Source organism: Spermophilus citellus (assembly GCF_964194105.1).
Source record: "Spermophilus citellus genome assembly, chromosome: 1".
Lineage (NCBI taxonomy): Eukaryota > Metazoa > Chordata > Mammalia > Rodentia > Sciuridae > Spermophilus > Spermophilus citellus.
The window spans coordinates 119,347,115-119,419,203 of NC_138182.1; the positions used below are offsets into that span (position 1 = coordinate 119,347,115).

Sequence of the window (72,089 nt, forward strand, 5' to 3'; positions counted from 1 at the left end):
TCTAAACCACATTGCTTGCCTCAGGATACATTGGCAGGCCACAGTTTGTGAGCTCACATTAGAGTTCTTTGTAGTAAACCATGCCAAACTGAATGAAATTCTTGCTGAATCTTGGTTTGGATTTCATTGAGATTTGGGACATTTAGAAAATGTCTATCACTCTTTGGCTTTAGATCCTGCCAGAGGTTCTGAGTCACAAGAACAGCTCCCCTAGGTGCTATGGACTTCATGATACTGGTATTCTTGAGACAGGGTCTTGCTAAGTTGCTCAGGTCCACGCTTAGTTGCTCAGATTTGCCATGAACTTGTGATCCTCCTGCCTCATCTTCACACTGAAATTACAGGCACGTGCCAACCTGCCTAGCCTTCCCCCAATGTTTAAGTGGAACACCAGGGCAGGAACTCAGCTTGTGGAATTCACAAGTTAGCTTGTAGGACTGGAAAAATTGAACGTCAGCATCTTTCTCATTTAACACTGGTCAAAAAAAGCAACCATGGAGACACAGAAAGAAAATTTTGAAAATATTATAAATGTTTATTATTCTAACATTGAATACAACAAAAATAGAAATAAAATTACAGAAATGCAAAATTACAGAGATGCAAATTTCCTCAATAAAATACTGACAAACCAAACTCAAGAACACATTTAAAATATTGTACACTATGATCAAATGGAATTCGTCACAGGGAATATCATTTACTACTGTGTTCAGCACATCTACACATTTACACAATGAATGTGATATGTCACATTAAAAGAAAAGATTAAAGTTATATAATTATTCAACAGCATATAAAATTACTTGACAAACTCAACATCTGTTCATGATAAAAATAAAACTCACAAATTAAGGGTAGAGAGTATGTATTTCAACACAATAATGGTCATATGTGACAAACCTTCAACTAACATCATACTGAATGGGGAAATCTGAAAGCTTTACTCTAAGACATAGAAGAAGACCAGGATGACCACTCTCATGAATTTTCTTTAGTACACTACTTTAAGATCTATCCAGAGAATTAGATATTAGAAAGAAATAAGAAGCATGCAAACTGAGGAGAAGAAGATCAGTTATTATCATATGATAATGATGATATCATTTTATAGAGAAAAAGATCTAAAAACTCCACCAAAAACTGATGGAAATAATAAACAAATTCAAGAAGTAATAGGATACAAAATAAATACACAAAACAAGTATCATCTCTACAGAGTAATAGCAAAATTTCTACAAAACAAAGAAGTCAATATATTTTAATGGCTTCAAAACATATCTAGAAATAAACTTAATCAGGAGGTTAAAAAATCTAGATTGAAAAGTATAAAATATTCATAAAGAAATCACAAAAATAAATGAAAGTTATACTACATTCATGAATTGGAATAATGAATATTGTTAAAATATTCTTACTACTCACTGCAAACCCCATCAAAACTCAAGATCTTATTCATAAATGGAAAAAAATTCTAAAACTAGAATGAAATCACAGAATATCCTCAATACCGAACCTAATCCTGAGAAAAGGGAGCAAAATTAGAGATATTCATTCTGTCTGACTTTCAAATATACCACAAATCCATAGAAATAAATCCATGAAATTACAACTAAATTATTTTTAACAATGTTGCCAATAACACACATTGGGCAAAGGACCAAAATTAATTTTTTAATATTTATTTCTTACTTCTCGGCAGACACAACATCTTTGAAAGGTAGCAGAATACAACAGTCATTAATATGCTATTATGTAAAAATGTGGATGTGTAACCGATGTGATTCTGCAACTTGTATTTGGGGTAAAAAAGGGGAGTTCATAACCCACTTGAATCAAATGTATGGAACATGATATGTCATGAGCTTTGTAATGTTTTGAACAATCAATAAAAAAGGACCAAAATTAGAAATTCACATTTACAAAAGAATTAAACCAGGCCTCTGTCTTTCATGTTACTCAAAAATCAACTCTAAATGATTTAAGATATAAATGTGAGAACATGGTCTGCACAATACACAGCACCTTCTTTAAGCAGTTGCTTGAGCTTCATAGGAAGAATCTGGTGAATGTTTAACATGGAGAATTGTTATTAGTGCTGATAGAGAAACACACAGCCACTTTATTTGCCAGCAGCACCCAGGAATTGCTGAGCATGCTCTGCCTTCCCCAGAGCCTCTGAGGTCCTACTCTTCTTATTTCCTCCTAGTACAGACTGACAATCCAGGGCCTCAGAATCTCTTCCTAACATCACACAAGTGACTCAAGAGAGGGCCATGTCCCCCCAGGGTGCAGCAGAGCACCTCAGTGCTCTTGGAACACAGTGTCCTCCCTCTGCCATGGACAGCTCAAATCTGGTCCACCCACTTTTTGTGTCATCAGGGAAACATGAACATGATCAGGAGACTTGCTTCCAGCATTGCTGTGACCCCATAATTGACCCCCATGTGAAGCAAGGACAGTCCTCCTTCCTCTGCAACGTTGCAGACTTGGAACATCTAATGCAGCTTCCTACCACCATCTGAAGCATAAGAAGGAATACATACTCCTATGTCCATGAATAATCTGAAATAAAAACACATTACTTAAGATGTTGCAATAAATAAGTGCTATATGCATGTTTTTAAATGAAAACACATTTCTTCTCTCCAGGAAAACAAATGATAGAGAAACACGGAGAAATGTCATTAGACCTAACAGAACACCTCAACAGCAGGTCAGCAAGCCCTGCACAGCCCACACGACAAGGGAGGGGGACCCAAGATGGCGAGTTAGAGGGAGGCTGCAGTCTGTGTTGCTCTGTGACCTGCAATTCTAGTAGTGGTATACAGTTGCTCTGCTAGTTATTAGAGGACCTCCAAAAGCTGCTTGTGCAGCAATTCTGGCCACTGTGCCCGCGCAGGTCTCCAGGCCTCAGTTCAGTGCAGGACTCCCAGCTGCTCGCCCACATAGGACCTCCAGCTGCTGTGCAGTGGTGGGACCACTGGCATCAGCACCCACACAGGATCCCTGGCTGCCTACTCACACAGGATACCCAGCCACTGCCCACACATAGGGCCTCCAGAGGCACTCCTATGTGGACCCCCATCTACCAATATGGGGCTCCCCTGGTAGTCTCCATCTTGGGACACTGCAACCACTGCCATAGTCCCCTTCATGTAGTAGCCTGCACCTGGGGGTAAAGGACGAAGCCTGGAGACACAGGACGAGTTCTGGGGATAGCCATCAGCAACAACACTGCAGGCCATAGAGCTGCGTCTCTGAAAATGCCACGCAACTCCACCACTCAACCCAAGCCAACCCAACACCCCGTCTGTGACAGCAGCTGCCTCCATCATGGGACACCTTTGTCACCATATTAACTTGGGGGAAATCCCAGCTTGGGACATGGGCTGAGGACTAGAAGCAAGATCAAGGTACCTATAGTCCCCAACTACTCCTCTTCCCCTGCCACCACTAACCTGGCATAGGGCTTGAGGCTACACGGCTGGTCCATATCCCTCAAAGCCTGGTCCTGCTCTGCCAGCTACAAAACACCTCTCCGTAACAGGTTTACGTCCCCCAGAGTGCTTCCCACATACCTCCAGAGAGAGGTTCCTGATTGGAAAGTAGAAAGGGAGGAAATGAGGAAGATCCAGTTTAGAGACTTAGAGACCAGAAACTGTGAGGGGTACATGTGATACAAGGAGATAAGACCAAGTGCCCACATCGCAGGAGCAGGCTCCAAAGGAGATCCTTGAGGTGCAGTCTCCACTGGGGACCAGCAGATACTATAGCCCAACTTGAGGATCTCTGCCTCCAAGATCAACCCACCCACTCTAAAAACCTTCACTGTCCTGAGAGTGGAGACACCAGGAAACAACAGACAAGCCCACCTATCAGATGAGAAGGGAAGCAGGAAAGATCCTGACCTCCAACAAAAACAATCCTTCTATTTTCCTTCGAGATTTTTTTCTTCTTTTCTCTCTTTCTCTCATCTCTCAACCTCACATCCCCAACATTGGTGGAACCAAGTACTTTTCGTGTATTATGCTACTGAGGTCTGGGATGTCTGAATAGTATATTACAGTTGTGTTGCATATTCTTTTATTGCCTATTTTTACATTTAAAAAATTATGTTTGTTTTTTTGTACTCTGTATTGTCTTTCCAGTTGCTTGTCTCCCCCAAATAACTTTCTCTCTTTTCTACTCCTACAATCCAACTTTAGATTCCTTTTCCACTCTTCCTAAGAGCCAAAAACTCTGTATCCTCACCTCCTACCTCCTTAACTCTTTATCTTACACCTCACCTCTGGCTTTCTCATTGTCCACCAGAAATTATAGACCCTTTGGCAAACCTCCTGATTGTGTTGAAGATGAGAATTGAACTCACCATTTCTGTATATCATGACAAAACCATAAACATCTTAATATCAACTATTTGGTTTAAGGCTGAATGTTGTTTGTATTGCAATGTGTTAATATTGTTCTCCCCACTAAAGGAGAGGTATTGAAATCCTGCAGGGACACCATAAGCCTACAGGGTAAAAACTGTAATACCTCGGATCCACAGTGATAGAAGGGAAGACACCCAAACACCAAGAACAAACAAGGGAAGAAAATGCTCTAAACAAACCAAGATAATAAATTATTAGAATCCATGACCAGCACAGCAGAAAAAATGACAGAGACAAAGTTCAGGATATACATAATTAAATGTTTTGTGCATTAAAGGATGATATAGGAGAGCAAAAGTGGCCATCTGCCAGCCCCTCCAGTACCCCCTCATCATGAACCTCAGTTTTGTGTCTGCATGATGCTAGCTTCCCTGCTCAGTGGTCTGCTGTATGCAGGTGTGCACACTGGGAACACATTCCAGCTGTCCTTCTGACAGTCAAACATGGTCCATCAGTTCTTTTGTGATGTCCCCTCTCTGCTGAGGCTCTCCTGCTCAGACACCATCAGCAACATGGTCCTTTTTCTTGTCTCTATTATAATCATTGGTGGTGGCTACTTTGAAATAAAAATCATGTCATACATTTGCATATTTTCTGCTGTGGTGAAATTTCCCACCAGAGCCCCAGGGAAGGCCTTCTCCACCTGCACCCCTCACATCCTCATGGTGTCTGTCTTCCTCAATTCCGTCACAGGTATGTACCTGAGGCTTTCAGCAACCTCTGACACCCTCCAGAACATGGTTATCTCTGCCTTTTACACCATGGTTCCTCCCTTCCTGAATCCTCTCATCTACAGTCTCAGGAACAAGCAGGTAAAGGAAGCTGTGGGGACAGTAATGCAAAGACAGTTGTTCTCAGGGAGACGATAAAGATGCATTTCAGCATTAGCCTAATTTTACTGTTAAGATTTATAATTAGATGAAGGTCTTCAAATCTGGCCTTTACAGGTTACACTGCCTACCCTGTTATCACTTAATTAAGACCCATGAATGTTTTAATATAATAATTTTGTGATCTACACTATTATTTATATTCATCCTTCATAAAATGACATTAGGTTGAACTATAGAAAAAGAGAAAGCAGTAACATATTTAAGAATTACTACATATATGAGACTACCTTCTGAGCTATGAAAACAACATCCACATTTTTGCAATAATACATTTTATCCCAGGCAAAAATATAAATAATAAATACATTTGTATAAATTCAAATAGAGACTCTTGGGAGAGCAGACAGGAGGTCTCTTTAGGACTCAGAAACTTGACACACAAACCATTGACCATGCCTGCAGGGCATGGTAGACATGACTCTGAGCATGCTCAGGGAGGTGCATGGAGCAGACAGGCTGCCATTGGCTACCAGGATCAGTATTGCTCCAGCCTCTTCTGCAGAAAACCCTGTTTTCACACTGTGCTTGCTGTAGATTAGAGACTCAATGCATCCCTCTAAGGAAACAGCCCACAGGACAACTGGATTTGCTTCAGCCCTAAGCACAGGCCTCCCACCTCCACAGAGGCCATTGTGCCTAGGAGGGGCAGGCCCCCACCTCACTTGCCCCACCCTGGAGAGTGCTTGATGAATGTTGTGTTCAGGAGGAGTCTGCATCTGCCTCTGCCCTGAACAATGCTGCTGGCCTCTCCGAGGTCCTGAGGGACGGGAGGAAAGACAATTCCAATAGTCCAGGGACAGTCCAAGGCCAAGATGGACAGGATTCCATGGCAGGTGATAGTGCTCCTCTCCCTCCATGGCCTGCAGGGAGGTCAGCACTGTGACCTCTGGACCCCTCTGGGGCTCCAAGAAGCCTTTTCTTCTTCTTCATTATTCTTAACTTTCTTTCCTGATTTCTTGATCATTCCTTCTTATAAATATAAAAACAGAGGAGTCCTTTTTATCTTGGATCCCTCACCTGTGGAACACTGCTGATGGATTGAAGAGGTGTCCATCCACATCATTCTTTCTCCATTAAACTTCTTTCTAGGCATCTGACTTGGTATTCTTTAATAGTGATTTTTATATTCTGTACTTTCTTCCTAGACATAGGGAAGGTTATACTAGAAATGATAGTTAACTTGTGAAAACTACACCAATCACCAGTACACCTGAGATTGGTCTTATTTTAGAAGCTACATTGTTCTGATGACCAATACCAGGTCCTGCTCAATAGTCTCAGGTAAAATGTCCATAAAGGAGTGGAGGCTGCTGGCCTTGGCCCAGGGTCTGCTGAAGATCATGAGTGAGACAAGGGGATGATGCTCATGGGTCACTCTGAGACCGTCCTTCATTAGGCTTCCCTCTGTGGCTCATCATTATCAGTGTTCCTTCCCTGTGCTGGGCTCTGGGCCTTAGTTTGGTCTGTACCAATATGAGTACAGAAGGTTAAAGATTCCTTTGTAACTTTTGAATTTTCAGGAATGTAGGATCACCCTCGAGCTGTACAATGGTGACCAAGTCAAATACTGAATCCTGTTCTTGGACATTTTCCTTCGTTTCATTGTCCATGAGACTCAAAGTCAAATAAGGTGCATAGATGTAATAAATAATGTTGTCTCTACTGCAGATGAAGCCACTTACATTGTACTCTTTTCCTAGCCTTGGAGCCCCCTAGGACCATACAGTGACATCCCTCCTCATTGGGTCTTTCAATCTCACAGACCTAGTGGCCTAAAGACCAAGGTGGCCATCATTCCTAATGCCTGTAGATACAGGGTCTTTGTTTTTTCTCTCTTTTTCTAGATCAATACAGATTTATTTTCTTCCTTATTTTTCCTTTAGGACAGGCACAAGGTGGGGGATGAGTAGCTAAAGACAATATGGAAAAGGCCATATTGAAATGAAGATCAGAAGATAATAGCTCTGATCAGAACATAGGCCAACATTCCCTACAAAACCTAGCAAAGCAAATCCAGCAGCATATCAGATGGATTATAGAACACATTCATGTGGAATCTCTCCCAGGATACAAAGAAGCCCCTATAGAAGATTACCAACAAATCTCACCTCATGTTACCACAGTGAAGAGCAAAACATCCATCAGTGGATGCATGGATTTTTAAAGTGCTGGTGTATACATATAATGGACTGTTATTCATCCCTTAAAAATGAAATAGTGATAAATGCTACAATGTAAAATAATTTTGAAAACATCAGGCTGAATCCACATCATAAAAACAGCACATATTGAATGATTCTAGTCTAACAAAATGTCTGGGACATATAAATTTTAAAAAATGGAGATTATACACAGTGGTTTCCAGTGACTCTAATTAATGATAAGCAGAGATATTGTGTGTAATGGATTAGATGGTTCATTTGAAGAAATACAAATATTCTGTAACAAGATGTAGTTGGATATTGTGCAATTTTTAAATATAGTATATAACACTGAATTGATAACCATGAACTCTTTTTTTTAATTTTTTTATTGGTTGTTCACAACATTACAAAGCTCTTGACATATCATATTTCATACATTAGATTGAAGTGGGTTATGAACCCCCAATTTTACCCCAAATGCAGATTGCAGAATCACGTCGGTTACACATCCACAATTTTACATAATGCCCTATTAGTAATTGTTGTATTCTGCTACCTTTCCTATCCCCTGATAATCATGAACTCTTGCCAAAGTTATCTTTAAATCATTTGCATTTTATCTCAAGGATAAGAAATGTTGCTGCTGAAATGCAGACACTGTTAGAGGTTTCCCACTTACAGGTTGATGAGTGAGAGTTGCCCACCACCCTTAATGTTAACTGATCCCTGTAAACACTCCTCCTTCACATTGAGGAGGGCAGAGATTAAAACACACAGTGAACACCATCAGTATCTCCTCAGTGTTATTCAATTTTCAATATTGACTTAGGGTGATGCTCAGCAGAGGAGTTCCACTGTGTCATCCACTGTCCACCTTGGCACATGGCCAGGTCCTCTATCCTGGGCTCTGGAGGTACTGTTGCCTGGTGGTGTGCTCAGGCCTCCTGCTGTCTCTGCAGGCTGAGCTCTAGGCTCCCAGGGGCCCTGCTACCACTGGCCAGGCACCAAGTTCACATAAAGCAGAGATGACTGAGATTCCCACATCCCACATTGTACAGAGCTGGCTGGACTGGTCCATCTGGCTGCAGACACAGTGGATGGGAGTTGCCAAGGAGAGACAGGGTTCTGCTCCCAGGTGGAGAACGGGTGACACTCAAGAGTGAGTACTTGGAAGTTAGAGTCCAAGCTCATCTGAGCCTAATTTTGATTCTGCTCAGCAAATTGCAATCTCATGCATATTTTGAGGTATCTCAATAAATGCTTGGTTAATTGTGCAAGAATAACAGGCACAGAGAAGTCTTGTAAACACTGCAGTAATTGCTGTGTACATATTAGTGTAACTGGAGTGCTGTGGACTTATGAATGCTGTTTGCAAGTATATAATGTGATCACTCTTCATACTGCCTCTTGTTGGTTTAAAGTATACTTTTCAAATTATTTTACTGACCACACACTTAGAAAATGCACAAAATTATCTGCATAGATAAGAGAGGTGACCAGGAAAACATTTGTATCATGACAAGAAAGAAAATTGCCAAATAGTTGAGTTCATTTAGCAAATGATATTCTTATTTTTCAGTAGCATTGAAAATAAAACTTCTAATATACTATAAAATTGTCATTGAAGCATTTTGAATTCACCAACTTCACCTTTCTGTCATGATGACAATTATGATCTCCTTTTCAATAATTTTTCACATTTCATACTAAAGTTATATCAGGTGTGATGAGGATTGTGTGTCCAGTGTAAATAATATAAAAATACAGTGGTGCAGCCTTTGGAAGCTCATTATCAAGCTCAGCATATGATAAGTGCCTCTCAGCATTCCCCAATGGCTGATCAATAGCATTAATCCATAACTCCTAATACAGAAAAATATAATTTAGAAAATGATTAATTCCTGTCTCTTACAACCCAAGAAATAAATGGATTATGCACAGAAAAGTGAAAGAAGGGGATGCAACGTGGGGATCAGAAGGATGGAGGAATGAGACAGACATTATTACCCACTATACATGTATGATTACACTACTAGTATGACTCTGCACCATGTTCAGCCAGAGGAAGGAGAAGTTGTGCTCAATTTGTGTACAATGTGCCAAAATGCATTCTGCTGCCATGTATAACTAATTAGAACAAACTAAAAAATTAAAAAAAAAACATTATGAGCCAAAAAATAAAAGAAATGCTTTGCATTTTTACTTGCGATCCATACACTTCTTCATTTTAAGCACTATCAAGAGAAGTAACAAAAGGAAAAAAGAATGTCAGCTGTCCCCAGTTACAGAGGGAAGCACTTGGAGCAGTCTCTCTACATACTTATGGCATTAAACATATGCTGATATTTCATTGTACTTATTTTTTGTACCCTCAAGATATCTAATCTTGTTTTTCTTTATGCCCCACATTTTGGATTTTTTAAGGGAATATTCAATAAGCAATTTTCACCCATTAAAGAAGAATGTAGTTCTGAACACTCTAAAATTATGGAGGTCAAACTGCAAAAATTAAAGCCAATTTCTTATTTCACAAAATCTGGATTCATAAAGTATTCATATTTTTAAGATCTGCAGGAATACTCTGAGGACCTATGAGAGTTAGGTGATGATTCATGTATTTACTGTATCACATCCATAGTCTGAAGTTTTCTAGGAGATTCATCCATGAGAAAATTAAGATAAATGTAGAGAAGTTTTCAAGTTGTAGTTAAATCACATAAGCAAAAAAAGGACATCAATTAAGTAGAAGTAATTCAAAGTACTTACTAGAGAAATTACTAAATTCTGTTGCAAAAACAAAGACAGTAAATGGTTTAGTATAAAAAAAAGTGAAACAAAGAAAATGTCTCAAGTGGTTCTACTCCAGCTTCCAAATCCTAACAGATAGTTGATTTTCCAACTAATATTTTACACAAATGCCTGGGGTTGGTCAGCAATCACCCATGAAGGGTCCAGAAGTCAGTACAGAAGGAGAAAAAGCTGCTAGGTTTTTAATATGGAATTATCTCATCACCCATCACATTCTCAATTTGTCATATGTATTTACACCTTATATATTGTGTTATTATATTTGTCCTCTAATGGTAATGAATTTATTTTAAAATACCAATATTTTTCATCTTTTCAAATCCTCAAGGTCTGAAATACCTGTCACCATATTTATGTCCTTAGTAATATTTGTTGGGCGAGTACTGCTTTAAAGACATCTAGATTTGTAAGTGAACTTGACCTCACACTACCCTGCACTGTGTGTGCCACAGCAGTGCAGAAGGGGAAGAGCCTGCTTGGGAGCTTTTCATCTGTAAATCAGTGGCATAAAAAAAACCAGTCTAAGTGGATGGTCTGAACTATGCCAGCAGGTGCTAGGTTATTAACCACTGCGCAGGAAGTCATGCACTGCTACTGAAACGTAAAATGATGAATAATATAAGGTCCCAAATCAAGGAATTTGCACCAGAGACTTGAGGTGATGAATGTATATTGATTAGCTGAAAGGTTGTATACCATGTTGATTTCTAACACTCAACAAAATTGGAAGAAAAATTAGAGATTATGAAAAAGGTTTCAGAGGAAAGATTCCAGTAGAGTCTCCTTTAAAGCCCAATACCTACTAAGGGGAAAAAAGAAATTAATACATCACAGTAAAAAAAGTCAGCACTGAACAAGAGAGTCCCTCAGGCTGAATGTCATGTGTGTCAGGAGGAACAGATTGCAGGTAGACTGACCCCTTGAACTTCACAATCACCACCAAATTAACAGCAACCTACGTGAGTCTGACCACCCACCTATTGCCCTGGGATACACACAGATTTCCAGAGGAGCCCAGGCAGGATGAGACGAAAGGCCTTTTTTCTAAGAGCCTGTGTTGTTAACCTGGCAATGTGCTGAGGAGGACCCCAGTTTACAGAGGGCTGAGGAGATGAAGATGCAGGTGACTCAGGAGTGAACTGGACTGAACTGCTACAGAAGTGTTGAAAGTATGAGCAAAACCTTCCTTTTAGGGTTTACAGCCAGTTTCAGTTTGTGAGATTGTGACATTGATAAGAAAGCAATAGAAGGTGTTACCAAGACAAGAAAGCAATATAATAGAAGGTGTTACCAAGACTACGGCAAATTATGTTTTGGACAAAAGATGCTTCAACTTCATGGTGCTGAACATGAAAACAGAACAAGGTAAAGGTAGAAGTTTAGGTCAATGTCAGCTGGGCTGGGACCTAGAGGTTGAAAAGAACATATGCTGCTCAGTTGGAGAGGAAAGAGCCTCAGGGAGGCTGGGACTGGTCTGGTTGAGGTCATTTGGCCATAAAACAGCACCATGCATGTACTGGGGGAACAGCAGGGAGAGTGGAGGCCTGCAGGCAAGTCCAAGTGCAGTCAGGTCACCTCAGTTTTCACAACACTGGACCTGTGAGCCTGGGTGAGAAAGTAAATTCTTGAGATGTTTTCCAAATGAGCCAAATTTATTCGTGTTCATGAAGATATATTCTACACCATTATGAATAATTTCCTATATATTAAAAAAGTAGAAAGTAATTATTATTTGCATTATTAAGTGTGAATACAATGGCAAAATAATGTGGAAATTATATTCATGAACTAAATTGAAGGTAAATAAATTGGAGAATATTAAAGAATGCACTATCAGACAGGTGGCCATGCAGGAGAAGAGGGAAATGTCGGGCTTTTTAGCCCCCCATTCCCTCCTGACCTGTGGGAGAGATGGGGGAGCACACCCCACTAGGACAGGCCAAGAAAGGTAAAGGTCGACTGGCCACCCACACCCAGCCCTCCCTCTCAGGAGGACAATCAGACACGCCAGGGGGAACTGTCAAAGCAGGATCTCCTTTAATGTGAAAACATACACAGCTAATATAATGTACAGGAACCAATCAGGATAAAGGTCAACAGGGTGGGGAGAATTTACATCTACACCCATCCTACAGGCAGTAATATCCATGAAGGCAGAGGGGTTCTGAGCCTATCCCAGAGGTGGTTCCATTCTTCATCCCAACCCAGGGCAATGCCTTCTGGCTAATTGCTAGGTGCTCTCTTAGCCACATGTGGTCCCAGGACAGGGAAGCGAGTGAAGCCAGCAAGTTAATTTTCCTCTTTTCTGATGCAACATGCCCCACATTACATTATGCCCTACAGGGAAAACCCCTAGAAATGCTTCACACAGGAGTCTCAGAAGGTCAGTGGAGGCCTGATGGGGAGCTGTGGACAAGCCCTGCAGTTCAGGTCCAGACCCTGGGCTGCAGACCTCCATACCTGCACCTGGAGATGCACTCCGCTCAAAATGAGTAAACATATCAGAAAACCAAGAGTGATCTTCCTCTACAGGGAAAGCAATTGCCAAATACATGAAAAATACTACAAAAAGGATATACAAAGTAATTGCATTTTTTTCAAATGATCAATGGAGGTTTCTTAACACATGCTAGACAGGTACTCTATGACTGAACAACAATACCAGCCCCAAGTAATTGTATTCATCATGTTCTCTTTTTCCTTCCTCTCTCTTATCTCTTTATCTTCTCAGACAACCAGAATTTCCAGCAAATGGCCAATGCCACCATGGTAACTGAATTTCTCCTCCTGGGCTCTCCTGAGGGCTGGAATCTGAGTTTCCTCTATTTCACAGTATTCCCAATGACCTACCTGGGTACCTTGTTAGGGAACCTTCTCATTGTCACTGTCACCACTGTTGACCAAAACCTGCACACACCCATGTACTTCTTCCTCAGGAACCTGTCCATCTTGGACATGGGCTTCATTTCCATCACTGTCCCCAATGCCTGTGTCAACTCTCTCACTGGCAACAGGGCCATTTCAGTGCCTGGCTGTGCAACACAGATTTTCCTGGTCATTTTTTGTGCATATGTGGAGATGCTATTTCTCACCATCATGGCCTGGGACCGCTATGTGGCCATCTGCCAGCCCCTCCAGTACCCACTCATCATGAACCCAAAGTTTTGTGTCTGCATGATCCTGGCTTCCCTGCTCAGTGGTCTGCTGTATGCAGGTGTGCACACTGGGAACACATTCCGGCTGTCCTTCTGCCATCAAATGTGGTCCATCAGTTCTTCTGTGATGTCCCCTCTCTGCTGAGGCTCTCCTGCTCAGACACCACCAGTAACCTGGTCCTCCTTCTTGTCTCTGCTGTGCTGATTTGTGGTGGTTGCTTTACATTTATTGCCATGTCATATATTCGCATATTTTCTACTGTGCTGAAATTTCGCACTGGGAAGTCAGCGAAGGCCTTCTCCACCTGCACTCCTCACATCCTCGTGTTTTCTGTGTTCCTCAGTTCTGGCACAGCTGTGTACCTGAGGTCCTCAGCAACCTCTGACACCCTCCAGGACATGGTTCTCTCTGCTTTTTACACCATGGTTCCTCCCTTCCTGAATCCTCTCATCTACAGTCTCAGGAACAAGCAGGTAAAAGAAGCTGTGGGGAGAGTAATGCAAAGACAGTTGTTCTCAGGGAAATGATAAAGATGCATTTCAGCATCATCCTAATTTGTCTGAGTGAAGTTCAAGATTAGGGAAAATGCTCTTCATATCTGGGTGATACAAGTTAAATTGCCTATTTTAATGTCACTTTGTGTGAATATGGATCCTTTATAAAATGTGTAATTTAATCAATGTGTCTTTTAATGAGTTAATATAATTTAATATATTTGTTGAAATCATTTGTGGAGGCATACATTAAAGATTCATCAAATATGTTGCAGTGCCTGTATCAAGTATTGTCACAGAGGAAAACTTTACCAATCAAATCTGAAGAAAACTTACACTCACATAATATGCTATTATTCAGAAAAGTGTCAAGCAAAATTCTAAGCACTGTGGTACCTAACTGTATCAATTTAACTACTTTGAATATATGCAATAATTAAATACTGAAGGAGTTATAACCAATCTATTTGGAACATGAGAAGAGTAATTCCTTGTCCATGAATAAACAGAGAGCCCTGTTTACCACACCCTGTGTTCCAACAGTCAAATCCATCCACTAGAAAGAGCACCTGGTGCTTCCCTGGCAGTGGCAGCTGCCAGTCTTTTATTATGTCCATGAGTGACTCAGTGTGGGGGACAAAGCATGGAGCATGAGTTGCAGGTCAGCTCTATGGTTTTCCTCCCACACATCTTACTTATGTGACATCTATGCTAATGTGCCATGCCTCAAAAGTATGACATGGTGGACCATTATTTCTTGGCCTAAATTTCTGATTGGGTCAACTATAAAATTCCCCCCAGTTTACTATACTTGATTCTTAAAGTGCATCTGTCTGTACTTGTTCCCTGAAAACTTATGGAAGTATATGTGCTATTATTATTATTATTATTATTATTATTATTATTATTCTTTTATTTAAACCAAAGATTGCACTTAAGGTCTCATACCCAGTCCTTTTTTGGGGTTACTTACAATGGGGTCTTGCTAAGTGGTTTCAGGTCTTGCTCCCTTGCTAATGCTGTCTTGGAACCTCTGATCCTCCTGCCTTAGCCTCCTGAGGCACTATGATTGCAGGCTTGCACGACCCCACCTGTCTTGTGGCAGTCTTTCATCACCTCCCACAAGTTATTTCTCCCCAAGTATTCTAGTGCCCTCATTGGCATATACTTTGAAATTATCAATAATAAATGACATATGCTGAAGGACAATTTTATTTAGGTTTACTTATATAACACAGTGAGAAAAAAAAAATATTTATATAATATCACATTCAAGATTTTAAATTACAAATTCTGAAAAACAATTTGTTCAACATTACACTAATATGAAAATATGGAGAAATACATAAATGTACTTATTACCTAAGAAAATACAAAATAATAAACATATATGATTAATTGATGAATAGACTTATTAAAGTTTTTAGGCAAGGGAATTCTTGTGGTAGGAGCAGATGAGCACCCCAGCACTGACTGCTGCAGGAAGGCTTGAATTGCTTAACAGGATCCAACCATCCCTACACTGTGTCCCATGGCATTTGGTTCTCACTGCCCCAATGTTCCCTGCTAGAACAGAAAGACCTTCAAAGAACCCCAGATAAATTCTGTACACTCCACCTTTACATGCATTTCCTCTACAACTATAGCTTACTGAATCCTAGTGAGTGGTACTGGACATTTTACATGGATGAGAAGGCTACTTAAATTAATTTTAAATTTAATGTAAAAAGTTGGAAAAAAATTAAATTATAAACACCAGTTCTTTTTTGTACAGATGGTATTTTTTATTTGTCCTAATTAATCAGTTTCACATGGCAGCAGAAGGCGTTTTGAAACATTGAACATAAATGGAGCACAACTTCTCATCGTCTGGCTGTACATGAGGCAGAGTCATGTGTGGTGCAATCACACATGTATATAGAATAAAAATGTCCTCATTCCACTGTCTTCCCAGCCCACACTTCCCTACCCTCACTCCCCTCTGTCCAATTTAAAGTTTCTGAATTCTTCTCTAGCCCATCCACCATTACAGATCAGCATCTGTGTATCAGAGAAAACATTGGGCTTTTGGTTTTTAGGAATTGGTGTATTTCCATCAGCATGATATTCTGCAGCTTCGTCCATTTACCTGCAAATGTCATAATTTCATTCTTCTTTAATGATGAGTAATATTCCCTTTATATATACCATATTTCTTTTATCCATTCATCTGTTGAAGGACAGTTAGGTTGGTTCCATAGTTTAGCTATTGTGAATTGAGCTGCCAAAAATATTGATGTGGTTGTGTCACAAAGTTTGCTGGCATTGTCCTTTGAATATAAACCAAAGAGTGGGATAGCTAGGTCAAGTGGTGGTTTGTAGGAGATTTATATTTGAGATTGGGTCTCTGATATACTTCATGACTGTGGCACATTTGGTGGTTAGGAAGTTTCTGTGAAAAGGTGCAGAATGCCTGGCTCTTGGAAAACTTCCATGTTATAGTCATGGGAATGCCTGACCACTATAGCAATGCTCTTCCCTGAGGGTTTCCGTCTTGATCTTAGGCACATAGCTCCTGGGAATAGAAGAATTTGTTGGCTAGATAACTACAATTTTTCATCAAGCATTCTTTTGGAACTGTCCACCTAACAGTAACTTCAGAAAACGGACTTTCTGGAGAGCTGTACAAAGTTCCTGACATCGCATATTGTAACTATGAAATGTAACTGCAGAATAAGCAATCTTACTGATACTCCAAACAATAATGTGGTTGTGGTACTAACGACCTAATGTAACCTATTGATATAGATAAATGTGGCCACTTGGACAAAGAGTAACTCTTCCACCTTGTTTCTATGTCTCTTTTGAGATTCTTTTCAGTGGTTCCATTCTAAATTTTCTGTGGAATCTCCATACTGTTTTCCAGAGGGTTTGCACCAATTTTCATTCCCACCTGCAATATATAAGTGCACCTTTTTACCCATCTCCTTGCCAATGCTTATTTGTATTCTTGATAATTTCCATTCTGATTGGAATAACATAAAATCTTAGAGTAGTTTTAATTTATTTCTCTAATTTCTACAGATGTTGAACATTTTTCATATATTTGTTTATCAATTGTATTTCTTCTTCTTGTACAGTGTATGTTCAGTTATTCAGCCCATTGATTAAATGGATTATTTGTGGGTTTCTTCTCTCATTTTTTGAGTTAAGTTTTTTGAGTTTTTTATATATCCTGAAGATTAGCAGTCTACCTGAGTTGAATGTGGTAAAGATTTTCTCTCATTTATAGGATGTCTTTTCATGTTATTGTTTATTTCTTTTCTGAGAAAAAGCTTTTTAGTTTGACTCCATTCTAAAAGTCAGCCCAAATTTTTATCATGTCAGCTTAGCACTGGACTTACTTAACAAGACTCAAAAAGCTCAAGAAGGAAAATTAAGAATCAACAAGTGGCATGGATTCAAACTAAGAAGCAAACACCTGTTCTATTGAAAGGTATACCTCTTAATGAAAGATATTGAATATTTAACACCTGTTTTAAGATGTTTTGTATCACAAGATCTGGTAGCAATAGATACGAAAAAAGGAAACATTGGTATAAGGACTTTGTGATATCTCAAATCTTGTGTCAAATAACACAAAACCCTGCAGGTGCATGAGAATGGTATAAAATTTCTGCAGAATTGAGCAAAAATATTTTCTTTGTGTACTAGTCATCTACAAAGAAATAGATTTTTATAGTAATACAAATTATGTGAGATATCTATTGGAAAGAGAGCTCTTCTGAAATGTTAACTCTACCCTTTAAGGAAACAATATTTAAGAGTACTTGTTAGAGACTTTATTGTGATTATGTTTTTTCAGTGCTTTGTAGAATCAAAACTTCAGAAGACAAAAGACTTAGAACAACACATAGTTAGAAATTTGATGAGAGTTTAGCAACCAACAAGAAAATGTAGTAACTTATTCTATAGTGTGTTTTATGGTAATATTCATGACTGAGACTATTATGCCAGAATATTCAGAATTTTCTAAGTTTTATAAAGACTTTAGAATATTTACATTAATACCAGAGATATATTGCATTGTAAAAAAAAGCAGTTGTTTATATTAGTAGAGTTTAAAACAAAATTGGATCAGAGTTTTATAGGGATTGTTTAAGAAACTAGGGCCAAGGAAGTTGTAATTATAATAGATACCAGCACGTAAAGAGATGCTAAGCATTTCACACAAAGACAGCAGGAAAGTGGCTGAGAGAATCTAAGGATATTTTTTTTTCTTTTTTCAGTACTGGGGTTGAACTGAGGATCATTCAACCACTGATGCATATATTGGAGACAGGGCCTCACTGAGTTGTTTAGTGCCTTGCTGTTTCTGAGACTGCCTTTGAACTTGCAATTCTCCTGCCTCAGCCTCAGGAGCTGTTGGGATGATATGCACACACCACAGTGCCTAGCGGCTTTTTGTTTTTGTTCAGGTATTTTTGTCACAGCAATGCAAAGCTCACTGAAACAGTTTCTAAACATAATCATAGAGAGTGTAGAGTGTTTACCAGAGAAGCAAATACGGCAAAACACAAGATAACCAAACAAATCAGTCAAATTATACTAGAGAATAAAAAAACATGTCCACAAATAGATATGTTGATTAAAATATTTCTGGCATATGCAAATAATTGTTTGTCCTTAATCTTTCAGAAATGAACAAATGATGCATACTACAAGGTCGACTAATTTCAATGATGTTACTTTTACTTCAGCTAGAATACACATCATATACTGAGTGACTTTATTTATATGAAATTTCACAAATATGTAAATTCAAAGATACATAATACATTTAGGGTTTTCCAGTGATTACAATTAGGGATAATATGAACAAGGTGTGTAATGGGTTAGGTGGTCAATTTGAAGTAAAAAGTATTATGGAAAAAGATGTAGCTGGAAATCATACAATTATGCAGTGCGATAACTCACACTGAGTTGAGAACCATAAACTGTTACAAAGGTTAATTTTATATCATGTGACTTTCATCTTAATGATATGAAAATTTTTTGCTGCTGAACTGGAGGTACTTTTCGATGTTTTCCTCTTACAGGTTAGTGAGTGAGTGAGAGCTGCCCACCACACTTCATGTTAACTAATCCATACAAACACCTACCACTAACTCACACTGAGGTGAAGGAGGGCAGAGATGAAAACACACACAGTGAGCACCATCATTCTCTCCTCAGTGTCATTAGTTTCTCAATAACGACTAAAGTCAATGCCCAGCAGAGGAATTCCCGTGTGTCATCCACTGTCCATACTGGCAGGTCCTCTCTCCTGGGTTCTGCAGGTTCCACTGCCTGGTGGTGGGCTCAGGCCTCTTGCTGCCTCTGCAGCTGAGCTCTGGACTCCCAGAAGCCCCATACCCACTGGCTGGGCACCTTGCTCACATAAAGCAGTGGCGACCAAGCTCCCAACATCCTACATGGCAGTGGGCTGACTGGACAGATCCACCCTGGCTGCACACACAGTGGATGGGAGAAGCCAAGGAGAGATGTGGTTCTGCACCATCATGGAGAATAGGAGACACTCAGTAGTGAGGACTTGGCATTTAGAGTCCAAATGCATCTAAGATTCATAATTATTCTGCTCTGAAAATTGCAATTTCATCCAAAGAGTCAGCTAGCCCAGGAAGGGTTTGGTGAATTCTGAGAAGAACACAGGAAGCACAGAGGTCCTTATAACTGCATTATGGAGTTTGCTGTGATTGCCATGGCTTTAATAGGAACACCGGGACCTTGGGGACATCTGCATGGTGTATGGAAGTAAAGTGTGTAATAGTTTTTTGTGTTGCTTCTTGTTGGTTTAAAATTCTTTTCTTCGGATTACTTTAACTTTTAATACACTTAGATAACACCCAAAGTAGTTTTCCAGAAATTCCATAGAAGACTAATAAAAATATTCACATTAAGACAACAAGAATAAAATGCAAAACATGGTATAGGATAGGTAGGTAGATAGGAATGATTTTATATAGCTGATACACATGCACATAAGTCAATAACTATGGGAAATATATTTAATGTAGTAGGCAAGATTAATTGAAATATTTTGAACATTAATCTCACTCCTTTCTTTTGTTCACAAATACATGTTTTCAATTATTTCTTTGTTTGTTTGTTTGGTGTCAGGGTTTGAATTCAGGGCTGCTTAATCATTGAGCAACATCCCAGCCCTTTATTAACATTTATTCTGAGACAGGGTTTTGACAAGTTGCTGAGTCCTGGCTTTGAACTTGAAATCTTCCTGTCTCAGCCTCCTGAGCTGCTGGGATTATAGGCATGCACCACCAGGCCTATAATTATATTATATTCTTTAGTTTTTATATTAAATATATGTTATGTATGACTATGAGGATGTGTGTGTCCAGTGGTATAAATATAAAAATAAAGTTGTGCAACATTTGGAAACATATTTTTATTTTCAGAATATATGTGCCTCAGCATTTTTAATGGCTTATCAGAGACACTAATCAATAACTCCTAATATGGAAAATGTAATTTAGAAAATAATTTATTCTTGTGTCTTCCAAACCAAAAATTATTCACAGTTTTGAAGTGCTCTATCTATTGTGTAATTCATTATTTGAAACACTATCAAGATAAATTAAAAAGAGGAAACTCTCAGCTTTTACCACATACAGAGAAAGCACCTGGGCAGTCCCTCTTCATGTTCCTGGAGTTAAAACATGCTAATTCTCCTCATACACATTGTGCTGACTCTCACTTCTACCAACCCTTTCTGTTATTTATACCTTCATCTTATTGTCTTTATGAGAGAATTCTCTATAGGCATTTTTGCCCCCTTAAATGAGAATGTAGACTTGAATCACACTAAAATATCAAGGCCAATCTATGCAATCTAAGCCATAGTTTTATTTTAAAAATCCAGATTCAAAAAGTCATCCTATCTTTAGAATCTACTGAAATTATCTGAGACACTCTGTAAAAATTAGGTGGTGCTTTGTATATTTATTTTATTGTATTTATACATGAATTTGGATTGGTGCTCCATAAATGGAAGTTTTTGAAGATTGATACATAAAAAGAGAAAGTCAAATTCAGAAGAATTTATCAAACCATAGCTAAATCACACAAAGGAGGACATCAAGTAAGTTAATGTAACTCAAACTGGTTTGTAGAGAATTTGCTAAGTTGTATTGGAGAAGGAAAGGCAGTATTTGGCTTAGTGTAGAAAACAATAATAAAGAAAGGAAATGACTCTCTAGTTTCATGCACCTTCTAGATTTGAACCCATGTTGACATCCCATCTGTATGTGACAGGATGTCCTGGGGTGATCAATAGGAGCTCCTGTAGCTCCTGGAATCCAGGTTAAAGGGTAAAAACTTTGGCAGATTTCCTTATTAGTTAGTCTCATCATATATCACATTCAGAATTTTTCATATTAATTTGAATTTTTATATATGTACCATTTTATGGTTTTTTTCCTTCACAGTACTCAAATCATGTTTTTTAAAAAACAATCTTTTACTAAAACTCAGTATCTGCAGCAGATTTTGCCATATTATAAATCATTAGTAAATATTTGTCAAGATTGCCTGCTTTGAAATAATCTTCTTTCAGCACAGAAGTGGGGGTATGTTATTTAAAATGAACACACACTGTATTTCTTACAGAAGTGAAGAAAGGACATCACTGATTTAGAAGGTACTCACTTGTAAATTAGTGGAATCAAGAAACTTAGTTCATGTTCACAGTTAGTCAATTGTGCTACATAACATTTTTATTAACTACTATGCATGAAGTCACTTACTTGCTACTAAGAGAATAAAAAGATGAATGATACAAGGTCCAAAATCAAGGAATTTATACCAGTGATTTGGGTGATTAGTACATATAGATTTACTAAAAGGTAAAATAACAAGTCGACTTCTAACACTAACAGAAAAGTATAAGAAAATTAAAGACTAAGAAAGGGTTTCAGAGAAAAAGTTACATTTTAGCTTCTTTAAAGAACAGTATATACTAATAGGAAAAATTAAATCAGTTGTGGCTTGGTAGAAAAGGGGCTCTGTCAACAAGTTCCAGGGTATGGTGTGAAAAAGGAGGTCACTGAAGTGTGAGTTCAGGTTTGTGTCAGGGAAAAATGGAGGAAGGGGCTAGCAAAAGATTTCAGGTAGATTAAGTAGGATCCCTTAACTTCATCCACACTGTGAAATTAACAGTAATGTTCATGAGTCTGGCCACCCACCAATGACCTTGGGAGACACACACGTTTTCAGAGGAGCCCAGGCAGGCTCAGCAGGAAGGTCTCTTTTCTAAGGGTAAGTGTGGTTAACCTGGCATGGTGCTAAGGTGGACCCAGGTTGCAGAGGGCAGAAGAGATAATGATTTTGGTGACAAAGGATTGAACCAGGCTGAGGTGCTGCATGAGTGCTATAACTATGAGCAAAACATTCCTTGTAGGGAATGCAGTCAGTAACTTTTTGTTCACTTATGATAAATTTAAGAAGATTGGTATATAAGGGAGGTGTCAAAAAGAAAAGGAACAATGATTGTCTAGGCAAAGGAATCTTCACCTTTATGGTGCTAAGCACTGCGTAAAAACATATTAAGGTAAAAAGTAGAAGTTTAGTAGAATGTCAGTCTCTAAAGACCTTACACTGATCTACTGGAGAGAAAAATAGCCCTGCCGGGGGCTGAAACAGGTCTAGCTGAGCATGTGTGAAATTTTCATGTTCATGATGATAAAGTCTGAAACCATTCCTACAAAAATATTTATAAATTATAATTTGAATTATTTAGAGTGGATACAAAGGCAAAAAAGTGGTGAAATTGCATTTATGGAAGACAATGAGGTAATCAAATTACAGAACATTAAAGAATGCACTGTCACACAGGTGATCAAACAGGAGAGAAAATGACCAATACTTGCTAGTGCTCTGCTTGGGAGTCTCAGGAGGTCAGAGGAGCCTTGTTGGGGAAGCTGAAGACAAGCCCTGAAGGCCACACGTAGACCATGGGCTGCAGGCCTCCACACCTGCACTGGGAGGTGCACTAGGCTTAAAAATGATTAAAAAATATCAGAAAAACAAGAGTTACCTTTCCTCTACAGGGAAAGCTAATGCGAAATACAAGAAAACATTCTGACATAAATGTGTAAAATAATTGTATTAATTATTTTTTCCTTCCTCTCTCATCTATTTATCTTACCAGGCAACTAGAATTTCCAGCAAATGGCCAATGCCACCATGGTGACTGAATTTCTCCTCCTGGGCTCTCCTGATGGCTGGGATCTGAGTTTCCTCTATTTCACAGTATTCCCAATGACCTACCTGGGTACCTTGTTAGGGATCCTTCTCATCATCATTGTCACCATTGCTGACCAGAATCTGCATCCGCCCATGTACTTCTTCCTCAGGAACCTGTCCATCTTGGACATGTGCTTCATTCCCATCACTGTCCCCAATGCCTTTGTCAACTCTCTGACTATCAACTGGGTCATTTCAGTGACTGGATGTGCAACACAGATCTTCTTGGTCCTTTTTTTGTGCATATGTAGAGATTTTGATTCTCTCCATCATGGCCTGGGACCGCTATGTGGCCATCTGCCAGCCCCTCCAGTACCCACTCATCATGAACTCTCAGTTTTGTGCCCACATGACCCTGGCTTCCCTGCTCAGTGGTCTGCTGTATGCAGGTGTACACACTGGAAACACATTCCGGCTGTCCTTCTGCCAGTCAAACGTGGTCCACCAGTTCTTATGTGATGTCCCCTCTCTGCTGAGGCTCTCCTGCTCTGACACCACCAGCAACAGGGTCCTTATTCTTGTCTCTACTGTGGTCATTTGTGGTGGTTGCTTTCTTTTTATTGCCATGTCATACATTTGCATATTTTCTGCTGTGCTGAAATTTCCCACCAGAGCCCCAGGGAAAGTCTTCTCCCCACCTGCACCCCTCACATTCTCCTGGTGTCTGTCTTCCTCAGTTCTGGCTCAGGTGTGTACCTGAGGCCTTCAGCAACCTCTGACACACTCCAGTACATGGTTCTGTCTGCCTTTTACACCACAGTTCCTCCCTTTCTGAATCCTCTCCTCTACAGTCTCAGGAACAAACAGTTAAAGGAAGCTGTGAAGAGAGTAATGCAAAGACAGTTGTTGTCAGAGAAATTATAAAGATGCCATTCAGCATCATCCTAATTTAATTGATCATGGTTCTTAATTAGATACAGTACTCTTCATATTTGAACTTTACAAGTTACACTATCTTTCTATTTCATTATTAGAAGCTGAGTTATTTCATAAGGTATATTTCTATGACTTACCATATCATTTCAAGGGTTCCTTCATAGATTGTGTAATTTCATCAATGCATCTTTTAATGATTAAATATAATACAATATATTTGCTTGAAATCATTGGTGGTTATATATTTTAAAAAATCATCCCATATGTCAATTACCTATATCAAATACTGTCACTAAAGAAAACCTATCAAATCTGGAGATTACTTATTCTTATATAATTTGCTTTTATTTAGAACAGTGTAGAAACTACTTGTAAACACTGTGATACATAATTTGTCAATTTACTTACTTTTAAAATATATAGCGGGCGGGAAGGGCGCGGGACCCGGATGGAACGAGCCTGGCCGGGCAGAAACCGCATCTCTGCGGCAGCGCCCGGGGCGCTCTTCAAGTTCCTGTTCTAGGAGCCGCCGCCTGGACCGGCTCTGACGTCCTGGCCCCAGGCTGAACAGTGAGCGGCTCTGGAGCCTAAAACCGCGCCAAAACGAAGCCCGAGCATCCTCCCGGGCCTGCGCCTCGGGCTCGGAGACCGGCGGGCGGAGACCGAGACGAGCCCACCTTCCTCGATGGTGACCCTAGCCCTCGGCCTGCGCCAAACTCCGCTCCTAATAACACCATCAGGCCCTGTCAGTTAGGAGCAGCGTGTTCTTTGCATGCATTCTCATACTTAAACCTCCCAACAGCCCTATAAGGGTATTGTTATTCCTAAATACCACAAAGGAGCAAGTGAAAATTGGGAGGTTCTAAAAGGCAAGAAAGCCACTTGGGCGCAATTTTCTGTGGCATCTCTGGAATACTACCTGAGAATTCTTGTGTACCATGTCAAAGAAACGCAAGTGGGATAATGACTATGTCCGTTACTGGTTCACCTGTGCAACAGAGGCTGATGGAACTCAACGCCCACAGTGTGTGTTGTGTAACTCAGTGTTTTCAAATACTGACCTTAGGCCATCAAAACTGTCAGACCATTTTAACAGACAGCATGGTGGAATAGCTGGACATGATCTCAGTGGCCTGAAGCCTGTGCCAACACCATCTGATAAGAGAGAAACCTTGAAGGCACTCGGAGTTGCGTCTCATGAGGATGCCTTATTACAAGCATCGTATCAGTTTGCAAATTTATGTGCCAAAGAGAAGAATCCTCATACAATAGCTGAAAAATTGGTCAAACCTTGTGCACTGGAAATAGCCCAAATAGTTTTGGGACCAGATGCACAAAAGAAGCTTCAGCAAGTACCTTTATCAGATGATGTGATCCATTCTAGAATTGATGAAATGAGCCAGGATATCTTACAGCAAGTTCTAGAAGATATCAAAGCCAGTCCTCTTAAGGTGGGTATTCAGCTTGCTGAGACAACTGACATGGGTGACTGCAGTCAGCTAATGGCATTTGTACGATATATAAAAGAAAAAGAGATCATAGAAGAATTCCTGTTCTGTGAACCACTGCAGTTAACCATGAAAGGAAAAGATGTGTTCAGCCTCTTCAGGGGCTTCTTTCTGAAGCACAAAATAGCACTTGATGTATGTGGCTCTGTTTGTACTGATGGTGCCTCCTCTGTGCTAGGAGAAGGTTCAGAATTTGTTGCCTGTGTGAAAAAAGAGGTACCTCATATTGTGGTCACACACTGTCTGTTAAACCCTCATGCACTTGTCACAAAGACATTGCCTACAAAACTGAGGGATGCCCTGTTTATTGTGGTGAGGGTAGTAAATTTCATCAAAGGTCGAGCTCCAAACCATCGCCTGTTTCAAGCCTTCTTCGAAGAAATTGGCATAGAATATAGCGTCCTCCTTTTCCATACTGAAATGAGGTGGCTTTCCCGAGGTCAAATGCTTACTCATATCTTTGAAATGTATGAAGAAATAAATCAGTTTCTTCACCACCAAAGCAGTAATTTAATTGATGGGTTTGAAGATAAAGAGTTTAAAGTTCACTTGGCATACCTTGCAGACTTATTCAAACACCTAAATGAACTTAGTGCCTCTCTGCAAAGGACTGGGATGAACACAGTATCAGCTAGAGAAAAGTTATCTGCTTTGGTTAGAAAGTGTCCATTTTGGCAAAAAAGAATTGAGAAAAGAAACTTTACAAACTTTCCTTTCCTTGAAGAAATCACTGTTTCAGATAATGAAGGAGTATGCATTGCCCCCGACGTCTCGTGGCATCTCCAGGAGTTGAGCAGCTTCTTCCATGGATATTTTTCGGTTGGAGCTCTTGATGAGGCAAGTAAATGGATACTGGATCCATTTCTTTTTAATCTCGATTTTGTAGATGATGGTTATTTAATGAAAAATGATCTTGCCGAACTACGAGCTAGTGGCCAAATCCTCATGGAATTTGAGACGATGAAGCTTGAGGATTTCTGGTGTGCTCAATTCACGGTGTTTCCAAACCTGGCAAAGGCAGCTCTAGAAATCCTCATGCCATTTGCAACTACATACCTTTGTGAGATGGGCTTTTCATCACTTTTACATTTCAAAACAAAGTCTAGAAGTGGCTTTAGTGTGAGTGATGACATCCGTGTGGCTATTTCAAAAAAAGTTCCTCGTTTCTCAGACATCATCGAACAAAAGCTGCAGTTGCAGCAAAAGGCACTGTAAGCTTAACACTTTTTTAATGTGTAATTTTTTTTCTTTTTTTTATTTTATTGTTGGTTGTTCGAAACGTTACATAGTTCTTAATATACCATATTTCACAGATTGATTCAAGTGGGTTATGAACTTAATGTATTCTTAATAACTATTGTAAAATTAAGCTGTAATTATTTTCCTTCCTTTTATATTTATGGTACACTGAATTCTGTGCTTTAAAAATTAGCTACTTCAGCTTTCAATAAGGCATGTGAAAATGTGTTGTGGTTTTTGTTTTTTGTTTCCGTGTGTATATAAGTGTGTTTTGAGAGGAACAGCAGAAAAGATTACCAGTACCTGGTTGATACGTAAGGATTTTTCCAATACTGAGTATCTATGTAACCTGTTGATACAATACATAAAAAGGACCCAAGCTCTAGAAAATCCAGCTAACTAATGGGCTAGGAATTGAGCCGTGAGTAAAGAGAAGATCTCCTAGAAATTGACAACACAGTGACAGCTAACTCCTGCCCTTTTAAATGTACTCTTTGGAGCTAGTCTCAATGCCCATTCCCCCAGCTCCAATGTTCTCAATACCAGGATATTAATAAATACCATAACGTATTACTCAAAAAAAATAAAATTAAATTAAAAAAATCAAATATATAAAAAATCAAATCCTAAAGAAGTTATAGCCAAAATGTAGAGAATTTCACAGTAATATTTTTCTCCATCTGGACCAGGCAAGAAAAAGAGACTCCTTTCTGTGAAGTAAAGAGAGGGCAATGGTTAATGCACCCCATGTCCCAACATTCACAACTTTCCACAGGGAACAGCAGCCTGTGCTTCCTTGGCCATGACAGGGGCCAGTCTTTGATTATGTCCATGAACTGAGGTCAGTTTCTGATGGTTTGTCTTCCACAATCTTACTCCTGTAGTGTTGTGCTAATGACTTAGTCCTAATAATCATGGAGAAATGGACGATAGTTGTCTGGCACATGTGTCTGGGCCATGCCAACTCTTACATTTCTCTCACTTTTCTCGAATTTGTAATGTAAACCTCTATCTTTATTTGTGATAGTCATTTTGGGTTTTTTTTGTTGTTGTTGTTGGTGGTGGTAGTGTTTTATTTATTTATTTATTTATTTATTTATTTATTTATTTTAATTTTAGTTTGTTATATATGACAGCAGAATGCATTACGATCTCTACTGCACATATAGAACACATTTTTTATTTTTTTAAGTAAATGAGAGCAGAATGCATTATAATTCTTATTACACATATAAAGCACATTTTTTTCATATCTCTGGTTGTATATAATGTATGTTCATGCCAATTCATGTCTTCATACATGTACTTTATAGAATGATGTCCATCACATTCTGCCATCCTTGCTAACACCCTGCTCCCTCCCTTCCCCTCCCATCCCTCTGTCCTATGTAGAGTTCATCTTTTCCTCCCATGCCCCCCTCCCTACCCACTATGAGTCAGTCTCCTTATGTCAGAGGAAACCCTTGGCACTTGTTTTTTTGGAATTGGCTAACTTAACTTATCATTATCTTCTCCAATGCCATCCATTTACCTGCAAATGCCATGATTTTATTCTTGTTTACTGCTGAGTTATATTCCATTGTGTACATATGCCACACATTTTTATACATTCATCTACTGAAGGGCATCTAGGCTGGTTCCACAGTTTAGCTATTGTGAATTGTGCTGCTATAAACATTGATATGACTGTGCCCCTGTAGTATGCTATTTTTAAGACCTCTGGGTATAGACTGAAAAGAGGTATAGCTGGGTCAAATGGGGGTTCCATTCCAAGTTTTCCAAGGAATCTCCACACTGCTTTCCATATCTGCTGCACCAATTTGCAATCCCACCATCAATGTATGAGTGTGTCTTTTCCTCCACATTCTCCCATACACTTATTGTTGTTTGTATGCATAATAGCTGGCATTCTTAAAGGAGAGAGCTGAAATCTTAGAGTAGTTTTGATTTGCATTTGTCTAATTGCTAGCAGTGATGAACATTTTTTCATAAATGTGTTCATTGATTGTATATCCTTTTCTGAGAAGTGTCTGCTCAGGTCCTTGGCCCATTTATTAATTAGATTATTTGCTTTTTGGTGTTTAGCTTTCTGAGTTCTTTATATACCCTAGAGATTAGTGCTCTATCTGATGTATGAGGGGTAAAAATTTGCTACCAAGATGTAGGCTCTCTATTCACCTCAAAGATTGTTTCTTTTGCTGAGAAGAAACTCTTTAGTTTGAATCCATCCCATTTATTGTTTCTTGGTTTTAATTCTTGCACTATAGGTGTCTTATTAAGGAAGTTGGGACCTAATCCCACATGATGAAGATTAGGGCCTACTTTTTCTTCTATAAGGCGCAGGGACTGTGGTTTAATTCCTAGATCCTTGATCCACTTTGAATTGTAGTTTGAACTTTTTAAAAGTTTTTTTGCATGGTGAGAGAAAGAGATTTAATTTCTTTTTGTTGTGTATAAAATTTCAGTTTTTCTAGCACCATATTTTGAAGAGGCCATCTTTTCTCTAATGCATTTTTTTGGCACCTTTGTCTAATATAATTGTAATTTTGTGGGTTAGTCTCTGTGTCCTCTATTCTATACCATTGGTCTACAAGTCTGTTTTTGTGCCAATACTATACTGTTTTTGTTACTATTGCTCTGTAGTATGGTTTTAGGCTGTATTTTGTCAAAGGTCTGGTATAGCAATGCCACCTGCTTCACTCTGCCTGCTAAGGATTGCTCTAGCTATTCTGAGTCTCTTATTTGTACAGATGAATTTCATGATTGCTTTTTCTATTTTAATGAGGAATAGCATTGGGCTTTTGATTGGAAATGCATTAAATATGTATAGTGCTTTTGGTAGTATGGTCATTTTGATAATATTAATTCTGCCTATCTAAGAGAAAGGTAGATCTTTCCATCTTATAAGGCGTTCTTTGATTTTTTTTCTTTAGTGTTCTATAGTTTTCATTATATAGATCTTTCACCTTGTTCATTAAATTGATTGCCAAGTATTTTTGTTTTTTGAAGCTATTGTAAATTGGGTAGCTTTCTTCACTTCCCTCTCAGAGTATTTGTCACTGATATACAGAAATGCCTTTAATTTATAAGTATTGATTTTATATCCTGGTACTTTGCTGAATTCATTTACTAGTTCTAGAAGTTTTCTGGTGGAGCTTTTTCAATCTTCTAGGTATAAAATCATATTTTCAGCAATTAGTGCCCATTTGAGTTTTTGTTTTCCCATGTATCTCTTTAATTTCTTTCATCTGTCTTATTGCTCTGGCCAATGATTCAAGAACTATATTAAATAGAAGTGGTGAAAGAGGGCATCCCTGTCTTGTTTCAGTTTTTAGAGGCAATGCCTTCAATTTTCTCCATTTAGAATGATGTTGGCCTGGGGCTTAGCATAGATAGCCTTTATGATGTTGAGATATGTTCCTATGATCCCTAGTTTCCCTGGTGTTTTGAACATGAAGGGGTGCTGTATTTTGTCAAATTCTTTTTCTGCATCGAATGACACGATCATATGCTTCTTATCTTTAAGTCTATTGATGTGATGAATTACATTTATTGATTTTCACGTGTTGAACCAACCTTGTATCCCTGGGATGAATCCCCACTTGATCTTGGTGTACGATATTTTTGAAATGTTTTTGTATTTTATTTGCCAGAATTTTATTGACAATGTTTGCATCTATGTTTGTTGGAGATATTGGTCTAAAATTTTCTTTTTTTTGATGTATCTTTGCCTGGTTTTGAAATCAGGATGATACTGGCATCATAGAATCAATTCAGGAGTGCTCTCTCTTTTTCTATTTAGTGAAATAAATTGAAGAATATTGGTGTTACTTCTTCCTTGAAGGTCCTGTAGAATTGGGCTGTGTATCCATCCAGTCCTGGGCTTTTCTTGGTTGATAGACTTCTGATGGTGTCTTCCACTTCATCACTTGATATTGGTCTGTTCAAATTGTATATATCATCCTGGTTCATTCTAGGCAGATTGTATGACTTAAGGAATTTGTCAATGCCTGACATATCTTCTACTTTATTGGAGTATATGTTTTCAAAATAATTTCCAATTATCATTTGTATTTCTGACATGTCAATAGAAGATATGTCAATGCCTGACATATCTTCTACTTTATTGGAGTATATGTTTTCAAAATAATTTCCAATTATCATTTGTATTTCTGTAGTATCAGTTGTGATATTACCGTTTTCATCTCATATGCTGGTAATTTGAGTTTTCTCTCTCCTTCTCCTCATTAGCATAACTAAAGGTCTGTGAATTTTATTTATTTTTTCAAAGAACCAATTTTTGTTTGTCAGTTTTTTCAGTTGTTTCTTTTGCTTTGATTTCATTGATTTCAGCTCTAATTTTGGTAATTTCTTCTCTTCTACTGCTTTTGGTGTTGATTTGTTCTTCTTTTTCTAGTGCTTTGAGATGTAGTGTGAGGTCATTCATTTGTTGACTTTTTCTTCTTTTAAGGAATGAGCTCCTTGCAATGAACTTTCCTCTTAGTACTGCATTCATAGTTTCCCAGAGATTTCAATATGTTGTGTCTATGTTCTCATTTACCTCTAGGAATTTTTCAATCTCCTCCTTGATGTCTTCTACAACCCATTGTTCATTCAGTAGCATATTGTTCAGTCCAGGTGTTGGAGTAATTTTTATATTTTTTATTTTGTCATTGATTTCCAATTTCATTCCATTATGATCTGATAAAATGCAGGGTAGTATCTCTACTCTTTTGTATTTGCTAAGAGTTGCTTTGTGGCATATTATATGGTCTATTTTAGGGAAGCATCCATGTGCTGCTGAGAAGAAGGTGTATATACCTGATGCCAGTTGAAATATTCTCTATATGTCACTTAAGTCAAAGTACTTAATTGTATTATTGAGATCTATAGTTTTTTATTTAATTTTTGTTTGGAAGATCTATCCAGGTATGAGAGAGGTGTGTTAAATTTGTCCAAGATTATTGTGTTTTGGTCAATTTGATTCTTGAACTTGAGAAAAAATTGTCTGAGGAACATAGCTGCTCCATTTTGGTGGGAATATATATTTATGATTGTTATGGCTTGTTGGTGTGGTTCCCTTGAGCTGTGTGTAATTTCCATCTTTTTCCCTTTTGATTAACTTTGGCTTGAAGTCTACTTTATTTGACATGAGGATGGAAACCTCTGCTTGCTTCCACAGTCCATTTGAGTGCTATGATTTTTCCCAACCTTTCATCTTCAGTCTGTGGATGTCTTTTTATATCAGATGAGTCTCCTAGAGGCAGCATATTGTTGGGGTTTTTTTAATCCAATTTTCTAGCCTATGTCTTGATTGGTGAGTTTAAGCCATTGACATTCAGGGCTATTGTTGAGACATGTTTTGTATTCCCAGCCATATTTATCTATTTTTTTATTTAACTTGACTTGATTTTCTTTTTTGATTAGTTTTTCTTTTAGGGTACTACCTCGCTCTGCTGATTTCATCGATTTTTTTTTGTTGTTGTTGTTTGTTTGTTTGTTTGTTTCCTCTTCATGGAATATGTTTCCAAGGATATCTTGTAGGCCAGTTTTCTAACTATAAATTCTTTTAATTTTTGTTTATCATGGAAAGTTTTTATTTCTTCATCAAATCTAAAGCTTAATATTGCTGGATACAAGATTCTTTGTTGGCATCCATTTTCTTTCATAACTTGATATATGTTGTTCCAGGATTTTCTAGCTTTTAGGGTCTGTGTTAAAAAATCTGCAGTTATCCTAAATGGTTTCCCCCTGTATGTAATCTGATTCATTTTTCTCATGGCTTTTAAAATTCTCTCCTTATTCTGTGTGTTGTGCATTTTTATTATAATGTGACTTGGTGTTGATCTTTTGTGATTTTGTACATTTGGCATTCTGTAGGCTTCTTGAATTTGGATTTCCAATTCATTCTTCATGTTTGGAAAGTTTTCTAATATTATTTAATTAAATAGATCATTTATGCCTTTGGTTTGGAACTCTATGCATCTTCAATCCCAATAACTTTTAAATTTGGTCTTTTTATGCTATCCCATATTTCTTGAATGTTCTGCTTATGGTTTCTTATCATTATCACAGTGTGTTCTTTTCAAGATTATATATTTTGTCCTACTTCATAGGCTGAGTAGGATCCCTTGAACTTCACCCACAGTGTGTAATAGCAGCACCCTACCTGTGTCTGGCCACCCAATATCTATCACAGGAGACACACACATTTCCAGAGGAGCCCAGGCAGGCTTAGCAGGAAGGTCATTTTACTAAGGGTGAGTGTGTTTAACCTGTCAAGGTGCTGAGGAGGACCCAGGATGACAGAGGCCTGAGGAGATTATGATGGAGGTGACCTGGGATTGAGGTGGTCTGAGCTGTTACAGAAGTGTTGAACTATGAGAAAAATCTTCTTTTCAGTGTATTTGGTCAGTATTTTTCGTATGATTATGAAACTGTGAAGAAAAAATATAGAGCTGGGTTGTGGTTCTGGTTCAGTGACAGAGTGCTTGCTTCGCACATGTGAGGCATTGGGTTCAATCCTCAGCAACACATAAAAAGAAATAAACAAAATAAATATATTGAAATAAATAAACAAATTGAACAAATACATTGAATAAACAAATAAATAAATTGAATAAACAAAATAAAGCTATTTAAAATAAAAAGGAAGAAAGAAATATAATAGAAGGTGTCAAGACTAAGGCAAATTAATTTTTAGACAAAGGAATCTTTAACTTCATGGTGCTGAACATGAAATAAAAACACAACAGGGTAAAAGTAGAAGTTTAGGAGAATGTCAGCAGGAGGCTATGAAGACCTTACTCTGATCTGTTGGAGAAGAAAAGAGAGCCCCAGTGGGAACAGGAACAGGTGCCTGTCAGATGGTGTGTGACCATGAGACAGCACCACTCATGTCCTGGGGAGCAGCAGGGAGAGTAGAGGACTGCAGAGAAGCCAGGTGCAGTCAGGTCCCCTGAGTTTACTGTAAAACCAGACCTGTGAGCTTCGAATGGGAAAGTGTGGTGGAGAACTTTCCTCATGAGAATTTTATTTTTCTTCATGAGAATAAATACTCCAAAATTATGAATAATTTCCTACCTAAAAAAATATTTAAAAAAAACATGATTCAAATTATTAAATGTGGAAAAAATGAGAAAATAACTTGGACAATTATATTAATGAAATAAAATGAAGGTGACTAAAATGGAGAACAAAAGGAATGCATGGTGACACACATGTTCATGGTGAAGAGGAGGTGGGCAATCCTGGAGTGCTCTGCATGGAGTCTCAGGAGGTCATGGAGGCCTGATGGAGAGCTGAAGACAAGCTCTGCAGATCAGGCCCAGACCCTGGGCTGCAGACCTCCACACCTGAACTGGGAGGTGCACTCTGCTCAAAAATGAGTGAACACATCAGAAAACCAAGAGTACCTTCCTCTTCAGGGAAAGATACTGAAAAGTACAAGAAAACATTTGGATATGAATGTGTAAACTAACTGTATTATTTTTCAAATATGTTTCAGTTGTCTATGAACATTTTTAGTTATTTATTTTTTTAGTTATTTATTTTTTTATTTTTTTTATTTTTTTATTTATATGCAGTGCTAAGAATCAATCCCAGTGGCTCACATGTTCTATTCAAGTGCTCTACCACTGAACTACAGACCCAGGCCCAAGTACTTGTGTTAATCGTAATTTTGCTTTCATTTTCTTCTCTCTTTATCTTCATAGACAACCAGAATTTCCACTAAATGGCGAATGCCACCATGGTTACTAAATTTCCCCCACGGGGCTCTCCTGATATTTGTAATCTGAGTTTTCTTTATTTCACAGTATTCCCACTGACCTACCTGGGTACCTTGTTAGGATAACTATTTCCATCACTGTCCCCAATGCCTGTATCAAGTCTCTCACTGGCAACAGGGCCATTTCAGTGCCTGGCTGTGCAATACAATCTTCTTGGTCATTTTCTGTGCATGTGTTGAACTTCTGTTTCTCACCATCATGGCCTGGGACCACTATGTGGCCATCTGCCAGCCCCTCCATTACCCCCTTATCATGAACCCTCAGTTTTGTGTCCGAATGACCCTGGCTTCCCTGCTCAGTGGTCTGCTGTATGCAGGTGTGCACACTGGGAACACATTCTAGCTGTCCTTCAGCCAGTAAAACGTGGTCCATCAGTTCTTCTGTCATGTCCCCTCTCTCCTGCTCTAACACCACCAGCAACATGGTCCTTCTTCTTATCTCTGCTGTGGCAGTTGGTGGTGGTTGCTTTCCTTTGATTGCCGTGTCATATTTTCGCATATTTTCTACAGTACTAAAATTTCCCACCAGAGAGTCAGGGAGGCCTGCTCCATCTGCACCTCTCCCATCCTCATGATTTCAGTTTTCCTCAGTCCCATCATGTGTGTAAAAGATGGCCTTCAGTGACCTCTGACACAGTCCAGGACATGGTTCTCTGCCTTTGACACAAGTGTTTCTCTCTTCTTAAAGCATCTTACATAAAATCTCAGGTACAAACAGGTAGAGGAAACTGTGAGAGAGTGATGCAAAGACAGTTGTTCTCAGGGAAATGCTTTTCAGCATTATCCTCATTTTATTGAGTGGAGTTAAATGAGATCAAATGCTCTTCTACTCTGCCTACCCTATTATCACCTTACTAGAATCTCCGTTATTTTATAGCATAATTTTTTTGTGATTTACCTTATTATCGCCACAAATCCTTCATAAATGTTTAATTTTATCAATTTGTTTTAGTATATAAATTTGATCCAATATATTTTCTGAAAAAATTTCTGGTGATATATATTAAAGTTTCATCAATTACTGTCACAGAGGAAATCTTTACAAAGAAAACATGAAGATAATGTACATCCACATAATCTGCTGTCAAACTGTGATACAAAATTGTGTCAATTTAATTACTTTGAAAATATATAAAAATCAAATCTTTAAAACTTTGTAATAAAAAATGTAGAGAGAATCACAATGATACTTTTCTCTGTTTAATTTATATAAAAAAGGAAGATACTCCTTGTCCATGAAGAAAAGACAGAGCAAAGGTTACATCCATCATGAACCAAAGGTAAAATTCATCCACTGGGGAAGAGCACCTTGGGCTCCCCCAGCTGTTATGGCTGCCAATCTTTTATTATGTCTAGGATGGTCTAGTATGGGGGACACAAACTCGGGGCTGAGTTGCAGGTAAGCTTTCTAAGAGTTTTCCTCCAACACATCTTACTTCTGTAATAACTATGATAATGGGTCATATCTGATCATTATGAAAAAGTGGCCAGGAATTGTCTAGCCTCATTGTTTGACCCATGTAAACTTGAAGATTTCTCTCAGTTTTTTGGAATTTGTAAAGTAGACCTCTGGGTGCATTTCTGGCCATCTTTTTGGTTGTTGTTGCTGTAGTTGTGCTCAGCAGGACTGAACCAAGGCTGCATCCTAGACTTTTTTCTGTTTTTAATGTGGGACAAACTACACATGTTTTGACCAGACAAACTCCATTTTACCCTCAGACTCCATTGCATATGAAAAATGCTTCTCACATGAGAAAACCCTGCATATGTGAACCACCTCCTGCCAAGCACAGCCTGTGTGGCAACAAATAAGACTAAAAACGTTTCAATTATTCTTTCACAGTGTATTATTAGGAAATGGATATGTAAGTTGTTCTCATTTTAATTCCTATTTTTCTTGTGCCGTGTACTGTACCCTGAACTGGGTAATTCTGACTCACTCCCCATGTTACTATGGTTTTGACTTACTGGTAGCTTGAAGTTTGGGACTATAAAAGTGTACCCTACCTTCTGTAAAATGTTGAAGGATGCAGAGCCGACTTTCTATCTGCCATTCCTACCCACCATCAATAAACTTAATGTCCTACTTCAAGACTCACCCAGTGATTTCTTTCTAATGTGCACATTGTATCACAGAAAATAGGGTCTTGCTAAGTTGCTTAGGGACTCCAGGAGTTTCTGAGGCTGGCTACAAACCTGTGATCATTGTTCATCAGCCTCCTCATGTGTGGGATTGCAGGTGTGCACCCCTGTGCCCAGTTTGTGGCAGCTCAATATCTCACATGAGTTATTTCTCTCCAAACATTATAGTGTCCTCATTGGCATGTGCTTGGATAATCGTTAATTATTACTGACATAGGCTGAATATCAAGTTACCTAGAAGTACTTATATAACAAAATGAGAAAAAAATATTTATACCAAAAAACAATCAGTGTATTCAACTCCAAATTCTAAACAATCAATTTTGTTCACCAAAACACTAATAGAAAAATGTGGATTAAAAATAAAAATGTATTTATTACCTAGGAAAATATAAAAGCATATATATAATTGATTAATAAAGGCATTTCTTAAATTTTCAGTCAAGGGAATACTTGCAGTAGGAGCCAACGAGCACCCCAGTGCTGCCTGATGTGGGAAGGCTTGACTTCTTCTATATGATCCACCAGAGTTGAGGCTCCACCCACACACTATGTCCATGGTTTCTGGTTCTCACTGCTCCAATGTTTCCTGCTAGAGGAAAAGACCTTTGGAGAACTCCAGATAAATTCAGCAAACTCCACCTTGACATGCATTTCCTCTTCAACTATGGCTTCCTGTATCTAATTTTATGAGTTTTTCATGAGTTGAGGTATCCACATAAATGAAGTTTAAATTTAACAGATAAAGGAGGAAAGAAATTTAATTTCAACCACCAGTCCTATTGAGATGCATCCTCTGGGGTACATTTTTGGATATTTAACATATGTTTTATTTGGAAAACCTTGAGTCAAAGGAGATGAACAAAAAATATTGATATAAGGACTTTTTTATAGCTCACATTGTGTGCGAAATAATGCAAAGACCCATCAATTGGTGTGGTATGGATCATATGCAGAAGTTGGTAAAAAAAATTTACTTTGAGTATTAGTCATGAGCCAAGAAGCATATTTTATACTAATATCATTATGTCAAAGATAAATTTTGGATAGCCAACTTTTCTGAAATATTAGGTCTATTTATTAAGCCAGTTTTCATAAAATATTAGGTTTACTCTAATAAGGAAACAATATTTAAGAGTACATGAGTTGCCACCTCCATGGCCGTTAATTCAGATAGCAGACAGGGATGACCAGAGATTTTTTTAAAAACACACAAAAACCTTTAGAGAGAATGCTGGGATCAGGTAGGACACTCATCTCTGGTTGAGATGAGTGACCCCGAGCTGGTTCAGCACATTTATTTTATAGGTTTTATCATAAAAAGGTTATTTGTGGAAAAAATTCAACAAAGCAGGCAGGTGTGAGGCTCCCACTACCAATGAGACATTGTGGTTCTTGTTATCTATGCTCAGAATCTCTGATCCCTGGGAGATAGTATCTCAGTTTCAAGGTTCAGACTGATAACTCTGAGCCTTTGCCCTGATTTTTCATAGGCAGAGTGTCACCATAGCAACTGGGGGATCTTCAACTCTGTATTTGCTCAGGGAGTTCCCACTGCAAGCAGCACACGACCACCATGAGACAATCACAAACCTGATGCACATCACCATCTCCCATGGTTATGAGTGTCAGTGTCTGTGGGATGAAAGCTGCAGAAGACCGAGCCTGAGCCCAGTACAGAGTTAGAAGTATAATGAAAGTTTAGCTATCAACAAGGCAATGTAGTAACTTATTCTATAGAGACTTTTAAGATAATATTCACAACTGAGAGTTATGCCAGAACCATCTGACTTTTTCCACCTTCATAAATCCTTTAGAATACTTATATCAATGACTTTAGAGTATTATATCAACTGCAAGGAATCACTTGTTTGTATCAGTAGAGTTAAAAGCTAGATTTGATCAGAATTTTAAAGACATCATTTTAAAAGTTGGATCCAAAAACTGAGTGGTTGTAAACTGACTGCAAGCCCTAAAGAGATGCAAAGTATTTCATACCTGTTCAATAGGAAAGGAGCTGAGAGCATCTAATAAATTTGTAAGACCATACCTATTGCATACTCAAGAATGTAGAAAGGAATATTCCCTTGAGAAGTGTCTTGTGGCCACCCTGTTTGCACAGCGGGCACAAGAAATTGTTTTACCATGCTAAGCAAGGAAGACATTCAGAAACCACGATTGTAATAATTTGGGGGACCCAACTATGGTGAGGTGGCATCAGGCTTTAGCATCATTTACATTGTGCCAGCTCTACAGGAATGCAGGGTGCTCAAATTAATGCCTTCCACCATCAATTCAAAGAAAGGCTTGGTAGACCAAGTGAACTGTAGCATACTTTGGGGCCCTACAGACTCCCGCGACAGGGTGAATAGGTGAAGCTGTGAATGTGAAGCCAAAGTTGGCATGGAATCCCAAGACATTAATAGTTACCAGTAGCATAAACTCTCTGCCAATAAAAGGCAAAGAGAGACCCTGTGCTCTGCAACTGGAAAGACCAAAGGGCAGTAATTACCAGACATTTTGGAAAATATTGTCTTACAGTCAAGAGTCCTAGCTGTTACATGAGGAATTACAGATGGAGTTATTTTCTCAGCTGGTTTTGTATTTCCGCTACATCACCCATTCTTTCCACAGCCCTACTAAGTCCTTTTGGAGTAAGAAGATTTATGTTCTACAGTGGATATTGATGCATGTAACTTGCTTTTGATTTTTATGGGGCCTCAAAACCAAGATTTTACCTTCAGTTTTAGGTGAGATATTTGGCTCAAACTTTAGGGTAAAGTTGGAATTGTTACGACTAACAGACAGTTGGAGATGGCCTAAATTCATTTTGCATTGTGAAATGGACATGAGTTTTGAAGGTCTTGGGTTGAAACATTATGGATGGAATGTGAGGTATCTCAAAAAGTGCTGAGGGCCATTGCCAAGTAGGAATGACGCATCGATATTTCCTTGCCAGCGTACCCCATGTTAAATGGACTTGCCTTGGAAATTTGCTGTGACCTTGCATGTGTGTTTGAGAAAGGTGACCCTGCTCAATGACCAGGGTGGATCCAGGTTTTAGGAAGTATCTGGGTTTAAGATAATTTGGTTTTAAGGCGTTCCCGGTTTAAGACAATAGGGGTTTTAGGGAAGTTGGAGGTTGCTGCTCTTATTCCTTTGAGTATTAATTGTCCTACAGCCTCAGGATACCTAGTAAGAATAGTGTTAGGAGAATAAGATAAATGTATCCACAATAATGGACCTTCTTGCCAAAATACTCCTGTAGGAATATTTTTTGTTGGTAGTACAATAAATAATAAAGGCAAACTTATATCAATTCTATCTAGATGCATATTTTCCATATATGTTTCAATAATTTTTAATGCCTTTCTAGCTTTAGGAGTTAACATTCGGGGTGAATTTGGATCTGATGGACCTTTTAGAATATCAAATAAAGGTCCCAACTCTCCTGTTGGTATGCCTAGATAAGGCCATATCCAATATATGTCTCCCAATAACTTTTGAAAATCGTTAAGTGTTTTGAGTTGATCGAATGTCTTGGCTGGGCACAAGATCACGAGCCACCACACACCTTGTAGATTCAAACAGCAATTCTTTATTCCCGAACTCACACCGGCCTCTACACACACGTTCTGGGGAAATCCCAGTTCTGCTGCCGCCCAATTCACTTACTCCACGAGGCTTTCTTCCCAAAATCCTTTCTTAATCTCTCGAGAACTCAAGGGGAACAAACAGCAGGAACACCCTAATCCCAGCAGCAATAATCTTCAACCTCCAACTTCCCTAAAACCCCTATTGTCTTAAACTGGGAACGCCTTAAAACCAAATTATCTTGAACCCGGATACTTCCTAAAACCTGGATCCACCCTGGTCATTGAGCAGGGTCACCTTTCTCAAACACACATGCAAGGTCACAGCAAATTTCCAAGGCAAGTCCATTTAACATGGGGTACGCTGGCAAGGAAATATCGATGCGTCATTCCTACTTGGCAATGGCCCTCAGCAAAAAAAGTTCCTGGATTGAGACAGAATTTTAAAAGGTAGAATGATAGGATTATGAGAGCTGCAACCTAATCAATCCATCTTAATTTGAATTAATTGACTGGGTGGTAGATTTAGGCATTTGGGACATTGCTGGAGAAAGTGGTCCACTGGGATTAATCCCTGATAGCTTTCCTCTAACCCTAACCCTAAACTAACACTCATTCTTCTTCCCTGTCTTTGCTTTCCTGGAGCCATATGCTGAGCATCTTCCCTCTGCTGTGTTGGTCCTCAGTGTGCCCCCACCATGGGCACAAAATCATGAAATTGTCCAAAGATAGACTATAACTCTGAAACCCTGAGTCAAAATATGCTTTCCCAAATTGGTTGGTTTTTATTTATTGTGGGTGTGTTTTTTTGTTTTTTAACCAGGTATTTTGGTCACAGCCATGCAAATCTGACACAGTTCTTCATCATAATCACGTAGAGTGCAGAGTGTATACCAGAGATGACCAAATGGCCAAACTTAAAATACACAATAAATCAGTCACATTATATTACCAGATTGAGGAGAAATAAGTCCACAGATAGATGTGCAGATTTAAAGATCTGTGGAATGTACACATAACAGAATGTCCTTCATCCTAAGGAATGTACAAACAATGCCTGTACAGGGTGGACTGATTTTGAAAAAGTTAGGGTAAGTCAAGCCAGAACATATATTGAATGATTTTATTTATATAAAATTTCACAAATATATAATTTCAGAGGTACAGAATATAACTAGAGTTTTCTAGTGTCTGTAAGACCATGTGTAACAGATTAGATGGTTCATCTGAAGCAATAAAAGTATCTGGGAACAAGTTGCAGTTGGAGTTCTACAACTTGGTAATGTAGTAAATATCACTACATTTATAAGCATGAACTGTCACAAAGGTAAACTTTATGTCATGTGAATTTCATGTCAATGATAAGAAATTTTTATGCTGAACTACAGTGTGAACAGCTTTCCACTTACAAGTTGGTGAGTGAGTGAGAGTTGCTCACCAGCCTTGATGTTACCTGATCCATACCAACACCCTTAATTCATAATGAGGACAGGAGGCCAGAGATGAAAACACACAGGGAGAACTATCAGTCTTTTCAGTGTTACTCACTTCTCAGTAATGACTTACTGCCATGTGTGGCAGAGCAGTTCCACTGTCCATGCTGGCACATGGCCAGGTCCTCTCTCCTGGGCTCTGGAGGAGCTGCTTCTTGGGGGTGTGCTCAGGCCTCCTGCTGTCTCTGCAGGCTGAGCTCTGGGCTCCTGGGGGCCCTGCTCCAACTGGCCAGGCACCAGGTTCACATAAAGCAGAGGTGACTGAGCTCCCCACATCCTACATAGCACTGTACTGACTGGACAGATTCACCCTGGCTGCAGACACCATTGATGGGAGAAGCATGGGGAGACACGGTTCTGTTCCATGTTGACAACAAGTGACACTCAGGAGTAAGTAATAAGCAGTTAGAGTTTAAATGCATCTGAGCTTCACTTTTATTCTGTTCAGCAAATTACAGTGTCATCCAAACAGTCAGCTAGTCCAGGAAAAGTTTTAATTCTGAGAAGAACACAGCAAGCATGGAGACTCCTTAAAAGTGCACTATGGTTTTTGGGGTGATTGCCACTGCTGCAATAGGAACACAGGGACCTTCAGGAGGTCTGCACAGTGTATGCAAGTATAGTGTGTGAAAATTCTTCAGGCTGATTCTGGATAGTTTAAAATTCTCTTCTTCAGATTACTATTCCTTATAGCATACTTGTAAAATTCCAGAGAAAAATAAACACATTCACATTAAGACAACAAGCACAAAATGCAAAATATGGTATAGGATAGTTAGGTAGATAGGAATGTTTTCATACAACTGATAAACATGCACATATGTAAATAACTGTGGGAAATAATATATTTAATGTAGAACACAATTTTCATTGGAATAGTTTGAAAATTAATCTCACCCCTTTCTTTTGATCACAATACATTTTTTCACTTATTCATTTTGTAACTTTTTGTTTTGGGGTTTCAGGGATTGAACCCAGGGGTGCTTAACCACTGAGCCACATCCCAGCCCTTTTGATTATTTATTCTGAGACACAGTCTTGACAAGTTGGGGGGCTAGCTTTGAGTTTACCATCCTCCTGTCTCAGCCTCCTGAGCTGCCGGATTACAAGCATGTGTCACTGTGCCCAAATTTTCAATTGTATTCTTAACATTTTTTACTGACTATATATTGAGTATGACTATAAGGATGTGTGTGTCTAGTGGTATCAATTTAAATTTCAAGTTGTGCAACATTTGGAAGCATATTTCATTTTTCAGATTATATGTACCTCAGCATTCCTCAATGGCTTATCAAAGATACTAATCAATTTCCTAATAAGGAAAATGTAATTTAGAAATAATTAATTATTGAATCTTTCAAACCAAAAATTTGTTAGCAGTTTTGAAATGATCTATTTATCATATATTTAATTATTTGAAACACTATCGAGAGAAATACAAAAAATAAAAAGTCCTGGCTTTTCACGTGCAGAGAAAGCACCTGGGCAGTCCCTCTTCATGTTCCTGGAGTTAAGACATGCTAGCTTCTCCTCACACACATTGTCCTGACTCTCACTTTTACCAACCCTTTCTGTTATTCATACCTTCATCTTATTGTCTTTAAGAGGGAATCTTCTATGGGTATTTTTTGCCCCTTAAATGAGGATGTCATATTGAACCATACAAAATTTCAAATTCAACCTATGCAATCTAAGCCATATTTTAAAAAAAAATCCAGCTTCAAAAATCACCATATATTTAGAATCTACTGAAATTGTCTCAGGCCCTTTGTAAAAAATAGGTGGTGCTTTGTACATTTATTTTATTGTATTTATACATGACTTTGCATCAGTTCTCCATAATTGGAAGTTTCCTGATATTGACTGGAATATGAAAAAAGAAAGTTGAATTGAGATGAATTTATCAAACTATACCAAAATCACACAAGGAAAAGAGGACATGAAGTAAGTTCCTATAATTCAAAATAGTTGTGGAGAATTTTCTAAGTTCTATTGGAGAAAGAAAAGCAGTAAGTGGTTTAGTGTTAAAAACCATAATAAAGAAAGAGCACTAGGGACATATCACAGTTGATGGAGTGCTGGCCTCGCATGCACAAGACTCTGGGTTCAACACTCAGCACCACACACACAGAAAATTAAAACATTTTTTTAAAAAGAAAATGTCTCTATGCAACTTCTAGATTTAAACCCAAGTTTATGTTCCATCTGTATGTGACAAGATGTTCTGGGATGATCAACAAAAACTCCTGAAGATCCCAGAATCTAGGATAGAAGGTGAAAAACCTGGCAGATTTCCATAAAGAAACCTGATTAGTCTCATCATATATCACTTTCAAATTTTTTCATGTTTATTTGATTTTTACATATGTACCATTTTATTTTTCCTTCACAATACTCAAATTATGTTTTAAAGATGATAATTTACCTCTTTTACTAAAACCAGTATCCGGAGCACATTTTGCCATGTTATGAATCATTAGTAAATATTTGTGGAAAGATTACCTAATTTGAAAAGATCTTATGTTATGCCCAAAGGCAAGTGTGAGTTATTTCAAAAGAAGGAACACTGTATTTCTTACAGATGTGAAGAAAGGGCTTCACCAATTTAGGAGTTACTTGTTTGTAAATAAGTCAAATAAAAACTTAGTTCATGTTAACAGTTAGTCGATTATGCTATATTGCATTTTTTAGTAACTACTATGCATGATGTCATGCACTTGCTACTATGAGAATAAAACTTGAAGCAATACATGATCAAAAATCAAGGAATTTGTAACAGCATTTCCAGGGATAAATCATACTGATTTACTGAAAGGTAGAATAACATGTTGATTTCTAACACTACAGAGAAATAGAAGAATAATTAGAAGCTACAAGAGGGTTTCTGAGGAAAAGTTGCATCTGAGCCTCCTTTAAAGCTCAGTACGTAGTAATGAGGAAAATGGAATCATTATGTCACAGTAGAAAAGGGCCTCTGTCAGCAAGTTCTAGGGCATGCTGTGAACAAGGGGGTCACTGAGGTGTGAGATTCAGGTTTGTGTCACGGAGAAATGGGGAATAAGGCAAGCAAGAGATTGAAGTTAGACTGTGTAGGTGTCCTTGAAATTAACTGTGAAATTAACACCAACGTACCTGTGTCAGGGCACAAACCCCAGTCCATGGAGGACACAAAAAATTTAAGTAAAGGCCAGACAAACTCATGAGGAAAATCGCTTTTCTAAGGATGAGTGTGGTTAACCTGGCAAGGTGCTGAGGTGGACCCAGGTTTCCAGAGGGCTGAAGAAACGATGATTTTGGTGATTTGGGATTGAACCAGTCTGAGCTGCTTCATAAGTGCTATAAATATGAGCAAAATCTTCCTTCTAGGGTATACAGCCAGGATCACTTTGTATAATCATGACATTTGGAGGAAAGGGTTAAAATGGAAGGTGTCAACAAGAAAATGACAAATTATTGTATAGACAAAGGAATCTTCAACTTCATGATGCTGAACACAGAGTAAAAACACATTAAGGTAAAAAATAAAAGTTTAGGAGAATGTCAGCTGGGCTGGAATCTGGAGCTTTAAACACCTCACACTGATGTGTTGGAGAGAAAAAGAGAGCCCCAGTGGGAACAAGACCAGATCCCTATCTGAGATTGTGTGGCCTGCATACAGTACCACCCCATCATGGGGAGCAGCAGGGAGACTAGGGGACTGCAGAAGAGTCCAGATGCAGTCAGATCCCCTCAGTTTACCATAGCACTGGTCCTGCAGCCCTGAAATGGGAAACTTTGAATATTTGAGATTCTTTCCTCATGAGTAAAATTTTTTCATGTTCATGGAGATAAATACTCCTACATTATGAAGAGTTTCCTATGTAAAAATATTAGAAAATTAATTACAATTGGAATTATTAATCATACTTTGAATTATTTAGTGTGGAAAAATGGCAAAATAATGTTGAAATTGTATTCATGGAAGAGAATGTAGGTAACTATATTACTGATCATTAAAAAATTAAAAAAAAACATTGTCACATGCTCTGCATGGAATATCAGGAGGTCAGGGGAGGCCTGATGAGGAGGAACTGAACACAAGCCCTACAGGTCACACCCAGACCCTGAGCCGCAGACCTCCACACCTGAACTGGGAGGTGCACTCTGCTCAGAAATGAGTAAACATATCAGAAAACCAAGACTGACCTTCCTTTGCAGGGTATCTGACCACAAAATACAAGAAAAAAATGGTGCATATGAATATCTAAAGTAACTGCATTGAATCTGTTTTCTTTCCACTTTTATCTCTTTATCATCCCAGTCAACCTGAATTTCCAGTAATGGCCAATGCCACCATGGTAACTGAATTTCTCCTCCTGGGCTCTCCTGATGGCTGGAATATGAGTTTTCTCTATTTCACAATATTCTCAATGACCTACCTGGGTACCTTGTTAGGGAATCTTCTCATCGTCACTGTCACCACTGCTGACCAGAACCTGCACACACCCATGTACTTCTTCCTCAGGAACCTGTCCATTTTGGATATGTGCTACATTTCCATCACTGTTCCCAATGCCTGTGTCAACTCTCTCACTGGCAACAGAGCCATTTCAGTGGCTGGTTGTGCAACCCAGATCTTCTTGGTCCTTTTTTGTGCATATGTTGAACTTCTGTTTCTCACCATCATGGCCTGGGACCGCTATGTGGCCATCTGCCAGCCCCTCCAGTACCAACTCATCATGAATCCTCAGATTTGTGTCCACATGACCCTGGCCACCCTGGTCAGTGGTCTGTTGTATGCAGGTGTTCACACTGGAAACACATTCTGTCTGTCCTTCTGTCACTCAAACGTGGTCCACCAGTTCTTCTGTGATGTCCCCTCTCTGCTGAGGCTGTCCTGCTCTGACACCACCAGCAACATGGTCCTTCTTTTTGTCTCTGCTGTGGCAATTGGTGGTGGTTGCTTTACTCTTATTGCAATGTCATACATTCGCATATTTTCTGCTGTGCTGAAATTTCCCGAATCAGGGAAGGCCTTCTCCACCTGCACCCCTCACATCCTCGTGGTGTCCATCTTCCTTAGTTCTGGTGCAGGTGTGTACCTGAGGTCCTCAGCAACCTCTGACACCCTCCAGAACATGGTTCTCTCTGCCTTTTACACCATGGTTCCTCCCTTCCTGAATCCTCTTATCTACAGTCTCAGGAACAAACAGGTAAAGGAAGCTGTGAGGAGAGTAATGCAAAGACAGTTGTTCTCAGGGAAATAATAAAGATGCTTTTCAGTATTATTCTAATTTCCCTGTTTGGGGTTCTTGATTAGAGATCATGTTCTTCATAGCTGTGCTTCAGAATTTATACTGCTTACTCTAATGTCACCTTATTGGGTCCTGGGTACTTCAACTTACAAAATAATTTTTGTTTTAATTTACACCATCATTTCTATTTATTCTTCATAAAATGTATAATGTTTTAAAATGCATCTTTTATAAATGAGTATAATTCAAGTTGTTTGCTATAATCATTTGAGATTATATATGTTTATGATTCATCAAATCGTTTGTAGTACTTTTATCAAGTAAAGTCACAGATGCAAACCTTACAAATCAATCATGAGAACATCCTGAAATCATTTGATCATATTTAGTGATTTAATTTAGTGATGTGTGAAATAAATATGGAAGATCTATGATACACAATTGTGTGAATGTAAATACATTGGAAATAACACAAAAATCAAATCCTAAAGATGTTATAACCAAAAGTGTAGAGGGAATCATAGTAACATTTCTCTCCTTCTGGAACATAGAAAAAGAGGAAAATCCTTGTCCATGAAGTAAACAGAGGGCCATGGTTACCAACCCCTGTGTCCTGACAGTCAAATCCATCCCCTGGGGAAGCCACATTGCCTTCCTAGGCCGTGTTGGATGCCAGTCTTTTTTATGTCCATGATTGACCCAGAGATGGGGACCAAACCTTAGGACTAAGTTGTAGGTGAGCATTAAGATTGTTGTCTCCCCCATGTAACTTAATTCTGTAATATTTAAGACATTTGTCTTGTCTTATAAAAATGAAATGATATATACTAATTATCTGACCTAAGTGTCTCCCCTATGTCAACTATCAACTTTCTGTAAGTATGTAAAGTAAGCCTGTATCTGTACATGTCCTCTAATGCCTTTTTGCAGTCATTCATCCTCTCACAGAGTTTATGTCTTTTGAAATATTTTAGTGGCCAAACTGGAATGTGTTCTGCTAGTTATTAATTGCAACTGACATATACTCACTGTCAATGGATCTAGAAATTTTAATATAACAAAATAAGAAAAAAAGAGTCCATATATATTGCAGGCAATGCATCAAACTCCAAATTCTGAGAACAATTTTTTCACCAGTTCACTAATAAGAAAATAGTGGACAAAATTATAAATATATGTATTACCTAGGAAAATACAAAAATCTAAATATATGTGAATAATGAATAACAGCATCTCTTAAAGTTTGCAGACAAGGGAATACTTGTAGTAGGAACCCATGAGCACCCCAGACAATCAGCAGGAAGCCTTGACCTGCTGTAACAGGATCCAACCAGAACACAGGCTCCATCCACTGTATCTGACCACTGGGTCTCCCTGCTCCAATGACCCCTGCTAGAGGAGAAGACCCTTCAGAGCACCACAGATGACTTCTGTGACCTCCACCTTTACAACTATAACCTACTGAATCCTAATGAGTGGCATTCAAAATCTGACATGAGTTGAGGTGACAATTAAGTTTAACTTCAATGCATAAATTTAGAAAAAAAATAAATAGCATAAAACCAGTCCTATTGAGAGACATCCATCTTGGTCAAAGTCATTGGATATTTAACTTGTATTTTAAAATGTTTTATACCAAAAAAGCTGGTTGCAAAGGAGATGTGAATAACTAAATATTGGTACAAAGACTATATGGAATCCCATATTGGATTTCAAATTATGCAAAGCCATGAAGATAACTTCCCAAGGACAGAAAAAAAGAGAACATCAGTTAAAAATAGATAATAGCAGCTAATTATTAAGATATTTCTTTAGCATATAAAATAAGGGATTGTTTTAATCTATTTAATGTGGTTCTTCTCTTGTTATTTATTAAATTATCTGCATCAAGAGACAATATCACTTTTACAGACATGGATATGGAAGAAGTTACTAGTGTGGTCTACTGTTAAATGATTCAAAACAGAATGATAAGTAATGTCATTGTGACTTGGTGAAATTGGCCATGTGAAGGCTCAGACTGGGGTGACAGAGGCATAGGTCCTGAGTTTGGACTCTTGGGTTCAAGGGGCAAGTCTCAGCAGCATGGCTTTATGAGCCAGTTCCTAGGAGCAGACTGACAGCTGATGAGCTCACAATGGGCCCCGACTTACTGGATCAAATGAGTTTCCTGAGCAAATGCTCAAGTTACTCTGGTTTTTTGATTCTGCTTTCTTTATTTATTTCTTTCTTTAAATATTTATATGTATTTTAGTTGTAGTTGCACCCAATACCTTTATTTATACGTGGCACTGAGGATCGAACCCAGGGCCTCACTCATGCTAGGCAAGTGCTCTACCACTGAGCCCCAGCCTCAGCCCCTTGATTCTGCTTTCTCAGTAAGAATTTACAGGACCCCACAATTTATTAGTGCATCTGGTGATGCAAAACTGGATTATAGAATATGCAACCCAGAGATGGAAGTGACCAATTCAAATGTGCCCCAGTGTTCACTGAATTATCTGTGCAGATCGATATTTACATCAAGATCAATTCAAAGTTTTAGATGTTCTTCTAATTTTTGTAATTTTATGGATGCAAACATAGTTGCTCAACATTTCAAAAATCAAAGATACACACCAACTTAAGCAAAGAAGTAGAATCAGAGTCTGTGGTGCATTTCCACCTGGTCCAGCAGCCAATCATCCTCCAGTCAAAGATAGAAATGTTCCTTTCTAATGTACCAACAAAAGTGGATTTCCTATGAGTAAAATTGCTCCTACTTTGATTACTGGTTACAATGCAATGGCATGAAAGTCCACAGACTTCTGTAGGACATAAGATTCCCAGTAAGACAGGATGTTCTTCCATCTTAGGAATCCAGCATCATGTCCAGATTTGTGCTGTCAAACTAACATGTGTCCAGCTCAGTCTATTCATCAGGGTGAATATTTTATTGTGTTTGGAGCATCAGTAGGACTTTCCCCCAATTTAGCAAGCCTTATTTAAACTTAGAATTATATAGGACCTAGGATAAAAGATGGGGTGCAGAACTTCCTTTCAAAAGTCAAATTGTTAATTTTTCAACTGGAATTGAGCTTTTATCCTACCTTAGTCACATCTCTTATGATGAAAGTGGAATATGCAAGGCCAGTATCAGTCCTAGATGTTTTAAGGGTTGATGTGAATCTAAGAAGCAATCCCTGGGAACTACCCCTGCCTGGCCTAGGAGCAGGACGCAACATTTTCTCAGTGGCTGGGACCACATACCCGTCCCTGTGGAAATGCAAATAATTTATTTTTGGTAAAATACCTCTTTAGAATTGTCTAATAGCACAGTGTGGGCCTCACTTCTCAAAGCTGGTATTTAGGTGGAGAGACTTCAAGTAAAAAGATCAGCAAACTGTACTAAAGATAAGCAGAAAACCCCAACTAATGAGTTTACTGTGAGGTTCCCAGATGGAAGACTTTAATTTTGTTCACTGACATCCACAGTCCTTCTCTAAGCTCCATTTTTGTGAAAATCTGGAGAAGTGCTTTTAGCCCGACACCCACGCTGGCTTCATGAAAGAAGGTTTGATTGTGAGAAAATGCTAGGGGGTTTTAAATTAAAGAGACAAAACTCTAATTACCTTTAAAACCAGCTCCAGGACTGTTCCTCCCAGCTCTAGCCTCAAGCCACCGAATGTGGTAGCGAGGTTTACTGAAGTGGCTAGCGAGAGAGAGAACACGTCAGGTAGTGGACTTTTATTGGGGAACAGGAAATTCTGGGGAAAACCCATCCAATGAAGATTAAGGGGGGCAGCATCCTAAGGTCGGGGTGATGATTGGGTCTTCAGGGCAGTTTCCAGACATGTCTCTGCACGGACAAGCCCTTGGACCTGGAGAAGGGTGGGGAAAGCTCTGACAGCTGTGTCTAAGTGCCTCTTACCCAGCCAGGGAGCTAACTCAAATCATGTGCGAGGATGGCCTCCCACAGTGGCTAAAGTCTACAGAAGGCCCACATATTATTTCAGCAGTCACATTCCATTCTGGCTTTTACTTACTGGGCCTCATGGAATTATGGTCACTTGCACTTGGGATATTTTCATCTAAAATGCTATCTCATGTTTGAATGGAGTCAGTTAGGAACATAAATAAATCACCACCAAATCTTAGTAACAAGTGGATCTTGGTGGCACTCAAAGAGAAATAAGGACAAGCACAACATTGGCTTGACAGTTTTAGGCAGATCCTGAGTCAAATCAAACCACATGTGTCTTTTTCATGGAGAAAGTAGGAACATTAAGAACAAGATGACAAGAGTGACAGGAAAGAAGAGCTCCAGTTGGTAAAAATACCGTAATGCATCCAAAGTCTTAAACAGGAAGGCAGCAAAGCAAACAGCTCAGACAGAAGAAAGAGCACTCAGCCAAGGAACCGTGATCAGCAACTTCAGATGGACAAGGGCTGCCTGGTGTCCCAGGAACCTGGGAAGGTTTCCCTCTGCATGACAGTGAACACTGGCTCTGCAATGTCCTTTACAGAGTCCAGATTTAATTCTCCTCTTTGGCAGCCTGTACTCTTTTCCAGGATGACTGCTTAGGTTTAAGTCTGAAGGAGGAGTCCACAGGGCACACTGTCAGGATCTCACTGACACGCTAGCTAACCACAATTGATGAAGGCTCTTTTCAAATGGATGCAAAGTCCACTTTCTCTGCACCCTCTTCTAAACTGTAGTCTCTTATCTGTGGGGAGCATTTATCATTGTCAAGAGGTTTAAAACTATCATATCTGAGTTGCTTACTGTCTAAGAGCCATTGACTTGGCTTGACTCTCTTCTTTTTGGTGCTAACTATGAGCAAACAAAAAAAAAAAAAAAAGAATGAGTGCCATCTTGAACAGTGATGTGGGAGTCTCCCTGAGAGGATCCCCTGTTCCACTTTCTATGTCACTTCAGGAAACCTGTGGCCAAGCTTACAGCCACAGCAGAAGTACCATCCATCTTGTGTCCCCATGCACCTGGGTGGCAGCCTCACAGGGAAGCAGGAGGCTGTGTCAACGAGCCCACCTTCACTCACATGCTGCACCCAACACACCCTGACCTCAGAAACACTGCCCTGTCTTGGGTTGGCTCCTGCTGTCCTTGGGTCAGTATCCACCCATCAGTACCAACTCACAATCATGAGCCCTGACTAAGGAAATAAGTCTCCATGGATCCATGAAACCCCAGAGTCCCAGCTTTCCAGCACATTCCTCACCTGATCCAGGATGCAAACCTTAACTCCCAGCAAATCTTAAGATGGATTCTGTTAGAAAGAGCCATTGAAGTCCTGCCAAAGCTGCACAGAAACTGTTAAGTGTTGCCAGCCATCTGGTAAAGACCTACAGTCTTCTACCAGGGTGACTGTGCACCAAGGGAAATAAAATAATGAGACCTTTTTGGGCTCTCTGACATGGGAAGTTGTTTTTTTCCCAGTGTAATTTAGTACAGGCTACTGGAAGCAAACTTCTTTCACCTGGTAAGACCAAAAACACACCCTCAGTGTGCTGTCAGGTACATATCAACATTTCAGCCTTACATCAGGAATTTTAGCAGAAACTTAACAACCTGCATCATCTCCAGGACTAGCAATGGGTCGATTGTGTAATACTGATTGGACCCACAAAACAAAAAGCAGGAACTGCTCTTGGCTGGATGGCAATAATTTGTGTGTCAGAAACTGAATAAAAACAATAAAAGATCAGGGGTCTCACATATCAGGAAAACATATGGGATATCATGGTCTGGGTCATTAGATTTGCCCTCTTATTTGAAGTATAAGTCATTCTTCCTGGTCTCTTCTACAACTGAAAAGAGTCATGCTGGATAGAGAAATTCTCTGAATTTTCAAGACATCCTACTGGTTGCATGGATATGCTACTTCAGCCCACTGAGCAGGTGGCCATGGAGCCTCTGACTCTCAGTGGGAAAGAGAAGAAGAGAGGGCTCTGTGGCAAGTCCAGGCTGGCATGCAAACTTCTCAGTCACTTGATCCCTAGGATCCAGCAGAACCAGACATGTCTGAAGTGACAGTGGCTTTCAGTGACACTGCTCAAAGCATTTGGTAGGTCCCTATAGGTAAAGCACAATACCGATACTTCAGATTTTGTAGCAGATTCTTGCCATAATCTGTGAATACATTTCTTCCTTTTAATGGGTATATATTAATTAATTTAAAATGGAGCTTTGTAGAGACACAAAGAACTACAGGAAACCAGCATGATGAAATGCATGCTGAGCAGCAGAGGAGGAGCCCAGGAGTGAGGAAAGGAATCTTAAGTTCATGCACCTGCCACAGGCCAGGGGAGAAGAACTACAACCTCTGTTCAGACCAGTAATGTGCAAAGCGAAAGTATCTGTGGGAAGTTATGAAACAGGCATAAAAGCATCTTCCTGAAACTTCTACTTAGCAAGGAAGACTTTAGGACAAACACATGAGATATAGCAAGAGAATGCATCCAATAGGATAGGGAGAAGACAAATTGCCATTGTCATTGTCTGATATACAGAACTAACACACGCCTGTGCAAACACACACCCAAAAATAATAATTGCAAAATTGATAGCACATTTAAAATAAAATTTTATTTTATTTACTCTGGCTTGGGGTGGTGTGATATCTTTTAACCACTATTGTCAGTCACATGTATCCCTGGTGCAGGAAGAAAGTTAAATATAGATGGAGAACTTCATCGTCTTTAGATCTGTGTCATAAGTAAACATAATGTTTGAATTGCTTAAGTTTAGGAAGATAAATTTAATAGATAGCATCTGCTTTTTATCTCCAATATTTTACCAGGAGAAATTTTTCAAAATTATAGTTGTATACAAGAGTAATGTTATTGATCAATGTCGACTTTAGATATTTTAAAGAATATAAAGAAAGAACTAAAGTTGAGGAAATTATGCTTCCTCCCGACTAATCATTTACTTGTAGTGTCAGATGCCGGTGGGCACACATTGGCACCACTAATGAGGCCATCCTGGCCAGCAGCTGGCCTCATACTGCATGGTCCAAGAAATCTCCTTTCTATCTTCTGTGTCTAAAAATCTGAAAAATGACCTCCAAAGAATCTATAATAAATTGCATTTTTAACACATTGCATAATGCTCATTCATTTTCAAGCAATCCATTTCATGACACCAATATGAATCTTTGATTTTGCATGCAGCTCAACACTGATTTTGATGTAGACTATCATGTTAATTTGAAGTCTGCTCATGAAGAGTCAGATGAAAAAATAGACACTTGATCTTTTGATTTGGTATGCTGACATCTTTTCCCATGTTGCAAAAATTTCTCTTAGATGACTGGAATTTCATTTTACTTTTTGGAAATCATTTTTAAATATTAATTCATGCTATAATTTAATTACCTACACAATGTCTAGCATATAAAGATTGCAGTGAATATGTTGATCTAAGAAAATAAAATAGACCAATGCTTTTACCTTCAAATTTAATTTTGACTCATGTCGATTTTTATTTTATTTTTTAAGTTGAGATGTAGTGTCTGTATGTGTTAGACAGAACACCATGTTAATGGGATCCCCTGTTAAACGTGTGACGATCAAAACTGAGGAACCTCCTTAGACCTTGGTCTTCCTGTGTGTTGGGCATGCAATCCTCCTCTTCTCTAGTCCTTGGGAGACCTTGCCCCACCTACTCTCTCCAGTAGCTTCCCACTGCCCTAAGGCAGGTCCAGGGTCCAGTCTCCTCTTCTCACTGGTTGGGTGGCCACTCTGAAACTTCTTTCTATCCTCCCTTCCCAGGCCTTTCGTGTCTTTAGTGATACCACCCCATTCTCTTCTTCCCTCAGATCTGCTTTTCAGCTTTCACAAATGAGTTAGAGTGTGTGGTGTCTGCTTTCTGAGTACACTTTATCCCACACAATGACCTCCCTTCCACCAGTCTGTGCCCAGCCTCAAGCGACAACATTTCACGATTTTTCACCCTGAGTACCGTTCTTTGTGACCATATTCCACATGTTTCGCCACTCACCCACTCAGGGGTATCCAGATGGAGGCCATGCTTCAGCTTCAAGGATTAGGCCATCTTGAAACCGTTATTGAGATGTTGTTTCTTGTTATAATTTTTCATACTCAGACTTCATAATGTAAGCAAAACACTGTAATAAATAAGTTCATAAAAAGATGCTTCGATATTTAAGTTTTTCTAATTCATTTTCATTGTAACACATAATAATTTTGCCATTAATGAGATTCATTGTGAAAATGAATAGTAAATGTGGCTCCACCAGAAAACTTCTAGAACTAGTAAATGAATTCAGAAAAGTAGCAGGATATAAAATAAACACCCATAAATCAAAGGCATTTCTGTATATCAGTGACAAAACCTCTGAGAAGGAAATGAGGAAAACTACCCCATTCACAATTACCTCAAAAAAAAAAATAAGACACTTGGGAATCACCTTAGCAAAAGAGGTGAAAGATCTATTCAATGAAAACTACAGAACCCTAAGGAAAGAAATCAAAGAAGACCTTAAAAGATGAAAGATCTAACTTGCTTTTGGATAGGCATACTTAATATTATCAAAATAACCATACTACCAAAAGCACTATACAGATTTAATGCAATTCTGATCAAAATCCCAATGGCATTCCTCATAGAAATAGAAAGAAGAAATCATGAAATTCATCTGGAAATATAAGAGACGCAGAATAGCTAAAGCAATCTTTAGCAGGAAGAGTGAAGCAGGTGGTATTGCTATACCAGACCTTAAACTACACTACAGAACAACAGTTAAAAAAAAAAAAACAGCATGGTACTGGCACCAAAACAGACTGGTAGACCAATGGTACAGAATAGAGGACACAGAGATTAAACCACAAAATTACAATTATCTTATATTAGACAAAGGTGCCAAGAATATGCACTGGAGAAAAGATAGCATATTCAAAAATGGTGCTAGGAAAACTGGAAATCCATATGCAACAAAATGAAATTAAACCTCTGTCTCTCACCATTCACAAAAGGTAACTCAAAAATGGATCAAGGACCTAGGAATTAATAGAAGGAAAAGTAGACCCTAATCTCCATCAAGTGAGATTAGGACCCAACTTCCTTAATAAGACGTCTATAACATAAGAATTAAAACCAAGAACCAATAAAAATGGGATGGAATCAAACTAAAAAGGTTTTTCTCAGAAAAAGAAACAATCTGTGAGGTGAACAGAGAGCCTACATCCTGGAAGCAAATTTTTACCCCTCACACATCCTATAGAGCACTAATCTCTAGGATATATAAGGAACTCAAACAGCTAAGCACTGATAAAACAAATAACCCAATCCATGAATGGGCCAAGGACCTGAACAGACACTTCTCAGAAGATGATATATAATCAATCAACAAATATATGAAAAAAAAAACGGCCTAGACCCTCTTGACTGTCGAAATCTCCACTAAGCAAGTTTCTAAGCAGTGACTTGAGACTGTGCAGGTTACTTGATTTTATAGGTGTCACCACTTATCTTTGGCCTCTCATTTTACCCAGAGGACCAAGTGACCAGTTCATGCCCCAGTGTTTAGAAACAAGCAAGCACAGTATCTCTGCAAAGCTATATCAATAATGCATGTGCCAGGAAAGGGCCCCCAGCAAATGCTTTTGGTCACCCCTCAACTGTCACTGATGGAGGACCTACTGCTATGCAGACACTGAGGCTGAAGCCACCATCACACTGAATAGATTTATGCAGATTCTTCTCTGGGTGGTCTCTGTGATTTAACTAATGTCTTCCCACATAATTTTTCTGAGCAGAAAATAAAAACTAAAGAAAAAGAGAAGCCCCTGGAGCACTCCTATGAGAAAGCATGGTCCCAGGGAGCAAGGGAAGGGGAGGCCCTGTGCTGGGTGCCCACGCCACCACAGGGGGTGGCACCTTCTACAGGCTGGACTTCAGCCAGCTGGCTTCCTGTGCTCGAGTTTTCACATATGGCCCAGTCAGTAACTATATATTCCACTTGACACTTATATTTTCAAACAGTGAAAAAAAAATGGAAAACTCCAATATTTGAAATGACAGCATTTTATACACTTAAAGAATGTGCAATTAAATATTACCTTTGCAAATGTTCATGAAAATTAAAGGATTAATGGAAATTAAATTTAAAAAAAAATCATGTGTAACCAAAAGAGTAGAGATAAAAAATCATAGAATAAAACTACAAAATTGTTCAGGCAAAGATTTTTAAAAAGTAAACTATATTTTTACTGGAAAAAAATCCATCTGGTACAACAACAACTGAAAACAGCAACTGAAGATAATGACTGATAGCCAGAAATATCCAAGTCCTAAGTCCATGGCTCCATTCCAGCGGTAATACAGCTTCATCAAATGCTTTTTCTTCAAAATACAGGCACTAGATGTGTTTTTGCACATGACAGTAAATTGGAAAGCTTTCTTCAAATATTAAACGTGACTATAGAACTTTATATCCCAATGAAACCAGATGTCACTTAATATATAAAATATACAGAAAAGAAACTCACTTATGAGCATCAGTAGAACATTCTATCAAACTTCTAAATAAAATGGGGTATGAACAATGACTCATATACAGACACACACACACAAACACACACACATACACACACACAATGCAGCAAATTGGAGATTAACTGACAAAAATAAGAGGTGGCAGCTTTATAGAGCATGATACAATGTGTACCTGGGCTTCTAAGACAGTGCCTGCCCTCCACATGCCCAGTGTCCCTGGACTAGAACAGCAATCTCTCTTGACCCTGAGGATGACATCACCAGGAATTACTGGGGGCAAAGACTGAGAAAGGTGGAATCTCAATTCAATTCCCAATCCCTGTGAACATATATGTTAATTCCATAAAACAAAATTATTTGGATATTGCAATCAAGTAGATGTGTTGTAGGAAGCTATGGGAACATCCAGCAAGCAGAATCAAAGCTCAGACTACAGTCTTCATGTGGGTTTATCTCAGGTTAACTTCCTTATATTCTCTTGCTTTACCTGCTACACACCACAATGACCATTCTTTAATATTCCACAATGAACAAGTAAAACTCTTATATGGAACTTGAGTTATTTTTTAAAAATTGAAAGAGGATTGGCATATATATGAAATATAATCTATATTGCTGCTGTTTTCATTCATTTCCATATTATAATTAAAAACAACTAATGCTCTGTTTTGAATGTGTTTTGAATATTTACTTTAAAGTTTTATGTGCTAGAAGAATGGTCCTCAATTAAACTATACAGGTCGTGTTTCTCCTAAAGAATTAAAGTCAGCAAACTGTACTGATACATGCATATCCATGTTCATAGCAGCACAATCCACAATGGCCAAACTATGAAAACAGCCCAGGTGTCTCTCCTTGGACAAATGGATAAAAAGTTTTGTGGCAATATACACAAAAATTTATTCATCCATAAAGAAACTTGGAGTTATGTCATTAGGAAAATGGATGGAGCTTGAGAAAATTACATTAAGTAAAATAAGCCAAACTCAGAAAATCAAGGGCGATATATTTTCTCTCAGATGTGAAAGCTGGAAAGGACAAAAAGGTGTGTGGGGGTGGATCTCATGAAAATCAAAGGGATATCAGTAGAGTAGAGAAAAGGTGCAGTGGAGGAAGGAGGAGAGGGAAAGGGGAAAATTGGGGCATGCTATTGACCAAATTATATTGTTGTAGGTCATATGAATCTATGACCATTTATCCCATCATTACCACTGTATTGCAACCATGAAAAATAGGAAACAAAACAGTCCTGAGGTGGTGAGGCCTTGGGTGATTCCACCATCTGAGCAGCACCGTCTGACGAGATTGAGGCAGTCTTATAGGAATAGATTCCTTCATGTGAAACCAGGTTTTTATAAAACAATGACCTCAGTTCCTTCCTTCCCTCATGCTTCGTGGCTCACACAGTGTCCCTTCCTCACCTGACCAATTCTCTTTGTGGTTCTTCATTGTTTTGGCATATCCAGTGGTGGTACCATGATGTTTGGACCATGATATCTGGACTTCCCAGCCACCAAAATGGTAAGCCAGTTAATTTTGTTTCCTGCTGAGGGCCATTGCCAAGTAGGAATGACGCATCGAAATTTCCTTGCCAGCGTACCCATGTTGCTTAGACATTGCATGTATGGTTTAGTAAGGTGACCTTGCTCAAGGACCAGGGCGGATCCGGGTTTAGAGCTGATCAGGTTTTAGGGAGTATCCCGTCCTTGGGTTTAGGGAAGTTCCAGGTTTAAGGTGTACCCTGCGGGGGGGGGGGGGGGGAATAGGCGTATCCTGCTGCCTCAGGCAACCCGATCCTTGAGTTCCCGTTGAGTTCTCCTGAGATTCAGAAAGTATTGGAAAAGAAAGCCTCGTGGAGTAGGTGAATTGGGCGGCGGCAGAACTTGGATTTCCCCAGAACATGTGTAGAGGCCTGTGTGAGTTCGGGAATAAAGAATTGCTGTTTGAATCTACAAGGTGTGTGGTGGCTCGTGATTCTGTGCCCAGCCAAGACTGCGGCAGTTTCCTTTAGATATGACCCAAAGCTGTATACTCTTACAGCAACACAAGCACCAAGAAAAATCTTCTTTAAACAAAATTATGAGAAGTCAGCAAGATCATGGGCTATGAAGTCAGAAACAATCAATCCGCATGGAAATATTGAATATCTATAGATTGACCAAAATAGACTTTTGAGAATTATGGACACTCTTCAATGACCCATATTAACCCAGTGGATGTCCAATCACCAAAAACACACATCAAGTAAGTTGGGAATTTTGTAGAGTCGTTTTTTTTCTTTCTTTCTTTTTATTTTTTTTTAAATCTTTATCACATCATGACATAGACAAGAAGAGGTAGTCCAATTCCCAGTTTCCTCCCTTGGAAGGAAAGGGACAGAATTTGATTCATCCTGTCATGTTTGTGGAATATCACAGGAGTTACTTCTATATCACTTGGCTCACAGGTCAAATAGTAATAGTGGCAAAGTTGGCTGCCAAAGCGAGAAACCTCCAATTGCTGAGGCAGGTACCACAGGAATGAAAGATAAAGAACCTGCAGATATGTGAGGGCAAGAGATCTTAGGCCAAGGAACATAAAAGAACAATCAGTTACTGAGAAGAAAAATAGATAAGAATCTCAGAAAAAAATGAAGATTTAAAGCATCCATGAACTTGGGAGGATTGTGGGGAGACACTTGCACAGGGAAGGGAAGACACATGCTGAGAAAAGATGCCCTCAGCGAGCCTTCAATCAAGCAGGTTTCTAGCACACAGAGAGCCAGGCTTCAATGACAGGTGATGTCTTATAGCTGATGTCTTATATAAAGCCCATTTGTCAACAAAAGATCACAAGACACACAAAGAAAAGGGAAATGTGTCCCATTAAAAAAACAAAATTAATCTACAAATACTAATATAAAGACACTAACTTCAAATTTAATAGACAAAGACTAAATATCCATTGCTTTAAATAACTCAAAAAGATAAGGGAAAATACTAAGAGAGCATGAAAGCAAAAAAGAAAAATATACATGAAAAAAATAAGAGTACTAAGAAAATTGTAGAAGTTATAAAGTAAATGGAAAAAATTCTGAAAGCAAAATTAAGAAATGAATTGAAAAGTGTAGTAAAAGTTTCAATGTCAAATTTAAATACATAGGAAGAAGAATCAAGAATTGGAAGACAGTTAAATTGAAATGATCAAGTCTAACAAACAAAAAGAAAAGAAAAAGAAAACAGTAAACATTCTTAGAAACTTACAGGATAATATCAAATTGTAGAGAAAGAAGTTAAGACCTTCTTTAAAAAAATAAAAAAATTACCTATTCAAAGATATGATATGTACATCTAAGACATCCATGTACTCCAATAAAGCCAGAGATGAAGACTAAGAGTCATAACTATCAAAGCATCTAAAGCCAAAGGTAAAGAGAATATTGAAAGGCATAAGACAAAGGCAGCTCATCACACAAAACTAATCTTCTATAATATTACTGGACAGTATCTCAGTAGAAACTTTGCACACTAAAGAACAGTGGTTTGATATATTTAGCACAGGAAAATAAAACCCATCAGTATGAATTCCCCAAATGACAAAACTATCATCTATCTCCTTAAAATAAGAGAGAAATAATGATACTCTATGAAAAAAAGCAATCAACTTAATTAGTACTATACAGATCCAACGAGATATGTTTAAAATAAAAATAAAATGACACTAGATAGTGATCTGTAGCCATATAAAAATAAAATTCTCTGGTAAAGGAAAATATAAAAACTATTAATATTGGTATTTCAGTTTATTACTCCACATTTAACTTTTCTTAGGGATTAGAACAAAAAAGCAACAAAATGATTTTAGTTCTGTTAATTGGTAGACCATATGTGACATCAATAATATAGTGTATAAGGTCAAAACTAAGAGAGTAGAACTTTTGTACATGATTAAAGTTAAGTTGGTATCTGTTTAAAACAGATAGTTATAAACCAAGATAAACTAAGATTGATAGATGTAATTCCCAAAATAACCACACACACACACACACACACACACACACACACACACACAAACAATATCTATATGTATTGCTTCAATACAAATGAGAAGTGAATCAAATATCACTACAAAAATAATCAAACACAAAGGACATAAATAAAGGAATGAATAAGAATGAAAAGAGCTCCAAGACATACAGAAAACAATAAATGGCAAAAAGAAGTCCTTCCCGTCATTAACGCCATTAAAATTAACTGGATTTGATTGTCTAATCAAATCACACACATCAGAAAATAGGATTTTAAATATCATACAACCTTGTTCTGTCTCCTAGAGTATTGACTCAGATAAGGATAAGACCAAAAGGATGAAGAATGCATAAACAGCAACCCAAAGAGTCCAGGGTGCTACAACAATGTAAGAATGAAATTAATTCAAAGTCAAAAACTTTTAAAAATATAGTGATCATTACATAATGATAAAAGTGTTAACTCACAGGTGGTATTAACAATCAAAAGAACATACATAACATGTATCAGAGCTTCACAATAAATTGAGAAAGATTAGGCAGGAAGAAAAGAGAGAGACAGCTCTGAAATAATATTCATACACTTCAATATCCAAATGTATTTAACTAGTACCTACAACAGACAGAGAAGAAATAGGAACACAGAAACTAGAAGAGCACCCCAGTCCTACATACCCCACTCCACCCAGTGATGGGGAAGGCATGGACTTTGGTTCACAATGCATTGAAACTACATAGCGAAGACAGAATGGTAAAATATGGTAAATATACAAATATGTGTAAATTAACATTGTCTCCTACGAAAATAGGAGGTCAGAAGGGAAGTTGCCTTCTCTACCAGAAATTCTCCTTATAAAAATGAAGTAAAAGCACAACACACTGAAATTGAAAGGATGCAGAGAGAACAGTGGGAAAGGGAGATTTGTATTTGAAAATACTCAGACTCATAAAAGAAAGATTTCATATCAGTCACTTAACTTTACACACTGAAGACATAGAACAAGAGAAACAAATTAGACATGAAGTTAGTAGCAAGTGGAGTAATAGAGATAAAATAAAAGGAAAATAAAATACAAAAGCCTCAAGAAAAATCAATAAAACGTAGATTATTGATTCTTCAAAACAAAGATTTAAAGGAATGACACCAATCTTAGCAAATCAGCATGATTCTCTCTCAAAAATGATAAAAAATAAAAACATTGAAAAGGCCTGTGGATGGAGCTCAGTGTTAGGGAGACTTGGGTTCAATTCCTAGTACCACTAAAAAGAACTTTTATAAAACTCATACAAAAACAAAAGGCAGAAAATATATCCTAACTCATTTTTTGAGACTAGTATTACCTCATAGAAAGCCAAAGTCAAATTAAGAAAATTAAACCCAAAACAGATAGCCCTGATGAGTATTTTTAAAATCATACACCTTGGTACTTATCCAAAATAACTAAAACCAGCATATTACAATGAAACAGGCTCATCAATGTATACAGCAGAGCAATTCACTCTGGCCAGTCAAGGACCCACCCAGGAGCCTACCAACAGATGACTGGATTAAGAAAATGTGGTACAAACACACAATGGGGTTTGACTCAGCCACAAAGAGGAAGGAGATCATGGCCCTTTCAGGTGAATGGACGGAATTGGTCAACATCATGCTAAGTGAAGAAGACAGACTCAGAAGTCAAGGGTTGAGTGCTTTCCCTAATGTGTGGAAGAGCAAAATTAGTAAAGAAGTGAGGATGCCATGAATGTAGAAGGAAATCCATGGAATAAAGGTCAGGAGTTGAGGGGAGTGAGGAAGGATGGGAAAAAGATCAAACTATTGTATGTTCATATGTGAATACATCCTAGTGGATTCCACCTTCAAAACATCAAATGAAAAAAAATGAATTGAAGGAATATCAGAAGAGCAGATGAAAGGGAACATGGGGAGGGAGGAGAGGAGAGGAAGAGGAGACACTAGGGACTGGATTAGAAGAAACTATGTCCCGTGCTTGTATGACTGTGCCATTATAATCCCCAATATTATGAATAACTGGACTGCACTAATAAAATATTGAAATATGATATCCAAGAGAGTTTAAAAGCACAATGAAAGTGTTACACAGCAAAAATAAGTGGTGTTTATTCCTAAATGCAAGAGAGTTTCAATACACACACACACACACACACACACACACACACACACACACACATCTATCAATGTCACAAACAGGCTAGGAGTCATAAGGGAGAAAAATCACTCATGTTCCACTGGTGGAGAAGAAGCACTCTGTAAAACTCAGTATTTTCATGATCAGATATTAAACTGGAAATTGAAGGAAATAGGAATCCACAAAGAGAAACAATAGGAATAGAGAAAGAATGTGAATCCTAAGAAGTAAACACTAAGAACAAAACTACCTTCAAATAGTCAGAGTCTCATAGTAAATACCACAGCAAAGACAATGACCAACTCTGAGGATCTGGGAGGTTCTTTAAGACAAGAATAAGACAAATTTCCTGTTTTCACTATTTTCACTTAATGAAGTACTGTATGTCAAAAGCAGAATTATGAATTAAATAAAAATAAATAAAAGACATCAGACAAAGTAACTGACAGAGTAAAATTATCTTATTTTTCCACCATAATGTGATCTTTAGTGTTTAAAAAAAAAACAGTTTCCACAACAAACTGTAAGAATTACTAAATCAGTGCAGCTAAGATGCAGAATACAAAACTAATAGAAACAGACATTTATCTCTACAACACAACCATGAGCAGAGGAAATAAAGAATCCCATTGTAGTAGCACCCAAAAGAATAAACATGATCTTCTTTTGCTCTGATTTCCTTCCAGTGTTGACTTGAGGTCTCTCCCTTGACAGTGGCCAGAGGCCAAGGTGGGCACTCCCTGGAGGCGCTCTGACTGACATCAGGTTCAAGTGTGTCAGACAGAGGGCAGAGGAGGAAGAGAAAGTCCAGCCCATGACACAGAAGAATTGTACTGCTCTCCTACACTCATGTCCCAGAGGTGTTATAGGTGCCCACTGAGAGTTGGAAATGACCAGGAGCTGGAGTCAAGTTCTGAGGGAGACACCATGGGATTCTGCCTTTACCAAGGTCAATGGGCAATATCCATAGGCTTCCCCAGGGAACTGGCTAATTAAAAAAATAATAATAATAACACATTCGAATGGCGACATTTGTTCACCTAACTGTGGTGCTGGCCAGTAGGTTGGCAGTTGCAAGAGTGTTGAGTTTGGGCTCAGTGTGATGGGAAACCAGCTGCCTCATCTCCACGACAACATGAGGAAAGCTTGTTTCACTCAGGGCAAAGGTAGGGTGCACCTGGGCTTCAAAGAGTTTAAAAAATTAAAAAATGCACACCAAGGCAGCAACTGTACTCAGCAAGGGCACAATAATAAAACATTCAGGAATTAACTTGAACAAGGAGGTTACAGTCTCATGTGCAGAAATCTCCAAAATGCTACCGAAAGTAGTCACAGTAGACATGGATGAATGGAAATGTATTCCACACTCATGTAGTTGAAGACTTGAACAACAACTTTGATAGAAATGTTCAACTTTGATAGAAATTCGGAGAACTTTGATAGAAGTGTTCAAATGACCTAAAGATATTTTTCTAGATAGATAAACAAATGGATTATGATGAGTTCAAATTATAATAAATGCTGAAGAGGATATGGGTAAAGGGAACACTTCACACTGTTGGTGGAACTGTAATTTAGGACAACTACTATGGAAATCTGTATGGAGGTTTCACAAAAGACTGGGCATGGAATCACCATTTGACCCAGGAACACCACTCAGTATTTGCCCTAAAGAATTAAATTAATCACACTACAGGGATACATGCAGACCCATATTTATAGCAGCACAATCCACAGCAGCCAAACTATGGAACCAAGCCTAGGTGTCAAACCATGAATGAATGGATTAAAGAAAATGTGGTGTATGTACATGATGGAGATTTAGTCAACCATGAAGAAAAATGAGATTATGTCATTTGCAGGAAAATGGATGTAACTTGAGATCATTGTGCTGAAGGAAATAAGCCAAACTCAGAAGGTCAAGGGTATGTTTATCTCATGAGTGGAAGAAGAAAGAAAGAAAGAAAGAAAGAAAGAAAGAAAGAAAGAAAGAAAGAAAGAAAGAGAGAGAGAGAGAGAGAGAGAGAGAGAGAGAGAGAGAAAGAAAGAAAGAAAGAAAGAAAGAAAGAAAGAAAGAAAGAAAGAAAGAGAGAGAGAAAGAAAGAAGGAAAGAAGGAAGGAAGGAAGGAAGGAAGGAAGGAAGGAAGGAAGGAAGGAAGGAAGGAAGGAAGGAAGGAAGGAAGGAAGAAAATGTGAGGGAATCTCCTGAATATAGAAGGAAGATCAGTAGAGCAGAGCCAATGCCATGAGGGTGAGGAGGAGGAAAAGGGAAATACTGAGGAATGATATTTACCAACTTATACTGTTATATTTTGTGCATGTGTGAAAATGTAACAATGAAATCCACTAGTATGTAAAACTATAATGCACTAATAAAAACACATACAAAAGAAGATTAAATAATATATTATACAAACTCAATCCCAATTTACAAAATTATATTTAAAATTCTTTATCATGACAAAGATTGATTTATTATTTCAAAACATCAAATGTTGTTTGGTCTTATTTGAGAAGAGACATGTATCATAAGACCTTAGGGCTTCACAAGTCTAAAGTTGAAGAAGCATCAAAAACAATAATAGAACACTGTTTCCCAATTAGCATAATACTAAGAACCTAGACAAATTGAACAGAGTAGACAGGTCAGAAATATTCTAAACATATGTAATCAGGTGGATTTCAACAAGGACACCAAGAAGACACAGTGAGGAAAGAGGAGTCTATTCCATACACATTGCTAAGAAAAATATGAATTTCCAGAAGTAAAAGAATGAAATTGGGTGCTTATCTAACTTCACATGTAAAATCAGCTTAAAATGGATAAGTGACATAAAAGTAAGGCCTGGAACTATAAAACTTCTGGACAGGAACAAAAGGGAAAAATATCTCAATGCTGATCTTCACAGTGATTTTTTCTTATTCCAGCCCTGGAATCTTACAAACAGCCTGAACTCAGAAAAAGCACTCCCAACCCTCTCTGGGTACAGTTAGAGGGCCACACAGGACAGAGGCAGAATAATGAGCAAAACACGGAGATAATCATTGGCTGGAATCATAAGGGGAAGTTTGGAATCGGGCAAATGAAATTTTGAAGAATCGTCATGGGACTCATTAAGCTAACAAGATAGAAGATAACCACTGGGAGCTAATCAGAGCTCTGTTTCCTGAGCATCCCTCCCACATGAACCCTGGTGCCTCTAACAGACAACACACAGAGGCATGCCATGTGACCCTCAGGTGTCTGATGCAAGCAGGGATCTTAGGGAAAACTAAGGAGTCAAAAGGACTGAGAAAATTAGTGCCCCAAAGCATGTTGAAAAGTAAATTGCCAAGAAAGAAGAGAGAGGACTGAGATGCTGGGCTAATTATGCTGTCAGAGGAGCACTCGGCTCCTAGCATGAACAGGCAGGACTTTTCATGTTTCTGTGAGAGAATACAGTTTACCTTTCTATCATATTTTTTTTCAAATAATGTGAAAATAAAACATTGATAGTTTATATTTTTAGAAGGATGATTTTGATTGGCAATTCTTTCCTTTGAGAAATGAGATAGAGAGGTGATTTACTAGATAATTCTAACAAATATTTGAAGAATTTACAGCAATCTTTCTCAAACTCTTTTGAAGAACTGAAGAGAAGGTAACACTCTCACTTCATGCTGAGAGGCAAATCATTTCCCTGAAACCTCAACCAAGGAAATTACAAGAAAAGAAAGCAAAAGAGCAATATCCCCAAGTGACTAGTAACTCAAAAATCCTGAAGAAGAAAAAAAAACTAGCAGATTGAATTGGACAGCACATTAAAAAAAAAAAAGCAATACTCCTGAGCAGATGGGATTTATACATGGCATGCAAGGATGGTTTAATCTATGTCAATCAATGTAATACAGCAAATTAACAAAATGAATACAAAAACTATGATCATTAAAATTGATGTAGAAACATTTAACAAAACTGAACAAGATAAAAATGTACATTAATTTAGGAATAGGAGGAAAATACATCAACATAGTAAAAGGCAGGCATAAAAAGCCCACAGATAACACCAAATTCAATGGCGAGATGAAATCTGTGCATCTAAGATCAGAAATAAGGCAAGGTCCCCTCTCTCAGCACTACTGCATAACAGAACATAGGATGTTACATTCTACCCAGAGGACACAGATACAAAGAAGCAGCAGGAGGCATTCAGATGCATTAGCACACTTACCACTTCACATAGTTATCATTAATTTTGTCTGTGGTGAGAACATTTAGGATCTGACCTCTTCAACTATCAAGTACACAGTGCCCTGAGTACAGTCGTCATGCTGGGGAGTTGCTGACCAGAACTTACTGACTCCACATAACATCACTCCATTTCAGCCTCACATACTTATGTAGGCTCAAAACTTTCAGATATCACATACAAAAAGTTTGATTATAATTATCATTTTGTGCATAGTACACATATGCCTCATAAGTACCTGAAACAGGTATATCTTACAAATGTCTATATGACATACACATGTAATATATGTATGTAATAAAACATAAAAAAATTTCTGAAAATGTGTATGAAATCACAAAACTTTACATGTTCACAGACATAATGGGAAAGAAAAACAAAATTGAAGGCATTTCACTTTATCATTTAAGGTATTTTTACAAAGCCATTGCAATCTACAGGATAGCACTGGCAAGCACTGGCATAAAACCAGTAATCCAAGCAAATGGAACAGAGTAGACAGGTCAAAAATAATCTAAATATATGTAATCAGGCTGGCAAATTTTCAACAAGGGCATATTTATATAGTAAATGTAAGCAAATTTTGTTGTTTCATTATACCTCTATTAGATGGAAAAAATACCACTCTGAATATTCTTTTTAGAAGTACTCTTTTTGTTTCCTTTTTCCTACAGCTCAACCCAGGTGTGTTTCACCACTGAACTACATTCACTGACATTTTAATTTTTGAACTTGAGGCAGGGTCTTGCTCCATTGCCAGGCTGGCCTAGAACTTTTGATTGTCCTGCCTTAGGCTCTCAAGTCACTGGGATCACAGGCGTGCACCACTGCACCAGGCCTCAACTACACCCTCAAAGAGAAACAATCAATTCTAACTCCTCACAGTTCTACAAAATCACTGCAAATGCTGGATTCGTAAACACTGCCCCATTGCTACCATGAGAAATGCAGTTTAGGCTCTGAGAACTATGATTGCAACTGATCACAGCCTTTTCACCAACCGACTACACACATACCCTGTTCTGTGCATGTTTCCGGGAGAGGACCTGCTGTTCAATGCACCTCATCACTGTCAGCACTGTGATGCAGGCCACACAAAGCTCATCCGATTGTAAGGCACATCAGAACCTAGTGGTGCTCAGGGACACTGGAAAGTAGCTCAGCACCACACATGGGTGGTCTTCTGGACAACAAAGCACCAAGAGCATAGTAACTAGAGCAGAGAGGCAGGACCTTGACAGAGAGAGAGGACACTGGTGTACGAATTGAAAGCCCAAAGAAGAAGAAGAAGGCAGAGTCCTGCTGCATCCTTCCTAAACCAGGAGTGTGCATTGGGGTAACTAAAATAATGCACTGTTCTTGCATTTTAGGAGTGGTCCTTAAGGGCTGCAAGTACAGAGTCTGGGGTCACATTTGTGGGAAAATCACAACAAGCAAGCTCACAAACACAGAATCTGAGAAGAAAGTTCAACTGTATGTGGTTTGATATAAAGAAGTCTGATAAATAAAATTATGAACCTTTGACAAGAAATTCCCTCAAATGAAGAAACAACAAAAATTAGGGAAATTGTTTGCATATATCACAAATGTGCCACTAAAAAGTTACCTTTAATTTTATATATATATATCAGGTGTAAGGATTGAAATTTAAAAAAGAACTTAAAATATGTTTAGAGATGACAACATTTTACATGTAGAAAACCCTGAAAATTTACCAAAAAATTTGTTGGAACTAACAATTAATTCCAAGAAGTCTAAAGATACAAACTTAACACTCAAAATTTTATAATTTGCATTAACAATAACAAATCACAAAAGGAAATTTAAAAAGTCATCCCATTCAATTATGTATCAAGAAGGATAAAATACATTTAATCAAAATCTTAATGATTTAATAAAATAATTGTCCAAATAAATTAAAGTTATACATAAATATTTAATGTTCCATGCCTGTGGATAAGAAGTCTTAATGTTATTAAAATAACTTTAGTTTCTAAAATACTTTAAAGATTCAATGAAATCATTATCAAAATTTTTTATTCATCTTTTTCTTTCAGAAACAAAAAAGTATCATAAAATTCATATAGAATGAAACTATCCTGAAAAGCTAAAATAGTCTTGAAAAGAAATGAGCAAAATTAAAGGTCTCACACTGAGGTTTCCAAACATACAAGAGGGAGATTATTTATGACAGCACCTGCATCCCTCACACAGTGCAAACAGCAGAAGGTGGAGCCTCACAGCAGCCCTTCCACTCTGGGCCTGGAGATTTTAAACAAGGGTGCTGAGATTACCCAATAGGGAGTCATGGTACAGGGTCCTCCGCAAAAAGGGTGACTTGGGCCTCTATACCACACCTGATCTTAGCTCCAAATGCACAAAGGCCTAACTGTGAGCCTTAAATCCATTGAACTCCTACAAGAAAGACCTGAGATAAAGCTCCAGGACTCAGGACATGATCACAGTTTCATGAATCTGAACCTAAATGCAGAGGAAAAAAATGAAAAATAAACAAATGAAAACTACATCAAACTTAAAAACCCTCTGCATATAAAAAATATTGTAAGATTGCAAAGGCAACCTGCCTGTGGGATGGGAAAGATAAATCTGCATCTGATACAGAATTTTATTCTAGATGTAAGTGACTTCTATATTCAATCACAATGAGCCTGATTAAAAATGGGCAAGTGACAGATATTGTCTCCAGAGATAAAGCAAAGCACATCCCTGTGTGGGTGAACATGCACATGTGTGAGTGTGAGCGTGCATGGGGATGTCCATCACTGGGACATTTCCCAGCACCACTGCTCCCTCCACATGGTTGCTTATGAAATAGAAACAACCCACCCTACTCTGCAAAGTGTAGAACACATAGCACATGGCAGTTTTATTCACAAAAATACAAAATGAACAGGAAGTTCCTCTCCTCTCAATGACCTCTGCCTTGGTAAATAAAAAGTGTTCGAGTGAGTCAATAACTCTAATTTATTTTCTCAGAAACTTTTTTCTAAAATTACTCACCAATTCACAATTTCCCAGTTTTTATGGGATTTTATAAAATTACAATAATAGAATACTTCTATCCCAGCTACTTATGCTATCTTTTGTGATATCTTTCCTCCAGGCTCCAGGAGGAAAGATTGTGCTGTTTACTTCTCTGTTCTAACTGGAGCAACTAGAATTGCACGTGGATGAAATACAAACATACCAAATAAAGTAATGAGTGCTCCCTCTCTTCACCCCAGAACATGGAGTGTGTGCTACCCATTGTTATCATGGTGGACAGAGTTTGGCATAGCTACTCACATGTGGGAAGTGAAACTTCCACAACCTCAGCCCCTCAACTCTGGGGTAGAATGAAGCCAGTCACAGAGGCCTTGCAGATGGAGAGGGAGGAGAACCAGCCATCTCCACATAGCATAGTAGTCACAGCTGTGACACTGCCATGCATAATGTTTCTTCACTCTTTTCCATTAGATGAAGTAACCCCGATGTAGACAACACCATTTGATCTCAGGTGGTGAGGCATGAACCAGCTAAATCCAGAGCACTGGGAGCGGTCATCTCTTCAGGGGCCTCCCTTCTTCCTGGACATTAGTGCTGCAGAACCTCACAAAAGGAAGGAAATCTCACCAACAACAAGGTAAAATTATGAACCTGAATTTTTTGATGTATTTGAGAACTTAAGGTGCATGGCACGGATTATATTTTTTTTCCAGTACAATTTTTGAATGTCGTCCCAAATTAGCAAACCATGTAATCTTTTTAATTTTTTTAGTTTGTCCTCAAACACAATGAATTTAATTAGTTTTTTACTGAGAAACCTGTTTCATATTGACCAAAATGGTAAACAGAAGATAGGAGATAGAGAAAATATAAAGCAGCCTGTGTACATTTCTATGAACACCTCCATGTAACTAATTAGGTGTCTCCATTTCCTTCCACATGCCTAGTATACAGGTAATATGCAGATATAGCTCTTTTATCTACATGTGTGCAAACCGCTATGGGCTGCCCCACTTAGAAACATGCAAAGTCCATTTTGTTCAAATTGGAGAGTCTTTATTTACCTGGCCAGCC

General features: G+C 38.4%; 2 protein-coding genes and 2 pseudogenes across 4 annotated transcripts; all 4 read left to right on the forward strand.

The window, feature by feature from the left end:
• Positions 1-13,032: 13,032 nt before the first annotated feature.
• Positions 13,033-13,964, forward strand: LOC308649075 (olfactory receptor 14C36-like; annotated as a pseudogene). Its single transcript has one exon. The product of its transcript is annotated as an olfactory receptor 14C36-like (transcript).
• Positions 13,965-23,171: 9,207 nt separating this feature from the next.
• LOC308649132 (olfactory receptor 14C36-like) lies at positions 23,172-24,655 on the forward strand (annotated as a pseudogene). Its single transcript has 2 exons — positions 23,172-23,773; positions 24,531-24,655. The product of its transcript is annotated as an olfactory receptor 14C36-like (transcript).
• Positions 24,656-25,045: 390 nt separating this feature from the next.
• Positions 25,046-26,830, forward strand: FAM200C (family with sequence similarity 200 member C; the record flags this gene model as incomplete). The annotated part of the gene is made up of 1 exon (XM_081294654.1): positions 25,046-26,830. One exon carries the CDS (start codon positions 25,046-25,048, stop codon positions 26,828-26,830), a length of 1,785 nt encoding a protein of 594 aa, XP_081150780.1.
• A 19,360-nt stretch (positions 26,831-46,190) lies between these two features.
• LOC308649237 (olfactory receptor 14C36-like) lies at positions 46,191-47,117 on the forward strand (the record flags this gene model as incomplete). Its single annotated transcript, XM_081294793.1, has 1 exon — positions 46,191-47,117. The coding sequence occupies one exon, from the start codon at positions 46,191-46,193 to the stop codon at positions 47,115-47,117; it is 927 nt and encodes a 308-aa protein (XP_081150919.1).
• Positions 47,118-72,089: the final 24,972 nt, after the last annotated feature.